At 43.3% G+C, this 72,089-nt stretch overlaps 2 protein-coding genes across 5 annotated transcripts in view; both read right to left on the reverse strand.

The window, feature by feature from the left end:
- Positions 1-18,440: 18,440 nt before the first annotated feature.
- FBXO38 (F-box protein 38) lies at positions 18,441-52,556 on the reverse strand. Of its 4 annotated transcripts, XM_024216570.3 has the most exons (23): positions 52,513-52,554; positions 51,928-51,952; positions 47,893-48,081; positions 46,450-46,583; positions 44,959-45,122; positions 44,307-44,472; positions 42,379-42,516; positions 41,728-41,865; positions 40,598-40,691; positions 39,936-40,066; positions 39,424-39,594; positions 38,346-38,488; positions 37,013-37,235; positions 36,150-36,269; positions 34,727-34,906; positions 32,051-32,776; positions 26,967-27,067; positions 24,767-24,869; positions 23,325-23,491; positions 21,816-21,961; positions 20,911-21,014; positions 20,347-20,460; positions 18,441-19,099 (listed from the first exon to the last, which is right to left on the reverse strand). In XM_024216570.3, exons 3-23 carry the CDS (start codon positions 48,018-48,020, stop codon positions 18,921-18,923), a joined length of 3,570 nt encoding a protein of 1,189 aa, XP_024072338.1. In that variant the 5' UTR covers positions 48,021-48,081; positions 51,928-51,952; positions 52,513-52,554; the 3' UTR covers positions 18,441-18,920. The 4 variants fall into 4 exon arrangements, with proteins under 4 accessions (XP_024072338.1, XP_024072339.1, XP_024072337.1 ...); XM_024216571.3 differs by lacking the exon at positions 51,928-51,952 and having other exon boundaries at positions 32,051-32,773; positions 52,513-52,556; XM_024216569.3 differs by lacking the exon at positions 51,928-51,952 and having other exon boundaries at positions 52,513-52,556.
- Positions 52,557-65,754: 13,198 nt separating this feature from the next.
- Positions 65,755-72,089, reverse strand: part of LOC112118312 (ovomucoid-like) — a 10,004-nt gene continuing 3,669 nt past the window's right edge. The window contains exons 5-9 of the mRNA XM_024216574.2: positions 69,624-69,751; positions 68,002-68,050; positions 66,885-67,012; positions 66,420-66,471; positions 65,755-65,900 (exon numbers count right to left, since the gene is read on the reverse strand). Coding sequence (XP_024072342.2) covers positions 65,892-65,900; positions 66,420-66,471; positions 66,885-67,012; positions 68,002-68,050; positions 69,624-69,751 — 366 coding nt within the window. The 3' untranslated portion in view covers positions 65,755-65,891. The remainder of the gene's footprint in view (positions 65,901-66,419; positions 66,472-66,884; positions 67,013-68,001; positions 68,051-69,623; positions 69,752-72,089) is intronic.

A 72,089-nucleotide genomic window follows, 5' to 3' on the forward strand; every position in this document is an offset into this window, starting at 1 on the left:
GTAATTGAAATATGATATAAATAACTGATATCAAGTTGTGTGTGTGGGGTGTATATATGTGTATATCTATATAAACATATACACCTCTACCCCGATATAACGTGACCCGATATAACACAAATTCGGATATAATGCGGTAAAGCAGTGCTCCGGGGGGGTGGGGCTGCGCGCTCCGGCGGATCAAAGCAAGTTCGATATAACGCGGTTTCACCTATAATGCGGTAAGATTTTTTGGCTCCCGAGGACAGCGTTATATCGGGGTAGAGGTGTATCTCCAATGGGATTATGTATTATTCCCTATGGTTTTGCTTTTGAAAGCCTAAAATTACACCCACCCACTAATAAATACATAAGCTACTTCTCAGTGCATCAAATAGAAAGATGAGAACAGCTAGTGCACATGGCAGACTCCTTTCTCTGTGCCCTAATCTCCTCACCAGGTTGCCTTCATCTAAGTGTGGACTCTGACCCTTAGCCATCTTTCTACTTTGCCAGCTATGTGAGGATGGCAGGGGGTGTAGAATATCCACTGGCCACCAGAGCTACCACGCTGTTAGTAAACTTGTATTTTTATTGTTGTTTGTGTAGTTATTTATTGGTATTACTATAGCCCCCTAGGAGCCCTAGTCATAGACCATGCCCCTATAGTGCTAGGTGCAGTACAATCTTGTGTGTCAGTGGGTTATAATTTCGGACTCATTCTGTCGATGTGTTGCAGTATTGTATGCTATATCTTCCTAACAGAGGACGCATGTGAGCTACTAAAGCCATTATCAGAGTCAACTTGATTCTGTGTGATATGAAATCTTGGCTTCCAAGAGTCAATTATCCTGTCTATAAACTTTGGCTGTACAGGAGTGGCTGCCTCAATGAAGGACACTTACCAGGTAGAACGTATACTTGAAATGCTTAGGATCAGCTAGGCAACTAATTAAACACGTGAATGAGAGAGAGCTGATGATCATATATGCTGCCCTTGACTTACGGCACTTATTTTGCTCTGGCTGCTCCTGCAGTCCACTACATGGAAATTAGAGGTGAGCAAATAAGCAATGAACTACTAGATAAATTCCACTTCATTGTTCAGCTTGCAGTTTTTCTGAGCACCATCTTAAAATGACTGAATTTGTTTGTTATTCAGAATTACTTGCAATGATCTGAAAATCATTTGACTTAAAGATTGTGACTATTACAATCGAATAGACATCCAGAGCGGCCTGAAAAAAACGTCTCAGAGCAACGAGTGGAAGAAAGAAACCAAAGGGGCAGTAAGTGTTACCTTGACTCCTGCCTCACTTAATCCTGCACAAGGGAACCAGCCAATCCGGTCCAAATCCAATCGAATTTTATCCCTCATGTAGATGGAAAATTCATGACAGTTGGTTGTTTCTTAGAGGAAGCAGCCCGGATTTATCAGGTTACTGGCCACCCAGAAGAGCCCCACTAGTTGAGGCTTCACCCATACTACCGCAGAGGTGGAGAACATTTTCTTAGGTCCTAAACCTGTGCCTGTTAAAGCCAATGGCAAAACTCTCATTGAGTTCAGTGATTAGCAGGATCAAGCCTTTGCCACAGCATTGGAGTGACAAAGCTCTCTGTTTATTATCATGTCACTCATCCCTAATTCTGTGGCTTTTTCTACTGGATAATCCAATCAATTAAAAAAACAGTTCTGATTTAGCTCATTGATATTTTTTTTATCTTAAATCTCTCTGAACTGAAAAGTATTATCTTTGTATTCATTTAGCATTTTATTAATGATTCAATTTTAATCTTAAAGGGATTTTGTATTGAATAACCATGTCTAGTTTAACTCAAATTTACCTGATTAAAAATTCCATTTGAGTTTAGTTCTATATTATAAGCCTCATATGCTGAAAGGAAATCCTCTAGTACTGTTAGCCTTTCTAATATATTTTTGTTACTCAATGCGTTTTCAGGATTTTTCAGTGAGGTATTTATTTTAATGTACATTATTTGCCTTGACAGTTTACAGAATTTGCTTTGTCATTTGTTTTTCAATGATTCTCATCTAAAGCCATTGGAATTAATTTAAAAACCAACATCCCCCGTGCTATACTTACTCAGACTGGGAATGGGCTGACTGCCAAAGTCACTTCCCCTGTCCCAGTATACAGGAGCGCCGCCAGCTTTTCTGCCGCCCTAGGTGGCAGAAGGTCCCGCCCTGAAATGCCGCCCCCCACAGAGGTGGTGGAAGGTCCCGCTGCCAAAATACCGCCGCGGTCGCTGCCCCCCAAATTGTAGTGCCCTAGGCGACCGCCTAGGTCGCCTAATGGGTTGCGCCAGCCCTGCCAGTATATTGTGGGTGACAGAATAAGAGAACCTTTAGGAGATACCATATTGATAGTCAAGGACAAAAGATGACCTTAGAGTCATCAAAAGGTATATTGTTATCTCTTAGAGATCCCAAGAAGTGCACGCACAAGTCTTCTTTGGTTTACAATAAATAGCTTCATCACCCTTCTGGGTGCTGTGGCATACGCCGCATTCCCCTTCCATGACTGCTTGTTCCAGGACAGGACTTAGGGAAACCCTGGCTGGTTACATTAAGCAGCATGGGTTGTGAGCAGTTAGTCAGCAAGTTAGTGAAGCAAGGAGAATGACAGGCTCCTGTCTGTGTCCAGTAGTCTCAGTAACAAATCCCTTTTCAGATTCATCCCAACTGAATCCTGTCTCCCATCTGCCACAAAAGGCACTAGAGACATACAGGGGATGTCACTGAAAGAGCTGTGGGTCACAGATCACATCAACAGGGTGATCCTCACACCCCTAATGTCCCAACTCAATCCCCAAATAAGATCCAGGATTTGTCCACCTATATGTATTAAGCCAGAGACCAGCTGGGATGGTCTCAAAGATATCACAGGTCACACAGAGCTGGCAATAACTGAGCAAGCGTCATCAGCTCAGGAGTGATATACATTCCACCTAGTGGATTAACACTAGCAGCCTGTGACATCTAATAAACAGATGTGTTTAATCCATATTGATTCCCACAGCTAGGTTCTACTGTCACCCTCTGAAAATGTTGTTTTCTTTGAAAGAGCTGATTCACCTGTTACCTCCATCCCTGCTGCCAGCTAGTGGTCTGAGGGCATGTAACAGAATCATCTGTACACAGGTGTTCAAGCTGTGGCCATCTGGGCACATCTTGCAGAAGCCACAACAAACAAAGAACACAGGGAGTTTTCTGTTTCATTACCCCTTTGGCATACAGAATTGAGCACATTCTACATCAGTCACACTGACTGACCCAATGTGCTGTGAAAGGCAGTGGAGCGGGTGTTGGTCTCTCAGCCTCTTGGACAGAGATGTTGCACTCCTTTGTTTTAAAATTAATTTAGGGGCAGTGAGAGAGGCCAGAAAACGGTCCAGGCACCTGAAGTCTTTTTTTGGCGTACAAGTACAGCACAGGCAAAAGTGATGCAAGCTTCTCCCATGCAAACCCCAGCCAACACACCTGTCTGACCACTGCTGACCATGAAAGCCCTCATCAAAAGCCAGTTGTGGTGGAAATTTTGGGACATGGGCACCAAACCTCCACGAATTGTTCTGTCTGAAACCACTAGCTCATGTCAAGCTGTCAGACTCTTGGCCATCAGTGGAACAGGCAGAATTTTGACTAACAATCTCATTATCTGATTACCAACCCTCCTGATCTACATGGCCCACAAGGCTCTTTATTTCTGAGATGGCAAGTGGAATCTAGGTCCTCATTTAACACTGAATCTGCAGTTTTGGTCACTTTTCATCACTGTTGCTGTGTTTCTCAGTTTCACTTCCACAGCACTGGGGAAGCAGAGCTGCAGAGGCTGGTTTAGAAGTCAAGAGAAGGTAGCTTAGAACCTAAAGCAGGTGAAAGGCAAGTGTGGCCTACAGAGATTAAAGTCACGCATGCATAGTGGTACAGTCTAGTGTGGGATATTAGTTGTATCATCATTTCCACCAGTGCCATAGTCACACAGTGCAATGACAGATCTCCAGGAAATAAGTCTCAAACCAATACTTGCTTTAGTGCCCCAACTGGGAAGATTTAGACCACCCCCTGGAGGGGGGGTAGGAGAGGAGAGGGATCTTTCGCTTATGGGAATCAGGGAGAATTTTGCTAGGGGTTTTTATAATCCGCTGGCCTGTTTCCCTGGCTCAGGAAGGAGTCACTGCCATGCTCAAAGACTCTCAGGGCACAATTTAAGCCTTCAATATAAAACTTAGGCAAAAATATCAAACAAAACACCTTTTCTGCCTACCCAAGACTACAGCTCCTAGAGCCTTTTCCCCTTGCCTCTCTCCATGCTAAAAGGACATCCCTGCCCTTCAAGCCCTCTACTTCAGGGTGTACTACAGAAGCCCCTCTCCCACTTGCAACACCTTTCAACTGTATTTTCCCAGCCCTATATAAGGATCATCTGACCCCTTCCCAGCTGAGTCTGATAACTGAACAGGGCTGGCTGGCCCTTAGAGTCAAGCTACCTTGTTACAATGTTAATGGCAGCAGGATCACACTATCGATGTGAATGTAAGTCCCTCCCCTTTTTTTTTTATTCTCAGCCATTCATAAATCCTTCAGCTGCTCAGCATGGATTCAAGTACCTTCAGATAGGTTCAGAGTAAGGGCATTCCAAATCCCTTACTCAGCCATTCAACTGGTACCCCCCTTACATTGTGTAAAGTGCCCCATAGATTGCATAGTGTAACTGCAATACCTGCCAAGGTAGGTAGAGCCATGGGGGGATCTGTAGAACCTCAACATTCTTCTCTGATGCCTTGTCTGCACATGTCTAACCCAGCCAGGGACCTGTTGTGGTCACAGGTTTGACAGCTTGTCTACTGAGCACAGGTAAAAATAATTGTTTGTTTGCAGTAAAGACTTTCCTTCTTACTCTCCCCTTTTAAAGCCCTGATATTCAGTGCTTGCTTTGTCCTTGTAGCTAATATTTTTAAAAGATTGGATCTGAACTTTGGATATGAGGTATTTATTGAGGGTAAAGGAAGAAACTGACCGCTCCGCCATGTCTTAGTTCTGTGTGTGTATGCTGTGGTAGCAGAGCCGTGCTCTCGTCTGCAGCTACTGATAGTATGTGTGCTGCAAACATGCTCCTTACTGGAAAGCATTTCATTCGGCATTAGGGGAAAGGTTTATTTCCAAACACATTGATTCCTCAGCAGCTGTTCCTCCTGGTGGCCATTTTCCCAAGGGCTGGGAATTGCTGTTTGTTTGTTTGTTTGTTTTTTAAATGAAGGGCTATAGCACAATGAAGCATATGTTGAGAGTCCAGTATCAGATTAATCAAGGCTTTCGAGACAGTGCCTTCTAAATTGTTAAGTACCTCAAGCCTTTCTGCTAAAGGACAGCAGATTTCAGCATTGGCTACAGGCTTCTCTGGAAGGGTGACTACATCTGAAAACACCCACTCTGAATGAACAGCCCCTAGGAAGAGAAATGAATAAGGATTAAATAGTCCCTCAAAGATGAAGAAAACCTCCCATTTCCAGACAAGGTGGCTGGGTTTGGGCATGTGCTAACATGCTGCTCATCTCTGCTCTGCCCAATGAATTGTTTCCAGCTTGGAGGAGGTTCTGCAGACAACAGCAAATATAATTTCCTCCCTGCACACATGGGTGTGGTGACTTAGTTCTTTTAGTTCTGAGAGAGACATTCACCTCAGCTGTCTGGCTCATCAGGACCCTGTGGAGCTGGAAGTGCAGCTCTCTGTGGCCCCTGGTTTGAGTTTGAACACGCTCTCAGGCATACCCACACATGCAATGTGTTGGACCAGGACTAAGCTGAAGTCTGCTAATGATTGTGGCTCCTGCATGGCAGACGCAGCAGATAGTGTAGAGATTGTGGACAAGGAGGTGAGACCATGGCAATTTCTGGCACCAATAAGAGTCTTCCTTTGAAGCTAGGGCTAAGCAAGACCCAGATGCCCCCACCCTTACAAACACTTCATGGTCTCTCTGGGATGGAATCACCCTCCAAGTTCCCCTGCTCCCCATGCCCCAAATGCATTTGTTTTGCTTGTTAGTCCATCTTCCTCCCATGTGAAGCTGATGATGCCACCCCGATGAGGCAGCAATCAGATATACGCTCTCTTGCTGCCTCTTCCTGTGGCTCAGTGCTCTATCTATGCTCCTCTATCCCTATGGCCTACTTGCCAAGTACGCATCCAGCTCTAACTTGGGTACTCATATGGCCCCCGTTACTGTCTGAGGGCCTCACAGTCTTTACTGTATCAGGGGTAGCTGTGTTAGTCTGTATCCACAAAAACAACAAGGAGTACGGTGGCACCTTAAAGACTAACAGATTTATTTGGGCATAAGCTTTTGTGGATAAAAAACCATGCCTCTGAAGAAGTGAGGTTTTTTACCCACAAAAGCTTATGCCCAAATAAATCTGTTAGTCTTTAAGGTGCCACCGTACTCCTTGTAGTCTTTACTGTATTGATCCTCACAACACCCCTGTGAAGTAGGGCAGTGCTACTGACCCCATTTTTACAGATGGGAAACTGAGGCACGGAGAGGGTAAGGCCCAGATCCACCAAGATATTTAGGATCCTGAAGTCCTCTGAAATCAGTGGAAGTTAGGAGCCTAAATAACTTTGTGAATCTGGGCCTAAGAGACTTGCCCAAGATCATACAGGAAGTCTGTGGCAGAGCAAAGACTTGAAGCTGACGCTCTCAAATCCTAGGCTGGTGTCCTGCCCTATGGACCTTCTTTCCTCTGTTTAATATCCCTGACCCCTCGCAAATATGTAGCAAGTCAGGGATAATGGGACCATGCAGTGGAATCACTTTTACTTTACCTATGAGGTTTAATATTTGCCAAGCTGCCTTCAAACTCCAGCAAGCGGCTTGGTTTGTTTTTATGCACACCAGGGTAATCACAGTTTGTGAAGTGGGCTGTAAATGAATTTCAAAGCTCATTCCAGAGCTGCAGCATGCAAACAAGTTAAATGGGAAGCCCCAGCAGGAGATTGCTCTGTCTCCAGGAAAGATGAACAGGGCAGGGTCATTAGGCACTGTTATCTGCATCAACTGCAGGCAGCTTCTTGTGCCAAGGACTCTGAGGGCGGAGGACTCCTACTGGAATCCAGGGTGGGAAGGGAAGGGTCTTTTACTTACTGAGAAAAATATCATTTGGGCTTGATTGTTTGCTGAAGGACTTGAAGAACTGAGGGGTAAGACATATCTCACCCCCCCCCCCCCCCCCCCCACAACACATCTGTAGCCCTTATTTTTGGTCTGACAAGGCAAACAGAGTACAGATGCCTAGAGGCCCAGGAGGAGCAAATGTATCATAGAACTCTCTCCAAGAGAAGGGAAAATGCCAGTCAGAAGAGACTGTCATAATTGACAACTGAAAAGAAACTTGTAACCCAAGGGGAAGTGCAAATAAAGTTAGGAATCAGACCGGAACTCCCCATCCCCGGTGAAGTCAGTGGGAGCTGCAGGTGCTCAGCTTCTCTAAAAAAAAATTGGGCTGTTTATTTAGATACCTAACTTTAGGCACCCATGTTTTAAAATGTGAAGTGCCAGAGCAAAGAGCCCGATCATCCCCGTTTAAGGCCAGACCCTCAACTGGTGTAAATCAGCACAGTGCCATCAACTTCAGTGGAGAGCTGTCAATATACACTATCGGAGGCTCTGGCCCATAGATCTCAAAATGGCTCACCTGGCCCAGCCCTAGTGCAAATCGTTTTGAAACACATGACAAGTATTAACATTAAAAAACAAACAAACATAACTATCTACAGCAAAGCCTAAAAAGTGTTTAGATACCACTTTAATCTCTGTCTTAAAATTAGTACTGTTTACCTAGTCTTTGGCATGGTGGAAATCTGAGCCATAACACGTTACAAGCTCAGATGTGTAAACACACAACCTGGTCTGCTGTAGCTCTGTTGACCTCTCAGAACCAAATTGTTTAAACATCAATACAGGGATGTGATCGATTTCCATGTCAGTTAACACAGGAGCTGTAGGGTGTGTTTATCCTGGGAGGGTATTTTTTTTTTTAATTTAAGTATGTATTTGTAATAGGTTGTTCTTTGCTGATCGTCAGAGATCAGAAAGGGGCTAGGAACCCATCTGCACAAATGGAGTGTGTTCCTGCTACTCCTTTCCACTTCCTTGAAAGGGCTTCTGCATGGAGAAAAAGCAACTGTTCTTTTTAGCATGACACTCAGGCCTTGTCTACACGGGCAAGTTTCTGTGCAGTAAAGCAGCTTTCTGTGGTATAAATCCCCAGGTGTACACACTGCCAAGCCACTTAGTGAACAGAAACTGTGCAGTTGCAGCGCTGTAAAAAAACCACCCCGACGAGAGGGGTACAGCTTTCTGCGACAGTGCCGCAGTGCCAGTGTAGACACCCTGGTCGATTACAGCACTGCAATTGGCCTCCAAGAGGTGTCCCACAATGCTTGTTTTCGCCTCTCTGGTCATTGGTTTGAACTCTATTGCCCTGCCCTCAGGTGACCAACCGTGAGCCCCACCCCATAAATTCCTTTGGAATTTTGGAAGTCCCCTTCCTGTTTGCTCGGTGGCACATGCAGTGGTCTCAGCACATCTTTCCAGGTGACTATGCCTGCTCCACGCACCAGGCGATCCCCTGCTTGGAGCAGTGCCGAGCTGCTGGACCTCATCAGCATTTGGGGAGAGGAGGCTGTCCAGTCCCAGCAGTGCTCCAGCCGTAGGAATTATGATACCTACAGACAGATTTCACAATGCATGACAGAAAGGGGCCATGACTGGGACACACTGCAGTGCAGGATCAAACTGAAGGAGCTGCAGAACGCCTACCACAAGGCGCGGTAGGCAAACCGCCACTCCCGTGCTGCGCCCATGAGCTGCTGGTTCTACAAAGAGCTGGACGCGATACTCGGTGGCAACCCCACCTCCACTGCGAAGGCCACTGTGGATACTTCGGTGGCTCGCGTGCCAGTCAAGAGTGGACCAAGCCAGGAGGAGGAAATCTTGGACGGGGATGTGGAAGGGGAGGGGGACTCAGAGGCAGAGGATGACTCGGAGGTCAGAGATGCATGCAGCCAGGAGCTCTTCTCTACCCCGGAGGAGGCTAGCCAGTCACAGCTGTTGGAGTTTGGCAAAGCGCAAATAGGAGAGGAGGCCCCTGGTAAGTGGCTTTGATTTTTGGGAATTGCTGAAACAAGCTGTTGGGGGCAGGAAGGTCGTAGAAAGCAGGCTTGTCTGTATGATGTGTGTACCACCACATGCCTAGTCTGAGCAGTGAAACAGGCTGTTGATTGACTCCCTCACTTCATGGGAATCTGCCTCAGATCTCCAGGAAACTCTCATGGAGATACTGGGCAATCCGCTGCCGCAGGTTCTTTGGCAAAGCTGCTTTGTTTCTTGCCCCACTAAGGGTAACTTTCCTGCGCCACTCTGCCATCACTGGGGCGTGGGGCGGGGGGGAACCATTGCTGCACACAGGTGAGCCAGGGTGGAAACTGCAGGCTTGGAGAAGACCCTCTCTTGATTCGCTGCTCACCCTCAGCAGTGAGATATCTTCCTTAATGAACACAGCCTGTGGAAAATGTGGGGACAGGAATGATTATCAGGCCCCCCCTACAGTGCTGGCTCTCCCCAAGAGCCACATGCCCAGTGTACAGTACATCCTGGAACACTGATTTCCCCTGCCCCTGCGGTTACTCACCATTTTGGGGGTCTTGTGGATCATGTGTGCTTGCCTGGGGTCAGCCAGTTACTGACAGGTATGTGAATAATGGCTGTGTTTTAAATCACTGAATCAGTGGTCTCTGTGTTGCAAACAATACTGCGTCTGTAAAATGTTGCATTTTGGTTTCACAGAGATGACCTTGGGAGCCCAGCCTCCCTCTTTGTTATCGCTGGCTAAACGGCTGCGCAGAATTAGAAAGTGGCCACGAAGAACTAAAGAGGACTTTCTGCATGATGTCACAATGCACTCTGCAGCTGAAAAACAAGAATTGAAGGAGTGGCAGGACAGCGAGAAGAGGGGCCGAAAGGAGAACGCGGGTTAGCAGAACGAAACCACGGGGTGGCTCTTAAAGGTTATGGAGCGCCAAGCAGACATGCTCCGGGCGCTACTAGCACTGCAAACCGAGCAGCTCCACGCCCGCCCTCCCCTGCAGCCACTGTCGCAAAACTCTTTCCCATGCACCCCCCAGACACCACCAACACACTCTTGTCAACCTCCTGGCTCCAGTCTGTACCTGCGGCATTCCACTCCTCCCCTTTCACAGTCCAGCACTGCGGACTCCCAGTACCCACTGCACTCAACACCCGTCCCTCTGCAGTTTAACCCTGCTGTAGTACAGTACCCACTGCACTGTACTCCAAAGGACAAGGTTGCATATGATACCTGGACATACACAAATCTTTAACCGTCCCGGGACCCCACCTCCTCCTGGGACCCTCCCATCCCCCACAGTGCTGATGTGTTTTTTTGTTTCTTTCCTCCAGTTGTTTTTTAATAAAGGAATAGTTTTGGTTTGAAAGCAATCTTTATTCCATTAATTGAAAGCAAACAGAGCTCTGCAAAGCAACAGGCAATTTTCTTAAACCTTCACAGTGCATCATCTGCACCAATCACAGTCACCTCCTAGCATTACAAGCACTTCACTCCCAAGTATAGCAACAAATATTAGTGTATTGCCGCTTCAAATTGCTGCCTCAAGGCATCCCTGATCCTTATGGCCCCATGCTGTGCCCCTCTATTAGCCCTGGTCACTGGTTGTTCAAATTCAGCCTCCAGGCGCTGAGCCTCAGCGGTCCAGCCCTCAGTGAAGCTTTCACCCTTCCCTTCACAAATATTATGGAGCATACAGCACACGGCTATAAGCATAGGAATATTGTCATCGGCCAGGTCCAACCTCCCATATAGGCAGCGCCAGCAGGCCTTGAAATGGCCAAAAGCACACTCAACTGTCATTCTGCACTTGGTCAGCCTGTTATTGAAACACTCCTTGCTGCTGTCAAGGTGCCCTGTGTATGGCTTCATAGGCCATGACATTAAGGGGTAGGCTGGGTCTCCCAGGATCACAATGGGCATTTGGTGATCTTCTGGTCCAGGAAGAAAATCCCTGCTTGTAGCTTCCTGAACAGGCCAGTTGTTTGAAAGATGCGTGCATCATGCACCTTTCTGGACCAGCCTGCATTAATGTCTGTGGAACGCCCATGGTGATCTACAAGCACCTCGAGAACCATTGAGAAATTCCCCTTCCAATTAATGTACTCAGTGACTAGGTGGCCTGGTGCCAGAATTGGAATATGCATGCCTTTTATCGCCCCTCTGCAGTTAGGGAAGCCCATTTGTGCAAAGCCATCCACAATGTCACACACATTGCCCAGGATGCGATTAATGGCCCTGCACGCTTCTGTCAACACGTGTCCAATGGTCGACTTTCCCACTCTGAACTGGTTAGCGACTGATTGGTAGCAGTCTGGAGTAGCCAGCTTCCACAGTACAATCACCATGCGCTTCTCCAGTGACCGGGCACCTCTCATTTTTGGGTCCTTGCACCACAGGGCTGGGGCGAGCTCATCACACAGTCCCGTTAATGTGGCTTTCATCATCCAAAAGTTCTGCAGCCACTGCTCACCATCCTAGACGTGCATGACGATGTGATCCCACCACTCAGTGCTTGTTTCCCAACCCCAAAAGCGGCATTCCACCGTGGTCAGCACCTCCGTGAATGCCACAAGCAATCTCGTGTCGTAGCTACTGCACATGGCGAGAGCAATGTCGAACTCCTCTTGCCTTTGTAGTTTAAGGAATCACTCCATTGCCACTCGTGATGTGTTAGTGAGAGTAAGCAGCATATTGGTCAACAGTGCGGGATCCATTCCTGCAGACCGAAGAGGCAGGGCGCACAGTACACAAACTTTTGAAAGACGGCGCCAAATGTGGGCAGAACAGGGGCGGGCAAACTTTTTGGCCCGAGAGCCACATCGGGTTTCGTAAACTGTATGGGGGGCAGGTTAGGGGAGGGGGTTGTGGCCTGGCCCCCACCTCCTATCTGCCCCCCCCGGGACTCCTGCCCTATCCAACCCACCCTGTCCCCTGACCACCCCTGGACTCCTGCTGCCCCATCCAACCCCTCCTCTCATTCCTGCTGCCGCCCCCCTCCAAGGACCCCTGCCCCATCCAACCACCCCTTCTCTCTGTCCCCTGACTGCCCCTGGAGCCCCTCCCCCCGGCTGCCCCATCCCACCCCCCCCCCCTCCCCCCCCCCCCCCCCCCCCGGGACTCCTGTCCCCATTCAATCCCCCTGTTCCCTGCCCTCTGACCGCCCTGACCCCTATCCACACCCCGCCCCCTGACCACCACCCCAAACTCCCCTGCCCTCTATCCACCCCCCACCCCCACTCCCTGCCCCCTTACCGCGCTGCCTGGAGCACCGGTGGCTGGTGGTGCTACAGCCATGCCGCCTGGCTGGAGCCAGGCCATGCCGCCGTCGCCACAGAGACCGGGTCAGGCCGGGCTCTGCAGCTGCGCTGCCCCAGGAGCTCAATGCCCCGCCATCCAGAGCATTGCGCCGGCGGCGCGGTGAGTTGAGGCTGTGGGAGAGGGGGAACAGCAGGGGAGGGGCAAGGGATAGCCTCCAGGGCCAGGAACTCAGGGGCCGGGCAGGACAGTCCTGCGGGCCGGATGTGGCCCGCGGGCTGTAGTTTGCCCATGTCTGGGACAGAAGCACAGGGATTGCTGGGATGCGAAACAATGCATCACAGGGCACTAGGACAGGACCCAGGATGCCCGCAACCCCCTCCACCTTCCCACAACTCTTAGCGGCAGAAGAGGAAGAGATGCTCTGTGGGATAGCTGCCCAGAATGCACCGCTCTGAATACCGCTGCAAGCGTGAACATGCTATTGCGCAGGCAACTGACAGCATGAACACACAACAGCAGTTTCCCTTCAGCGCTCTCCGAGCAGTGCTGTAACTGCCGGTGCTGTAACTCTTCCAGTGTAGACATACCCTAATTTTCACTGTGAATAGGCACCTTATGACAAGCCTTAGCTTGTCCGAGGGTATGTCTTCACTACCGGCTGGATCGGTGGGCAGCGATCGATCCAGCGGGGATTGATTTATCGCCTCTAGTCTAGACGCGATAAATCGATCCCCGAGCGCTCTCCCGTCGACTCCTGTACTCCAGCGCCGCGAGAGGTGCAGGCGGAGTCGACGGGGAGCGGCAGCAGTCGACTCACCGCAGTGAAGACACCACGCTAAGTCGATCTAAGTACGTCGACTTCAGCTACGTTATTCCCGTAGCTGAAGTTGCGTAACTTAGATCAATCTCCCCCCCTAGTGTAGACCAGGCCCATGGCTGCCAACAAATTTGCCTCTGAATTCCAGGAAACCAAAGCATCTGAAATTCTGCAAGAAGTTTTGCTTTCTATAACAGGTGCTCCTGAAACAGCCTTTAGGAGGCTGAGTGAACCAGTATTCCAAACCAATTGGTTGGAAGCTGGGGAAAGGTTGTGGGGTTTGGGTGGGAAGATAAAGAAATTAAGATGAGCCAAATTCTGTCCTTCGTTAGACCCAGATGATTCCACTAAAGTCAACACTAGGTTTACACAACATTCAGATTTGGCCCAATTTAGTCATTTCACAGAAGCAGACGGTACAAGTTGCACTAGCAGTAACACTGCGCAATGGCCCAGCTAGGGCAGCTCTATCCTGAGCAATCAGGAATATGTGTAATGAACAGGAAGGAGAGGAGATGGTGGGATAAAGGAAAAGCAGCTTCTGCAGGAACTGCACCTCTTTTATAGGAAGTCATTGGGGTGATTTTAACAAAAGTATGTAAAAGATTAAAGAGCTTAACAGGCAGGTTGGAATGTCTATGCAGAAGAGTGTTTTAAAGTTGTCTATAGATCACTAAGCTTTATAGAGTAGCTACATCTAGTGTCTGAATTGGACATTGCACTAACCAGAGAGAGATGGTGGGTGAGGTCATAGAGGAGCTCTTCTTCAGCTGTGTGTGGCTCAAAAGCTTGTGTCTCTCACCAACAGAAGTTGGTCCAATAAAAGATATTACCTCATCCACCTTGTCTCTCTAATATCCTGGGACTGACATGGCTACAACTGCACTGCGTTACACTAACCATTCAGTCGCTGATAAGTCAAGGTGATAAGGTAGCTTGCAAGTGGTACATTTGGTGGTTGTGTTTTGACATCTAACACCTGAAGGTGGGGTCCATTTTGCAACACAAGATCATAGATTTTTATATTTGTGGTTAACAATCAGCCAGAGGTAGCTGAGACATAAGAGGCTGAACAAGGAGAGGCTTTGTGATGTGAAATTTCAGGCACCTCCTGGAAGTTTCATGTGCAATGCTTCTGTATCTGGAATGTAGAAGCACCCTTTCCTGATACAATTATGACAGGTTTTAATATAACTATCAGATTATTTTTTTAAAGCTGACTAAGCAGTGATGAGTTACAGACCACTTGCCCAGCCCATGGGAGAGTGAACGTGTTTAACCATTTGAGATGGAGCAGATATACAGTCAGTCTCCAGAAATGGTCAAGGTGAGAGCACTGGAGTGCTGAAATATGAATGGCAAGACAAGTTTTGCTGAAATCTTGAGGTGGGGAAAAAGCACCTGGTAGACTAAAAATTTAGGCAAATTCAGCTTTAAAGCCCTAAAAATGAAGGGTTAAATACCACATTTATAAAGGAAATGGTTCAACTTCCATCTTAACACGAGGCTTCGCTTCTCTTAGGGCTTGTCTACACTACCCACCAGATCGGTGGGCAGCAATCGATCCAGCGGGGATCGATTTATTGCGTCTAGTATAGACACGATAAATCGACTGCTGAGCACTCTCCTGTTGACTCCGGTACTCCACCAGAACAAGAAGCGCAAGCGGAGTTGACGGGAGAGCGTCAGCTGTGAACTTACCGCAGTGAAGACACCCCGGTAAGTAGATCTAAGTACGTCGACTTCAGCTACGCTATTCATGTAGCTGAAGTTGCATATCTTAGATCGACCCCGCGAGGTGGTGTAGACAAGCCCTTAGGTTTTGCAGGCTGGCTTACTATACGATCAGCTGAGCACTGTGACTGAGTCCGTTCCCCAATAATACTATCCGTCCCTTCTCAATGTACTTGATCTGGTGTCAGAGAAACCTTTACAAATGCAAATCTTACCCCTGACTCTCCAGGGCTCCATGTAAGCAGCAAATCCCCTGAACAACATTCCATCTCTTTTCATTAGAAAAAAGTTTGTAGCCATTTCAATTAACAAGAAAACTTCCTGATGGTGAATGGGTTAATTCACCATAGGTGTAATCCACTGAAGTCAAGGAGCGATGGACAGGACTCAATTTCACACAGGAGATTTGAGAGAGGTAAATTGCTCCCATTCAGCTAGTTGCAGGGTTGATTCTGAAACCTAATGGTGAATTAACTATTTCATTGCTGGGCATTTTTAGCAGAAACTGCTGGCAAATGTTTGTGTAGTGTGGTTTGCTCTCCTAAAATGTAGAGATGGGAAAAAACCCTCACTAATCATTTTATATTCATGTATTTTACAGGGACACTGTTCAGTTGCTTCCTACTCTATATTCTCTAGCAGTCTTAAATGATAAAAGCAATGAGGCTCCTGTGTCAAGTAGGAAAATATCCTCAGTCTAAATATCCTTTGCCTCAATTTCAGATGATGAAATTCAGAATTATCAATTGTTATAGTCCAGCGTTTCTCAAACTGGGGTCCTTGGACACTCCGGGGGTCTGTGGGCCCCACTGATCAACTCCTCCCCCTCCCTTCCAGTGCCTCCTGCACACTGGAGATTATCTGTTTAGCGGCATAAAGGAGGTGCTGGGAGGGAGGGGGAGGAGCAGGGATGGGGCATGCTCGGGGGAGGGAGTGGAAAGAGGTGGGGAAGAGGAGGGGTGGGGGTGGAGTGGGGGCAGGGCCTGGGGTTGAGCAGGTGGCTTGGGGATTCATGAAAATTTTTAAATCAAAATGGGGGTCCACAGGTTGCTAAAGTTTGAGAACTGCTGTTATAGTCCATAGCTGAACACAATTTTATACTCTGGCATTGAGTTACTGAGAGTTTGAGCAAGCCCTTTAAACACCCCAGTACCTCAACTGATCCATGTGTAAAACGGGTATAACCTACCTATTGCAGTATTGTAAAGCTTCATTAATAGTTTGCCAGGAGGAAAAGTTGACTAAATAAGGGCAAAGTAGTATATGCATCTGTACACAATTCCTCTGGTGGCCAAGATTTAACTGACAGAAAATAATAGATGGTGTCTGGCTGTCTAGAATGAGTCTCCAGAAATATATTGCCGTATTGCAGTAGAAATGATTCTATTAAACATTGGCTCTGCCCCTCACCAAATTTGAACTGTGCGCGCCAATGACCCAGACTGCTGGTAACCCAGCCAGTAAGGGTTATACTGAATCATTTTGCCAGATCCTAGCCTCAACCTCCCTGGAGTATGTTTGGTTAAACATGCTTAACAGAATACAGAAACCAAGTTTGTGATATAGCAAGAACTTATCGAGCTCAGACTAGAGATACAGATAATGTGTAAAATATACTTACTGTTCACTGTTCATTGTTGGAAGAGCACAGGAATGCAATCCTTACACCCATTGTGGAGAACATTAATTGATCAAAATCTTTTGCTGCTTCCACTTGTTGAACTGGAGACCTGTGGATATCCAATGACCATATATATTCACTTCAAGTGGTAGCGGGGATCCCTCAAATATTTTTGCAAACATAGTAACACAGGTGTGAGTAGTGTCTCTACAATGGAAAGTTTTACTACTTCAACCCTGCCAGCACAGTTAAAATAGCAAAATGTCCCTAGCATAGGCACAGTTGTATGGGTATAAAAATGCTTAATTTAGTTTGGTGAAGCAAAATCTTCTATACCAATATAAAGCATCTCACAGTAGTATAACCACATCTACACTCAAGCTTTTACTGGCATGACTGTATCAGAAAATCTCACCCTGTACTGACAGTCATTCCAATAAAACTTTAAATGTAGATCAGGCCTTAATTGATCTCCATTAACTTCTTAGCCTGCTATTGCTGTAGAGCAGGGGTCGGCAACCTTTCAGAAGTGGTGTGCCGAGTCTTCATTTAGTCACTCTAATTTAAGGTTTCCGGTGCCAGTAATACGTTAACATTTTTAAATGGTCTCTTTCAATAAGTCTGTAATATATAACTAAACTATTGTTGTATGTAAAGTAAATAAGGTTTTCAAAATGTTTAAGAAGCTTCATTTAAAATTAAATTAAAATGCAGAGCCCCCCGGACTGGTGGCCAGGACCTGGGCAGTGTGAGTGCCACTGAAAATTAGCTCGCGTACCCCCTTTGGCACATGTGCCATAGGTTGCCTACCCCTGCAGTAGAGGCTAGCTTATGTTATGTACCAACAAATGACAAGATGGGTGAGGTAATATCTGGACAAAATTCTGTTGGAGAGAGAGACAAGCTTCCCTGCTTACCGAGCTCTTCTTCAGGTCTGGGAAATTTGCTTCTGGTGAGGAGTTTGGAGATATTCGGGGGGGTGGAGGGGAAAAGGTGTTGAGGGTTGTTTGAATGCCAGAAGAGATGTTCAGAATAATTCCTGTTTGGAAGAGGAGGTATATTTTTGCTGCATTGCAAAATAAGTATATGGGGCAGTTTCTGCTGAGGAAATGTTCAGATACCTTCTCTATTTAGTTCTATCTGCTATGACTGACAAACGTCTAATGCAGTTCAAGCCCTACCCTGCCCTACTTCAATAAGTGCATGTACTGTGTACAACAGAATCAAAATTCTGGCTCTTATTGCTGGAACCATAGAGGGAATGTGTAGGTGCAGTGGAAACTGACAGCATTCTGTTTGTACAGTAAAAACCAGGACAGTGTCCATGGTTGTTCAGGGGAGCACACAACAGTATAACTTACTGCATCTGTAAAAAGGTGCAGCTGAAGGACAAGCATGAAGCAGCCAGAGGGCTGATTAGTTCAAAGTGATTCAAAAGGGGCTTCTGATTCCATAATTCAAGCCAGTTGAACCGTGTGCTTTCAGCCATTTGCCAGTAATTACATGGCCCTTTTCCTTCTGGAATTACAGGAACGTTATAGATTTCAGTTAGATATCTCATATGCAGTTTTATATTTAAAGCAAGTGGACCCAATGTTTAATAAAGGTTTATTTTCCTATTCCAAGAGGCACCACATACATTATTGAATGAGGAAATAAATAATGCTAGAAAATGTTTTGGAATTTATCAATCAAACATGAAATTTGGTTCACAGCTTTTTTTTTTTTTTTAAGGAAATGAATAATTACAACTTCCTATGGATCAGTGACATGGCTTCTCCCTTTCAGCTTTTGCCCTTCTTTGCAGCCCCTTTGAGTTAGTTCCTCCCCAAGCTCCCAAAAATGCACACAAGACACACAGACTGTGTTCAACAGATTTACTTGGACTGGACTCTTAGATGCTCAAGAAGAAAAAGGCACAGATTAAGAGAGACTCCAATGACTCTTTTGAACACAGCAAATGGGGTTATGTTTGTAACAAACAAAAAAAATTTACTGCTATGAATTGTATGGGCTAAGAAATTCAAACTTTTTCACCTTGTCCCAATTGTTCGCCTTCATTAAAATGGAATTTAAATTAAATTGTATAAACATATGAAATAAAGTCTCAGCTTTAGGAATATTTTTGTTTCCTCTATGTACAAACCTTAGTATACAATTTTTATATTTCATTATACATTTACTACATATTCTATACCAAACTGAGTCAGGCCAACTGCGAAGTACACAATTTCCAAGACACCTTAGTGTACTAAGGCAGTAGGAATGCATCCATCTGCTTTCTTTGCTGGCAGTGCCAACTGGAAGTTAGGAAGAGGCCAGGGATTCGCTGGGGGATCCAATCAAATGTAATCATCCTCTACCGGTTCGCCATTGACATCACAGTAATGAATGAAGATCGCCACCACCCGCTGAAAAACACCTTTTTTCATCTGGCGCAGTTCTGAGATCTCCTCGCCTATTGTTTCCATGCAGATGTCTGCAGATAGCTGTCCTTTCCTCCGGGGAGCATAGATCGTTGCTATGAAAGATATAGCAAGAATGAAATAAAAATGAAATGCTTTTCGATGAAGAAAATCACAAATTGAGCGATCTCTGTATTAGAACTAATAGTCAGAATGTAAAGAACCTTTTCCTGGAAAGTAAAACATGTACAGAGAAAATGTCCCTTTGGGCATGAAAGTCTAAGAACCATTAGTCAGGCATAAGAAGAAGAAATTGTGTCTGAGGTTTTTCTTTTTGACTGAAAACCCCCAATGTCTCAATTGTTTTAGGATTGAACTTTTGTACAGGAACTCCTGTTTAGTAGAAAAACAATCACAAATGCTACTGCAGTTAAACTCTGGCCTAGCCTAGTGACTAGAGCACTGGACTGGGACCTAGGAGACTGGGTTCAATATCCAAGTCTACCACTGGCCTACTTGGGCAAGTCACTTTCCCTTTCTGTGCCTCAGTTTCTCTGAGGGGTTGGAGAAGTAAAATGGAAATAATACTGACCACCTTTGTAAAGCACTTTCAGATCTACTGATGAAAAGCGCTATCCAAGCTAGGTTTTGTTAACAACTTACCCTAATGTGCCTAGATGTTGTAGATCATGGTGTAAAATCATGTATTTTGAAATGTCTAGACAACAGGGGCAAATTAAGGATGAAGTTACAGCCTCAATTTTGAATTTTTTGTAGATGTACAACCAGACGTTAAAAGGTGTCTTCTCATTGTTCAGTTAAAAACAATACAGATCTACTTTGATTCAGACTATTAAGATTTATCAGGTGAATCAGTTTTGCCAATGATATGGCACCAGAGAACGCAGGAACTTGCTGAAGACAGACCACAGATTATCTGGCTGTCAAAAAATGCCAAGTCATTTAACTATACATATTTTATAGATGCCTTAAAAGGCATTCCGTACAACTAAAACAGGGTGATCTTTTCCCATGTGTCCATGTTATAAAGTAAAGTCCTGCATCTATGAGTCACTGTATTTTGTTAAATGGTCTTCATTATGGTTGGATTAACCTTCTTTTCCATAACTGATGATAAACTAATTTCCAGACCGAGGGCCAGACTTTGTCCCCTTAACACCTAGTGGGGGTATAGAAGGGGCAGAACCAGCTGTCTGGAAATACCCCTGGTGCAAGGGGTTCCCCATATCTCTGAGGTGCAGAAACAGCTCTATGCCCAATACCTCTTGCAAAGTTTAGAAAATTATTTTTTAAAAAGACACGGCCTGAATCCAAGCCGCATGTTAAGGCAGCAATTACTCACTTCTCTCATCATCCTCAAAATCGTATCTGGCATAGCTGTTTGGCTCTGCTGTTCGGAGCGACCTCAGCCAGGGGAAATCTGTAATCATAGAGTAAGGGGCTCCATCCACAATGCCTAAAAGAAACAAAGACAGGGAAATAGAGAGATCTGTTGGGGGAAATACCGTTGTCCTTTTAATGCCAGTGCTTCTCGCTAGGAAGAATCCAGTTTTATTAGGTAGGCATACCATGCTGGTACAGGCAAAGAACTTCCTCAGCCCGGGAATGCTCCATTCAACACCTGTCCAAGCCAGGACTCTGTCATCTCCTGAGATAGTTATTATCCATTTCCACACCATCATCTCAAACACTTCCCAACTAAGTTTTTACTTCCACATCAACTGCTGCAGTGCTTGAGGGCAGCAAGACAAGGGCCGGTCTCAATTCATGGTGTGCAGGTGACCTCCAGTATTCAGTCAGAAGGCATATTTACCCCAGCTATTTTTCCTCTCCCCAGCAACTTCTTGAGGAAACAAAATAATTTGCTTTTGCAACAGATTAGCCTCCAATCCTCCGTAATACTCACCTTCTAGAGTATAAATATCCCGCCCCCAAGGGTACTTGGTGTATTTCTTCAAGTCTTCGTCAGTTCGTGTGGCTTCAGGGAAGAACTCATATTTAATAAGCTCTCTGGAGACAGGAAGGAAGAAAATACAGGTGGCAGTAATGGGAAATGTTACAAAAAGGGACAGGAATCACACTGGAAACCCTGAAACAACATGACCTCTGATTTAACAGGGCTGAACCTATAGAAACACACTGGTAAGATACACATTTGGGTGCAGTATGCAATCCTGAGTGCAACTATATGTGACACGGGGTTAGATAAAAGATCACGTCCATGTCTACTGCATGTAAAACAACTGTTTGTGATGCCTCATGTTTGTAGGGGACTGTCCTTCAGAACTAGAACTAAATAAATTCTCTCTCTTTAATCTTGCCAAGGAAATGTAAGAAGAAAGGAAACCTGGTCTGAAATGGTGGACACGTGCTGCTACATATAATTTCCTATTGCTGGAAACCTTGCACATTATTTCTATTTTCTCCCCAAAACTAAAGTTCTATCTACTAGAATCAGTCTGCGTGCGTCTGTCTGTCTCTCTTTTTAAAAAAAATGAACTTAACAATGAGAGAGACAAGTTTAGAAGAAATTCCCCTGGCCTCCCTTAAAGAGAATGCTACAGCATTCTAAAGCAAAGATGCAAAACAGTACAGTTTATAGTTGTGTTAGTGTACCATTAGAGATGGAGACAGAATATTGTACTATTTTACATATGGAAAACAACCCAGTGCAGGAACTATTAAATATTATTTGAATTCTCCTCATCCCATCATTTACACATTAGCGATCCCACATGTTAGGGTACCCCTTTATCTGGCCAATATAATATACTGAGTCTATAGGCTCAGCACTGAGAGATGGATACTCACTGGTTAATGTTTGCTATTGTGTCCATCCAGCTGCGAATGCGTACCTTGTTGCGGACGTTAGGAGGATTGCTGAACTCATGAATTATGCAAATGTGGTATGGGTAAGGACCGCTAAATATCTTTTGCTCTAGAGTCAATGTGTCGACCTGTGGAAAAAGTCAGACAGGGACTTACAACCAAGAGAAAGGAGAAGAGGTGATTTTAGAGACAGCAGCATATATCTGACCAATACTCCCCACTTTAGGGGGAAGCAAAGTATAAGGAGAAAAAATATGAATGTTAGCAAAGAGTTAAAATATAGTGGGAAGACCCATTATACAACTTTCATAGCACAGCTTTGCCAATGCACCTTATGCCGCACTGCAGGATTTGTAGGGAATAAATCAGTAAAACTGTCTGATTTAGTAATTGCATGTTACTAGTTTAATTAACACAGTGGCCAAAGATGCCTTCATTCCTACAGAAAGTGGCCCTGGTGTACGTTCTTTTTGTTTTTTTATACATCGTGTTATCATGCACCGCACTGCGACCAAGAACTGGATTGCAAACAGTGATCTAGTTTTTCAGAATATAGTCTTCTGTACCAACCAATGTTCCACTATTCCGACACCACGGAGAAGAGGGAACATTACTTGACATTCAGAGTGCTCCTGCTAAGCAAGCAGCGTGGTCACATCAACTAATCAAAGACCTAGTTCTGAGTTCTAGTCTTAGCTTTACTATTTATTCACTTTCTGACCTTGGGCAAGACACTTAACTTCTCTGGGTCTGGTTCCCCCACATGTAAACACAGGTTATACTACTATTTTAACTACCTTGCAATATTGGCAGATTGATTAGTTCAAGTCTGCTTTGATGATGTAAAACAGTATATAAATGCTAAGTAGAGGTGTTGAACTTGAGAGGGCAGAGTAGTCACCAAACTATTCCAGACACACACGGCCTATGGCATACTTCCAGTCATAAAGGAAAATGACTATGCAACTACACCTGTACCCCGATATAACGCTGTCCTCGGGAGCCAAAACATCTTACTGTGTTATAGGTGAAACCGCGTTATATCGAACTTGCTTTGATCTGCCGGAGTGCGCAACCCCGCTCCCCGGAGCACTGCTTTACCGCGTTATATCCGAATTCATGTTATATTGGGGTAGAGGTGTATATAAAGAGTAGTTGTTTTTGCAGTATATTATGTAACCTCTAGTTACTAATACAGCATTAATTCGGCACCTTACTTAGTTGATGTATAGTCTTCTAATGCAATGAACTTAGCGTTGGAGACAGTACTTGACAGTAACAAATTCACTAGTTAATGTTAGCAGTGACGTTCAAATCCTGCAATGAAAGCATTAAAAAGGAAAGCAGCTGCTGGTGGTATGGTCTTAGGAGAATGAGTTTCCTGTAATGCTCACACTTATTTATCTTGCAGTAAGTAGAAATAATAAAGCAAGCATAGATGAAAGAATAAGAACACAGCTTCAAAGTTTGTCTTGGTTAAATGAAAACTACCTGCTGCATTGGACGAAGGTAAATGATCCGGTTTCTCTCTGGTGGCATCCTCAGTATCTGATCTAGTACCTGATCCATGTTTAATTTCTTGCACTGGGCATAGTCAAATCGATTGACAATCGGTGCATTCTCTACTTTTAAATGCTTTAGTACACGGCATCTCGTAGCTACAAATTACAAATGAATAAAACTATAAAAGCAGCAGCAAACAAGATACTACATAAAAGGCCTTTGAATTTTCCTAAGGGGATCTCCAAAAGCAGACTGTTTGGTACATAAGGCAAATGAGTCATATATATGTAAAGGGCAGTTACTGAAGGGTGTGTGCACAGCTAATAGACTTAATAAAAAATCTGATTTTAGAGCAATCTACCTCTAATCATGGCATCACATCACCACCTGTAATATGGAGGAAGGCAAAGCACTATAGACTGGGATAATATAGTTCTCCTCCTTGCTGTCATGTCCGGATCATCGGTACTTAGCTGATTAGTTAAAATAAAATGTGCGCTTTGATTAGCCTTGTGAGATAAACCTAATCTCTGCAATTAAACACGTTCTTGTTTTATTTGACTTCATGGAGACTGGTGAAAGAGCCACCAATTCAGACAAGACAACACTATTACTGATTGTAGATGTTGAAGGAAACAGAACAACTGACCTGATGATTTAGGGAGAACTAATCAGAGACGACTGGAATGCGGCACATAATATACTCAAAGTGCCATTAGTCAATACAGATTTTTCTCATTCATCAGCACTTCAAGAAGGAAACACTATTGTGTAAGATAAATAACTGCAGGGAGAGCTATATGGAACTAGGAAGAAGTGACAGGGAAAACAAAACACTCTAAATTCATTTAGTCAACTTTCAGTTATCTGATTAACTCCAAGTTTGTCTACTGGACAGGTCTCTCCTTATGATTGTTATTTAATACTGTTTGTTTTATGTGTTAACCTTTATTAAATCTATTACAGCTAGAGAAATAAGGAACTCCGAAACTGAGAAGCCATAGAATCATAGAATCATAGACTATTAGGGTTGGAAGGGACCTCAGGAGGTCATCTAGTCCAACCCCCTGCTCAAAGCAGGACCAAGCCCCAGACAGATTTTTGCCCCAGATCCCTAAATGGCCCCCTCAAGGATTGAACTCACAACCCTGGGTTTAGCAGGCCAATGCTCAAACCACTGAGCTATCCCTCCCCCCATGACATGTTTCATTATGCTTCCTACAGCTATTCATTGTTCTGAGTAAAACTGACATGTAGCTTAGCTGCTGATGAATACAGAGTAAGCAAAAGGCTGGTGGATAGTTCCTAAGAGAATATTTTAAAATGTCTCTAGTATTTTCAGCGTGGATGGAAAAGGTGGCAAGCTCTTGGGGAAAAACAGAATGGAAGACTTGGCTTGGCTATGAGTCCCAATGACATTAATAACATACCATGGATGAACATCATTTTGGGGCAATCTTTCAGGATCAGGTCTGTTATTCCACAATTGGTCAATGTGATTCCAACAAGGTTTTTGGATTTCAAAGTCAGCACCTGGTGAACATTTAAAAAATAATCCACAGGATAGGATTAATACAAAATTAATTTAAAGGATTAAGTCTGAATAGAAATAAAAAATCGTGCCAAAAATGGGAAAAGCAGCTCTGTTGTAAATATGCTAGGAGAAATTTTATTCTGGGACACTGTCCAATGTGGTAATGGCCTCTGCCCAGAACAGATTGGCAAGGGAAAAGCAGGACTTGTGTTGCTGATCAGCACTGTTACAAAATGAGTTAAAAATAAGTGATTTTTCAGACCCATAAAGTGTCAATACACAATTCCTATAAGCAGCATTGACTTGACAGAAAATACCTCAAGTTCCCTACTACTCAAAATCTCAGTGTATTATCTCTCACAAACAATCTAAAAACTTATTTATGCTTTAGAGCCAAATTCTAAACACTGGGCTGACTTGGGACTGACAGTTAAGGAGCCTTATTCTTCTGTTTAAATACAGAAAGGTATGGTACAGAGAATCACAGTGTGACATTCCCATATACACTACCTTTCATCAAGGTGCCTCTAAGAGGAAAACTTCAGATGGTGAGAAGAAAATTTAGTCTCTGAAGCTCATGCAGTCCGGTACATCTGACATTAGTATTAGGGAACTAAAGAAAAAGCAAATGTAAACTCTGATATCTCAAGGGACACGAGCAGAGTCACTTTTAACACTGCAGGGACTGGGAGAAGGGCACTAACAATATACAATTAAGGGAAGACAACTTGAATTTAAAAAAGAAATCCAGCAAATTTTGTAATGACCTTTATAGCCAGGAAGAATCTGTTTGGCAGACAGATGACATACAAAGTGCTGTCAAATGCACAAAGTAAGCATACTGCAAAAATAGAGAAAGTAGGTTTTTGGTAACTTTTCAGTTGTAGTGATCTAATGTATTAATTTTAACTGCAGAATGAACAAAAAATGACTTTCAATGTAACAGTGTTGTTTTAAAACAGAGCCTATTTTGAAAGGAACAACTCTCATACTCAGAAGTAACTTCTATGCCCTTTACAGAACCTCTAGTTATAAAATAGAGGAAATAAGAAAGCACATTGAGGCTATGTCTACACGACACACCAGAGTCAGAGGAGTGTAGTGTACATGTCTGCGTCCATACTGCGACGTGTAACTATACGTGTCGGTGAGATTCGGGCAACAGGGAAAACCTTCAGCAGCTCCCTACTGCTGGAACCTTTCCCTGCTAAGGGGATAGGATCCAGCAGCGGGGAGCTGCCCGAGGTTTTCCCCATTGCTGCTGTCTTTTTCTGCAGCAGGGAAAGACTCCAGCTGAGGGGAGGCAGTGGGACACTACACTGCTAAAAATAGAGTATAGATGGGGAGGTGTGGCTTGAGCGAGTAGAGAGCCGTGTAGGGTATGTACTTGGATACATACCTGCACCCTTCAGGCATGCCTTTACTTGCCTAAGTTGTGCCTCACCGGCTACCCTGCTATTTATGCCCCTGCTAAGGGGGCTGAGTGTGTACACTACATGCTGCTGAAAGAAGCATGTAGTATAGATGTATCCTTAAGCTACATCTTCGTGGCAGAGTTATTAACAAGTTTATCTACACTCAATTTATTCTTCAGGTTAGTCTAGGTTGAGTAAGAGCAGTCACATTACAAAATAACACTTGAGCTACTGTGTCCACCCTGGCACTGTACCCACTCATGGGCAGCACTATCCCATGGTTCTTAGCGCTACAGTAAGCTGAACTGCTCTATGAATGCTTTCCCAGTGAATTGTGGGAGAGCTTGTCTGTCCTTTCTGGGCATATGGGAGGAACTGTGGGAAGACACTGGAGGGATAGAAGCACTCTATCCTGAGTCCACACTACAAAGCAGTTGTGTGGGCAGCTGATGAGTTGTGTTAACTTGAGATTTAGCATATACTCCATCTCAGGCCAGCCAACTTGAGTTACAAGCACCACTGCACTTGCGTTAAGGATATGTGTGTGTTGATGGGACTTGAGATAGGGACCAAACTCAATTTATAATCTGAGCCCTACAGTGAAAACAAGCCTGTAGTGAGTCATATGTTCATAAAGCCTCTTGGTTGGGAACCTGTGGCAGATGGCGAAAGAGGCCTCACCTGAACATGGTCATCCTCAATAACAGGATCACTAGTGCTTGTTGACTTGTCAGCGGTCCTTTTCCGCTTCATTGTTTGTCGAGGCTTCGGCTTGGCCACTTCTGGAAAAAAACAAAAAGGGAAAATTAAAGTAAAGTCTTTCCTCTGTACTAAGCTACAGCCAGGAGAAAAGCAGAAGCATTTCCTAATTGGACCTCCAATAGCCTCATATGCTCTAGCCCCACTAGTGTAGTCACTGGACCACTCTAGTTTAGCAACTGGGGTCATAACCCATCAACTGCAACACCACCACTTTAGGATGTAATGTCCAAGTCTGTTCAAATGAAAAAAGTAAATATAATTCCCCATTTCACAGGCAAGGATGCGGAAATCACTTGTCCAATGTCTTACAGGGAAATAGCAGCAGAGCCAGGTTTAAAACCCTACATCCCAGTCTTCTGCTGTAACAACTAGACCATGTGCCACTCCCCACAGAGAACTGGAAAATTTTGGAAAATAAAAAGAACCTTAATAGGCTTTTCAATAATAACTGTACAAATCAACAAACTATTTGAAAGCTTGCTCCCACCTCATTTTCCTGGCCACATCTCTGATGCTGCAGATGACACTAACACAACGCAGAGTCTGGAGCCCAGCAGCTTCCTACGCTGTTTTAGTAGTGACAACTATTTCAGAGGAAACACTGACCTCACACTTTGGCAGGTTTCTCTTTGCAATTTAAAATTCAAGGTTTTGCAGGGACACAGTAATAACAAATGACCCTACCATCACTTGGCACTTCTATAGCACCTTCCATCCCAGGATTAAATACCTTCTAAAGAATTAATTCTGTTTTTCAACATCCCTGTGAGATAGTTAAGTAAAACAGATTAATATTTCACTGAGGATGAAATACCCTTTGATATTTTGAAATGGATGGGAAGTTTAAAAGGGATGCTGTCAAGCCAAAGAGGCCAAATATTTGAGTTTTTGTTCCCAGATACTCTCAAGTTTAATGTTTTCCCAGGCCTGCACATCTCCAGGAAAGTGACATTTACAAGAGTCCTCTCAAAAAGGGATATTGCAGAATTAGAAGGGCTTGGAGAAAGATGACTAGACAAGCAGAATTGTTTACTTGAAAAAGGAGACCAAGACGACGGAACATGATAAAAGTATATAACTTAATGAACAGTCTAGAGAAGGAAGATCAGGAGCTTCTGTCTCAAAACACAAGAACGGGACACTGCATGAAATTAATGGGTAGCAAATTCAAAACTGATAAAAGCATTTTTCACAAAACACATAATTAAACTGTGGTATTTGTTGCAGCCAAGAACTTGGCAAGATTCGAAAAAGGATTGCACATTTATATGGATGACAAGAATGTTATAAGGGTTATAAATTACTAAAGCTAACAAATTTCAAAATGGAGCTTATACCTTATGCTTCAGGGTTTAAATCAATACCTAACTCACTATTAGATCAGGATGAGAACTAATATGGGGAGGAGGAAGGGCAGATTATCCCACATCTGCCTATTCCATGGTTCTTGTACCTTTCTCTGCAGTGTCTGTGCTGGACACTGTTGGAGACAGGACACTGGACTAAATGGACCCCAGGTCTGATCCATTCTGGCAATTCGTATGTTTCTACGTTTCAGGAGAATGGGACATGTGTAAATTTTACTTCACTGCCGGCCTACAAGAGTACAGCCAATAAGAACTGAAGGTGGCAGAATGTGGACAAATAGTTAATATGACTCCTGAAATCATTTAGAAAAAACAATGAAGCTACTTTCAGGATACTATTAAGAGATGAATTTAACATTTACAGAGGCACAGATTTTTAACTGACTAATCTTGAGAGTGTCCCCTAAAGTTGGATAACCTGCTAATGAGGATGGCCTGTAAGTTACCCTTTTGTGACAATGCTCTCTCTATATTCACTGTGGGGGGAAAATTAGGCTAACCCTAATGGTCTAGGCCTTTGCTTGCTTGGCCTGGGCCCGCCTGGTGGCTAGCAGGCCCAAAGCCTGAACCAAACTAAGAGTTGTGTTCCATAACCGCTGTGATAAAGGGAGAAGTTGGGACAGGGGGGCCGGGGGGAGGCGATGGAAAGCACCAGAAGCAAAAACTATTTGCAATATGTGCCTACTGCTTTTGAAATATAATAACCGCTCGTGTGAAGCAATTATAAATGTAACTCATGCCCCCCCCATACTTATTGTGTAACTACCCCATTGTGTTACTGTACCCCATGAGGGGCATTTTGTAACAGCACCCCATAAAAGGCAAAATTGCAGCAAGATGTTGGAAAGTACCAAGGAGACCTTAATTCAATTATATCCATACAAGGCAAGGTTGCAAAAGGGTGCTGGAAAGTACCGAAAAGACCCTAACCCTTAACCTGTATTAATTCCAAATAAGGACATTATTACTCAAGTGTGTGTAATTGGTTTGTGGTTTTAAGCTTTAAAAGCTCCTGTATGCTTTGCTTCGGGGGAGCAGTTCCGATAACTGCTGCCCCCAACGTGTTGGTGTGTAATCAATAAACGGGCCTCAGGCTGAGTCTCTGATCAAAAATGATGCGTGGGTGACTTTTTCCACAACACCACCTTGGCACTGTTACAAAGTTCTCATGGTGATACCAATGCAAGTCTGTGGACATGATGTTATGACACTGAGCCAATGTCAAGGAAAGTTTTACTGACGTTAAAAAACAAAAAAGGAAATTGAACACAAAAGACTGTTTGATAATGTTACAGCTGAGACAAACTCAAAGGCTAGGAGTTTGAGTTACAATTGCCACTCAGACTTTAACTGAGCCTGCAGCATTCAGGATCCTCTTCTAGAGGATCCATAGTTGTGGGAGATGAAATATAACAATGAAAAAATGTATTCTACAATTGGAATAAGCAATTCATTGTACATATGTACCATCAACCAGTGTGATTTCATGACAGTACATATAGCGTATGTGACCAGGGATATATTCACTTATTGTAATACAAGAAAAACATCCCAAATGTATGTTGAATTGTGCACAGTACAGCTCCAGGCAAAGATCTCTTCTTCAAAGGGCTCACCATGGATGTAATTCCAAAATGCTGCCTTTAGCTATAAATTAAACCTAAGACAAGCTTCAAATAAAATGCTTATTAAATGACAAAACCAGTTTTGCTTGATGCTTTTTACTGTAATTAGAGTATCATACACGTCAATAGGTTTTTCCCCTTTTGCCAACTTATCTGCGGTATTAGTAATTATTTTTATGATTATTTCACTCTTTACCATATTAAGCAATAGAAAAAGTTAAAACTTGAATGTCTGAGATAATGTTAAACAATTACTCAAGACAAACAATTATAGAAGATTCACTATCATAAATAAAAGTTTGTTACAAAGGCCAAAAACCACAGTCACTTTGTTCTGGAACTCACAGGCAAAACAATAAAGAGCCATGAATCTCAATGCATTTATTCAAACCAATTACAGGAAAATCTCTTTAGTTTTGTAACAAACCATTTTCAAGTTTTGCATTGAGTGTAAATGAATATTACATTCCAGCATGGGGGAAGAGGAGGGAAGTAGACTATAATGGCTAGAGAGATGGAGCCTCTCTGTTGTATATATCCAGGCATACACAGCATGAATCTGGGACTGGGCCACACCAGATTAGACTGGTACATCAAGACAGAGTCTGCCTCCAGCATTAGCCAACACCTAATGCTTCAGAGCGGGCAAACGCTGCACAAGGGCATAGATGTGCAAACACTTGTGTGGCTGGATTTTTTTGGGAGTGGGGGATGGAGAATAATTCCTGACTTCTACAGGCAATCAGCTTATGCCATGTAATACAAAATGTGAAGACACTTAATATGCAGAAGAAACAGACCCTTTCCTTAATTGAGACAGGACAGCAGCACTATTTTCAGGAAGACCTGTCTGGCATGTACACAATGCACTGTATTCTTTAATGACTTCATTCTATTACTATTAATAATGGAGCAAGTTAGGAAATAGAAAATTCAAGATGAGTATCAGGATAATGTTTTGAATCTGAGATATATTAGGCTATGGAGTAGTCTCCTAAGGGAAGTGATTTAAGCTTCATCAGCACTTGGGACATTGAACTTGACTGGACAAACACTCAAAAACGTATTGTAGAAATCAATTCTGCATTGGCAGAGAGATGGATTTGATGACTGAATAAATCTTTTCCATCTCCACTGTCTATGATTCTATAATTAACACCTTTATTTTCTGTCCCATTTTACTGGTTAGATGCTCCCAGACAGGGATTCTGGGTATGTGGAAAATATTTTTGAAAAGTGCCAGCCCAGACTGACAAGTGGAATCAATAGCAGCTTGGACAGGGAAACCTTACCTAACGTACAGTGAAGAAATAGAAGATGCCAGCAAGTTCCCTCCCTCCATCCCAAATTTTAGTCTTTGTTCCATCTCTTTAGATGGGTTCTTTTAGCATTCTGGATATTGTGCATGTTTCATGAGAAATGCATTTTTCAAGTCTTATTCATGCCTCAGCAATTGGAAGTGGGATCCATTATGCAGTTGTATACTACTAAGGTTGGGTAATAATTACATTTTTTTTGCCTTACTGGCTGATAAATTATCACAATTATTTCATCAACTTTTTTCCTCTGGCAAAGAATTGAGCACCCCTGCTTCCTCTTTCACAGAAGAAATTCTTGAATGGGAGAGCAATTCTTATGTTTCAGTGAATAATAGCTTATAAAGACAGAAACACCAAGATGAGTTGTCAAAAATTTTCTAAGTGTTTTTCAAAATTGTAAATCAATCATTGTTCCAACCTTACCATATATGAATGACACACATGAAAACATATGAGAGAATATGGAGATCATGGTCACGCTTACAGAAAGATGTGTGTGACCATAAGCAGCTATGAAACTGATAAATCAGTAATTTCAACTCTCTGGCTCTTCTGTCAATCAATAAAACTTTTTATTTACAAGCATGCAGAATTATTGAGTTATTAAAATATGGATGCTTCTTTTATTTGATAGTTGCTGCTTTAGTATGAAATAGTAACTCTGAAGTAAAATATACAAGTGTAGGCCATACCTGATTCAGACAACAGAGGTACATGGGACAGTTTGCTTCTGGCTCTTGTTAGAGGCCGGCGGGGATAATCTTCATTATACTCCATTTCATAGTTCCCTGGCTGTGAGCCAGCGCCCTCCTCCTCACCAGCAATCCCACAGACACTCCCATTAGTCCTTTCGGTGTTTGCCTCTCCTGGAGACCCACAGTTTGGCAGCGTCCTAAGTGAAAAATCTGACCCAGTGCTATTTGGTCCATTCCTAGTGCAGGCACCACTAGTGGATGGGCACTCCCCATCAGAGTACCCACTAATCCTCCTTTGTGGCTCCTGCTGCCTATAGCAGGAGCACCTGGAGCAAATGGCACCCTCCTCACTGTCTCTCTCATTGGAGCCTTCGCTCTTACAAGGGGAGCAGACACACTGCCTGGATTCATCTGTAATTGTTGGACTGGTGCCAGCAGAGTGGCTATTAGCTGTCCTTGCACAATCAGGGCTTGAAGAAGCAGCACTGCAAGAGTTGGAGGTCCCTGTCGATCCAGCAGCATTAGCACAACCTGGGTAAGAATCTTTGATTTTATTCCTTTCAGGCATGTCGCTGGCTGCTTTCATATCTGCTTTAATCTGCTCACTGGTCACTTGACAGCCTTTCTCACAGCTGCTCTCCTCAGCATGGAATTGCTTCACCTGGCCCACTTGGTTGGCATTGCACCTCTTCCGCAATGGAGTCTTGCCTTTACCGCTCACTGCTGATACAGTAACATTAAGCATGAAAGAACAATAAAGCAAGCGAATGCAAGGTTTCAATAAACGCATATGGACAACATGCAGAATAGTACGCTGTAGGACAGCCAGGAGCTCAGCCGCAAAGGCAGTGGGGAGGTCAGTGAGGAACCAATATTTTGAATTAGGACTTATTCTGAAGTTGTGGGAAGTTAACACTTATCCCATCGGCAGCTGAATCTCTCTACTGTCCTGGAGCTGCTCATCTCAACTGATGTATCAGGCACATCAGGAGATACACATTTGCTGGATGGGTCTAGGGCTTTCTGGAAGCAGCTCACCGGTTAAAAAGCCCAACATGCAAGAACATGATATGGGAATGTATTTTTAGCAATTCTTAGTTCTCTTGAAAATAAGGGAATAAATGACAACTTAGAACGGATAGTGCTTCAGACTTTCAAAGCACTGTGCAATCATTAATTTACAGAGTCAATGTTAAAACCAGCATTAAAGCTCAGAAATATTTAGCTCCCAGCCCCTTGCTCAGTGTACTAGACTAGATAGCTCCCAACGGCACTGGTATCACTGGGAAAGCTTCTGCAAACAGCTCTCCAAACGTATCTTAATTCTGACTTGTAGCTATCCACTGCTATTTCAACTCTGGGTCCCTGACCTCATTGCTACACTGTAGCTTGCCTGGGACTTCCTTTGAGTTGAAACTACTAGTCCTGTGAAAAAGTACTAAATCACTAACAATTTTGAGATGCAGATACACACCAACTACTAGTGTGAAGCCACCAAATTCAATCTCACTTCTGAACTAAGGCTGATGTGCGCTCAGATCTGCAGAAATGAAAGGCTAGTAGAGTACATTAAGCCAACACACCACTCAGCTCTATCCAATATAGGATTATTATTATACTGTTCAGTTAGCTAAACCCTTTCTAGGCTACAAGCCCCAGAAGACCAGGCCATATGTATTTCATGTCAATTATCTGGCTTCCTGTATATAGAGTGTAATTCAACGTTTACTTCCTCCTCTTGCGTACACACGTGGACCAATGTCCTACTCAGAGTGAGCAGATGAAGACTTCAGAAATGTTATTAAAGTCATCTGTTTTTCTGGAGAGGTACCACAGACCCAGGACAAAGCACCTGGGTTTTAGTCCCATCTCTGCCACGGAGCCACCTTGTGACTTTTGTCAAATTACTTTACCTCTCTGTGCCTTAGATTCCCTTTCTATCCATTGTCTGTCTTGCCTATTTAGACTATAAGCTCTTCAGGGAAGGGACAGTCTCTTGCTGTGTTTTTCCACATTGTACAACTGGGCCTCAGCCTTTATTGGAGCCTGTGGGTGTTACTGTAATACAAACAATGACAGTAACAATAATGAGCCTTGTTCCAAAGCAGAGGATCCTGAGAGATGAAAAAAGGGAGGAGTCACTTCATTCCTAAGCTATAACATTCTCTTTAAAGAGAAGACTGGATCTGGACTACTTTCTCTGGGACATTCCCAGGAAGCCTACATTATCCATTAGATGGCAGTAGCATTTCCTACTCCTCCCCTAAGCATTGGCTTGATAGCTTTTCAACCTGTGACTGTAGGCACTTTGAAAGAGAGTTCATATTAGCAACACAGTTGCAAATCTGGACGTACAGATGTCTACTGTAAGCCACTGATGCAATGAATGTACCTGCAAATATGTATGAGCACTCCTGTGCCTGCAAAAATCTGCAGCTATGCTTCTGGCATTTATGCTGTATGTCCCCATTTTACACATGTGAATGCAGCATTATGGGGATGTATCCTACTTCTCCATTCTAGGTTGTAATGGATCTGTATGACTAGTCGTTTCCTGAGGCATGGAAAAGAAGCAACATGGGCTCTTTTAAGCTTTAGTCTCCAAATTAGGAGACTTTGCCTAGTGTAATCCAACCCTTACTAATAAGCCAACCTATACAAAATCTTTCAGACCTGACGGCTCTCTGGTCTCCACTGGATCTCTGACTTTCTCTTCTCCATCAGAGTAACTCTGTGCAATGCTGTTAGTAATGCAGGCTCTTGAGGACCCCATGTTCTCTTCTTCATCCTCACTGTCCGAGTCATGGACAGTAATAGGTGCAGCTTTTACGATAGGCTGAAGGCCGCTGGGTCCTAAAACAGGAGAAGAATGCTGACAGTTCATTTACGCAAGGCAAGCACTGACTGTAGAGTGTTATAATGCAATAGTTCCTGTCTGGTGAAGTTCTCCAACAGTTTGGGAATACCATAGAAAGACCAACTCTACACTCTTTAATGTGGATCCTGCATAAAAACTCAAATGCTGCAAAAGTGATTTAAAGATGCACCATTAAAACACATTTAAAACAATCAAAGATGTTCTAATCTATCAGAAAAAGGGCTGACACAATAGGCCAGAATATTGGTTTTCTATGACACGCCTCACACTCAAAGTATCCCAGAAGCATCTTCCACAACAGTGAGAAACTGACAATGCAGTAACTGAGGTGCTAATTTGAAAGGCATTTTGCGCTCATCCCTTAGAATTTGTGTTACTGGGAGTGCAGGACATTGGGATTATCCTCAAATCCTTTTGAAAGAGCATCCAGGGATGTCAAACTTCCACCCAGGCAACCCTCAAAGATGGGCAGAAAAGACCCCTAGTGGTGCAGCAGTCTTCCTATCAGTAACATCCCAGAGTGTCCGCACTGAGTGAAAACCCATGTTCTCTGAGGGGCTCAACTCTCATGCTTCTGGCTGTTGGGACAGAGTGCTGCTAGAGTACCAAACTGGCACAGTATATGGTACCGGTGAATAATTCAAGAAATGAACATCAGCATGAAATTTCCAGGGGCTTTTTGGAAAAACACTCCAGTGAACAGACACCCTGGTTTTGTTTTAAGCTGTTGACATATCTACAGTGCAACATGCTGTAAAGCAAATGGCTGGCATCAATAATTGAGACTGCCTGATGCGACTCATTAATGCAACTTAAATTAGTGCTTATACAAGATGCTCTGGCTACAACACAACCAAAGGGGAGGAGCCCATAAACTGCAGTGGGAGGAGGCAGACCATAAATGCAAGGGCTGGAACAAGGCAAAGCAAGTAAGAATATTCGTGCCTTCTGACCCTCTCATTACACTGCAGTATGAAAATTAGGCCTTAAAAGCATATTTCCTCACCAAATGAACTGCAGAAAAGTGGGGACTGTAGAGCAGACTATAAATCACAACAAGTTTCTTTGCAGCATCCCACCATACCAGAGCTATTAATTCAAATGTCTCACATATCCTAGCTGAAGAAAAGTCAAGTCAGAATAGAGTCAAACTGAACTAATGAATCTTGCAACTTGAAGAATCTTGAAGTAATGATTACTTTCCAGGATCAGAATTACCTGCTTGCTCCTCGTCAACATCCATAGGAATAACTGCTGGATTATGAGCAGAGGCCTCATTCTGACCATCCCCTGCAGCCACTCCATCATCCTGTGCCACTTCCTCCATATCATTCAGTGCTGAAAAGATCGAGACAATAAAAATCAACCGTCAAGAAAAAGAAGCCAAAGCACATAGCTCAATATATGTAGAAGGATTTCAAGTGATAATCACACTGAAGTCACAGAGAGGCACTGTAGTGCTGTGATATCACTAACAGTAGCTGCCTTATGTCCTCACTGAGTCATGCTGAAGCCTCTCAGAGATTATTGGTTCTGTAACTTCTAGGGGATTCGGGCCCAATTCTATACTCTTGGTTTTGCTGAAGGAAGTGGCTCCTTCAGGATTCTCCATTCTTTGTCCTGAAAAGGTTCCTTGCATTACCATGACAAGTTCATCTGGTTGAGGTCTTTATGCTGCTTTCCCCAGAACATTTGTATCATTTCTGGGTAAACTGGATGGTATGCTACAAAGTAACGTGATGCAATCCCAACCCTGACCAAGGGAGCTCAAATCATAAATTAATATTTCTCTGTGGAGCAGTATAGTATGCAATCTTTAAACTGCTGGGCTAGTATCTATATTATTGTTTATCTTTAAATGACTTCTTGTTATGATAGCATAGATCAACCATTAGATTTAATACGCAGATCAAGTTTGGTCTTATGGATAGATACTAAATAGAGGAGATAAACAGGGTAGCCTTCAAACTATGGAGTTAAAGAGTGTCTTTCAATACACATTCACTTTTTGCCTACAGTCCTGTGCAAATGGCAATGCAAAATACGACCATTTCTTTCAGAGGCTCACAAAAGATGGTTACCCTCAGCTGCAATCTGCTGCTCTTCCACCTGCCCATCTTGCCGCAGCTCGTTCTCCTCGTTCTGGTCATTTGGGTGTTGATGGTTGTTGTGATGGATGTTGGGGTTGTTGTTGTTCTGGTGGTTGTTGTTGTTGTCGTTATCATTGTTGGAATTCTGATTACTGACTAGGGCAGATGAAACACCAATCCCTGTGCCAGCACTCAGGCCCACACGAGCACAGCCCTGAAACAAACAAAAACACAAAAAGATTCTAAATTACTGATGTCAAATCTCCACAACCTATCATAACATTGATACAAAACCATTGTATCAATACTGTCATATTTGTGGTTGGGCAGTATGTGTGTACATATGGAGAAGAATCTGCTCACAAAACTTTCTGTACTTACATCGCACAGATTGCATATTTGGTTGCCAAATTTACACCTTTCCCTTTCCTCTTTTAAACTGGCACTAAAAATGTAAAGTTCAATAGCACACTCTTATGGTAAGAAGTTGTAATGCATAGGTCATAGGATCAGAGAAGCTAGAAATGAAAGAAAATCTAGTAGAAGAGTTTGTATTTCCTTTCCAGAGCAGGATGGGCCCTAGACAGAGGACAGATATTAAGATGATGCTACTGTTGATTTTCTAGTAAAAAACAAAAACATATAAAGGTTTCTGGAATAATCTTATCATTAAGAAGTATTTAGTACGTTGCCACAGTTGTGAAAATTATTAGAAGATATTTAACAGTTTGGGGGGGGGGGGGGGGGAAGGGGGGGGAGGGAAGGAGGGGGGGGGGGAGACAAAAATCAGAGAATCTATATATGAAAGTATTCACATACATGAAGGAATAGTACCACAAATTTACCATGCTACAAAATCATAATACTTAGTACAATGTGCAATTCTCTCAATACAAAAATAAGTCTCATGCAAAAAAATAAAAAATAAAAAATATCCAAAATAGCAATGAAAATCCTAATAAAAATTCGGACAGTACATCTAAACCTTCTTTTCTGAGGACAACAAAATATTCAATCATTAGTACCACATTCCACCACTACTGCTATCTGCAAATGGATACAACTGTTCTTCATTGAATTTCAGATTCATAGATCATAAGGCCAGCAGGGAAAACTGTGATACTCTAGTTTGACCTGCATAATATAAGCCATAGAACTTCAGAGAATATCTTTTAGAGACATATCTTTCATGGCAATCGTATTCCTAAGTCACTCACTGAACTATTTAATTAATTATAACTATAAAAAACATGTACCTTAACAGAACTCTGGTATATTTCAGATGCCCTAGCAACAATTTAAAAAACCAAACCTCAAAATTTACCTTAGGAGGTTCCCGGAACATCTGGTCTAGAGAGATAAACTCCAAGCTTGGCAGTAATTCAATGAACTGACTAAAAGAATCTAGCTTTATTGCATGGCATCGCACCAGGGTGAGGTCAACTAGCCGGGTCCATCTTGAATGATCTGTGGAAGGAGAGAGATATATGCTCCTTGAAAGATTTCAAGCCTCTTATCTCCCATTAGAACTTTTGCAGATTTGAGACTGTTAGCCTTCCATTACCACCGCTCTGACAGTTGAAGTTTATCAGCATCATTGGGGTTCCAAATTTCTGCATCTCCATATTTGGTTTATCATGGGACAATAGTTAGCAGAATTATGGAAAACCTTCCATCATTATTAGGGCTCTCTCTCTGTTTGGGATTTTCTTTGCCCTACCAGTGTTTTAAAATGACGCCGACTGGGGAAAGGGATAATTCTGGTGTCCGCTAACTGTGTTACTTTCATCATTCTGTAACCAGTCTGAATACAGCCAACATCTATAATGACTGTTCACGACCTATATGAAAAGCATTTGTAGTCTCAGTCTAGCTCATAATAGACAAGGATCCGCAATCACAGGAATCACTATAGTAATTAGCACTAATTTACACTCTCGTCAACTCTCAGGAAAGGGGACCAGAGTAGAATCAGTGATAGACACGAAAATACACTCTCATCACCAGATGTGGTCCTGAAAAGTCGGAGTTCAAGCACAATGAAGCATCGTGAACACTTTTGAATTGGACTATCCGTATTAAATGGGTATGTTATTTTATATGATGCACTATTCCACTATATTTCTCACTTACTAATTTGCAAACATCAATAATTCCTAACTACTATACCAATCTACAGTGCAAATTAACAATATTCTGCTTGTGTGTATACATTATATACACACACAGAAGGCATGACATTCAACTACCAAATCTTTAAAAAAAAAATCTGACCACTTCTTGGTCTCAAATGTTTCCTTAAAATGCAGGATTATGATGTTCATTTACTGAAAGGAGTTTAACTACAAATCTTCATCCTGATGTGAGGCGTTCACACTGTATCTTCCAAAAGCATTCAATACCTGTGATCCAATTGTTTGGGTTGTGCAGATGTGGGCAGTTGTACACGACCAGATACTTGATGCAGGAGAATACTTCATTTACAGCCTTCATTCCAATGTCTGTGATGATTCCTGGATTTTCAACCACATCAGCCAAGCCATACTTTACCAAGTCCCCATTAGTCATTTTGCCTATAGATAGACAATAGAAGATTTCAGCAATCTGCCGCTTCAGAAGTTGCAGCCTTTTAGATAAGCCTTTTCTGAATTCCATTCTGTAATCCCATTTGACACAAAGACCAGAATATTACTTTCATTAGACAAAGCAAAGTCTCTGTCCCAGTTACAATGGAAGTTTCAGAGGGTACAGAAAAAACATATCTGACTATACGACACAAGATTCAAGAGCAATAATTATTTATATTCTTTTAAAAGCAAGTCTTAGAAAAATACACCAAAACTATCAATTTGCACTATCCTGACCCTAACCCTCACCAGGTAATTTAAGAATTAAAAAAAAAAAAAGTTCATACATTGTAGCAAAAACTCATCAACATATCCCAGATGAAGGGTTTCAAACTGTGGGAACTCCAGTTCTGCCATCTTCAGTGCAGAAAAGACACCATCTTTGGTCAGGGAAGGTTGAATTCGCACTTCATGCAACCTAAAAGCAATCAAGTACAGTTCACATTCAAGGTGAGATGCAACAAAGCACTGTTTAGTACAGAAAACATCTGAGTGAATGCCTCTGTTCCACTCTAGGGAGTAAAATGAAAACATTTATTTGACAATAGTGAAATCCAGTAGATACCTGTATCCTTCAGTGACAGTATTTTGCAGTTATACAGCGAGGAACTTCAAGCAATTTATAAACACTAATTAAGCCTCATACACACCTGTGAGGAAAATACTATTATACTCATTTTACAGATGACAAAGTGCAGTGACTTGGCTCAGGCCACAGAACAAGTCAGTGACAGACCTAATAACAGAACCCAGGCATGGTAACTCCCAGTCTTTCCTCTAGCCATTTGGTATTCTTATTATACATGGTAAAAGTTCACATGGGTTTTCTCTTAAACATTTAAAACTTCTTGTTCTTCAAACACTGGGAATTTATTAAGTTACCTAAACAACTGTGATTTGAAGAAAGAGAAACCAGAAAGGAAAGACAACGGCTGGGGAAGGCAAGTACCTTCGTGCAGCAGTTATGATGAGGTAGCCAAGATCCACTTCAAGAGCATTCTTGCAAGCTCCCAAAACTATAGTGTGCAAATTCCTAAAACCACCTGATAAGGGGAAAGAAAAGCAAAATTTCACTTTAGTCAATGGGTTGTGGCATTAAAACATTACTCACTTTCCTGGTGTTATTTTACCAATGCACTATTGCAATTAACAACAAGAATACATGCCATTTTTAAGCAAATTAATATAAGCTTCCTTATGTTGACACCTACTGGTAGGAGGTAGCCCTGACTACCACAACAGAAGTTTCTCAAGAAGCTATTTTTTAAAAAATTAAAAGTAACCTTCTTCCAAATTATTTCTGCCACTTCTACCCTCTAGAATGAGGGTGGCCAACCTGAGCCTAAGAAGGAGCCAGAATTTATCAATATACATTGCCAAAGGGCCACAGTAATACGTCAGCAGCCTCCCATCAGCTTCCCCCTCCCCCTGCTGCCAGCTCCCAGCGCCTCCGGCAGCTCCGCCGATCAGCGCCTCCCCCTCCCGATCAGCTGTTTAGTAGCGTGCAGGAGGCTCTGGGGGTGAGGGGGAGGAGCGAGGGCACGGCAGGCTCAGGGGAGGGGGCAGGAGTGGGGGCAGGGCCTGTGGCAGAGCCAGGGGTTGAGCAGTGAGCACCCCCTGGCACATTGGAAATTTGGCGCCTGTAGCTCCAGCCCCGGAGTCGGTGCCTATACAAGGAGCCGCATATTAACTTCTGAAGAGCCACATGTGGCTCCGGAGCCACAGGTTGCCCACCCCTGCTCTAGAAAGTGAAATGACAGTAAAGATTGACATTTGGTTGGAATGTCAAAAGGTAGCAATTCTTTAATAGTTTCCATTGTTATAGAAATATATAATTTCAATTTAACTTAGCTTTTATTTGTTTTCAGTATTAGTATACAAAAATGTGTCACTAAAGCATATAGTTATACATATAAGATTAAAACAATACCCAAAATAAAATAGAAGTCCATTATTAACACCCTTTGAACACAGCTAAAAGCATACTAGTGAAAGAACAAACTGTAGAATAAGAGCGTTACCCATCAGGTGCCCTAGGTAATTTTGTTCTATTCTTCCAGGCAGTAGGAAGTTCTATACCTGATCTCCAGCTATCTTCTACAACATGTTGGATAAGTCCTCCAAGAAAAGGAACTCGAACCAGTTCTAAATGCTCCAGGTTTCGGGCAGAAGCCAAACCCGTCACTAAAGGGACATATTTCAAAGAATTTGTGGGTCCTGCAGAGAAAAAAAATCTTCTGATAGAGAACATATACACAGAAAGTTGCTTATTTAATTGTATTGAACATATCGTCCAAATAATGCAGCCATCAGATACACCAACCTGCATGTGCTCAGTTCAGCAAGTCATCAGAACTAAGAACTAGAGGTGTTCTCCTATTAATGTAACAACTCAATACAGCATAGGATATTTTTTTCTCAATATGGAACATGAAATAAAGCCTTTGATTGCTTCTGGAGTACTGCATGATGGGCAATCCCAAGGCCTTATCTGCATTAGAAAACGTAGTAAACTTACTACAGCAACTGCCAGCAATGGTGCAGCTGTACAAGTGTAAGTGCTATGGTAGACAGGGCTAAGGCATTTTTACCATCATGTTATGAAAACTGTTCTGAGCTAGTGTCCTTTGGTAGTCTAGCACTAATGCAGTTGCAATATCATTAGTACAGGTACTAGTTTTTTCCTATATAGACGCATCCCTTCCCCAGAAGGATTCTCTTTTCTCTTACCTGCACAGTTCCTCATGACAAAAGTGCGTAAGCTGATACAAAGAAAATCTTTAAAGGGCTGTGGTTTGGTGAGCCTCACCCACTTCAAATAAAGATGCCTCAGCATTGGGATACAAGGAATTTCAGGGACATTTACCCCTAAAATACAGAACAACAACAACAAAATCAAATCAGGTCCCACATTAAACAAACTTTCAGATGTCAACTGTAGAATGAATCTCTCAGGGCACGTCTACACTACAAAATTAAGTCAACCTAAGTTAGGTCGGCATACAGCTGCCACAGAAAATACATCGTTTGTGCGTGTCTACAGTTTGCTCCTTGTGTTGGCTGTGCACGTCCTCACCAGGAGCATTTGTACTGTTTGAACTGTCAATGTGGGACAGCTTCTGAAAGCCAGCAACAGTCAATGTAAGCAATGCAGTGTCTATACTGACACTGTGTCAACCTAATTACATCAATACTGATTCTACGCCTCTCATGGAGGTGGAGTTATTAAGTTGGTGTAGTGGGCGAGTTACGTCAGCGGGAGCGGAATTTTAGTATAAACACTTACAGAGTTAGGTCAACACAAGGCAGCTTATATTGACCTAACTCTGTAGAGTAGACCAGGGCTCAGGGTAATTAGAGAAACCAGATGGGTGAGGTGATATCTTTTATTGGACCAACTTCTGTTGCTGAGAGACAAGCTTTCGAGCTTACACAGAGCTCTTCTTCAGGTCTGGGAAACTCCCTCAGGCTGTGTCTACACAAGCAACTTATGTCGGTATAACTACGTCACTCAGCGGTGCAGAATATATACCTCCGAAGCGACACAGTTATACCGACCTAACTCCTGGTGTAGGCAGCACTATGTTGACAGGAGGGCTTCACTGGTCGACATAACTACTGCCTCTTGGGGAAGTGAATTACCTACACTAACAGGAGAAACCCTAGCGTCGGCATAAGTAGAAACTTCACTGAAGTGTTACAGTGGCACTGCTACAGCCTTTTAAGTGTAGACAAACCCTCAGAGTGGTCACAGCTAAATTCAAGATGGAACATAAGTAGTTTCGCATAAGTAGTTAACACATATTTCAAGGGACCATACAAGTGAAGTGGCCTGTTAACACCCTTCCAGTCATTAAGGGTGGGGGAGAAGCAGGAGGGTAGGGATTGTAAAGTGGGTTATAGATTGTTGTAATAAACCATTAATCCAGTGTCTCTAATCAGTCTACGATTTTTAGTGTCTAACAACACATCTCTCAGGGTAAATGATTTTGACTTTGATGGGGGGCACTTACACCCATCTCTACAGATTGCGCCCCAAGAGTAAATGGAACACTTCAAAAACTATGGGCCCTTGAACTGGGAATTCACCACCATAGGCACCAACTTTCTCCGGTGCCAGTGGGTGCCCGCGCCCCCAGCCCCTTTCCCCACCCCTGGCCCCACCCCCATTCCAACCCCATTCCCAAAGTCCCCGTCCTAACTCTGCCCCCTCCCTGCCCCTATTGGATCCCTTCCCCAAATCCCTGCCCTGGCCCTGCCTCTTCCCCCAGTGCGCTGCATTCCCCTCCCTCCCCCCTCCCTCCCTGCCCCGCGAATCAGCTGTTTCGCGGCGCAAGCGCTGGGAGGGAGGGGGGAGAAGCAGGACGCGGCGGCGGCGCGTTCGCAGAGGAGGTGGAGATAAGCTGGAGCAGGAGGGGGTGGGGAGCTGCCGGTGGGTGCTGAGCACCCACCAATTTTTTTCCGTGGATGCTCCAGTCCTGGAGCACCCACGGAGTCGGCGCCTACGTTCACCATCATCTGTCAACACAGTCACACTGGAGTTTGCGCTCTGGACCTCTGCTGGCCTAGAGTCAAACATAGGTTCCAGATTATGCAGCATTTCAAATCTTTTAAGTTCATTTGTATCTAAGGCAACTACTTCACCAATAAACTCTTACCTACTAAGTGTAATGTCTGAATTTTAGCTCCTATAGGAATTTTCAGTTTGTTTTCAGGCGGGATTGGAAAAGCACCATTACGATTACGAAACTTCCCTAAAATATGAACTTGTGGCATGTATGTCCAAATGGCTTCCACCAGCTCCAAATGAGATGTCTCAACACCCTGGATAAAAGTACAACAGTAAGCAAAGGTAAGGCTCCAATTACCATATTAAGCAACAATAATATTTCTCTTAACCAAGTAAACTTCTCGGTAATGCTCAGAGCTTGATGCAATGCATTAATTTACTTGAAATTTGCAGAGCCATTTGCCCTAAAAGCAGAAGTGGTCATAGGAAACTACTTAATTAGCTGCAATGCTGCTGTAATTCATGGCCTGATCTTGAGAGATGCTGAGTACCTGTAACTCCCATTGAAGTGACTACAAAAAAACCAGCACCCATTTGTAAACTAGCAGCACATTTTGTAAACGTTTACTTCAGCTGCCATCAATGCAAGACAAGGATTCAATGCACACTACTGCATCCTAGCAAGAAGATACAACATTAATTGAGTTTTTTATCCCAACCATCTATTTCCTCTGCAGCCTTATCAAGGATCATAATATCAACTGATGAAAGGCATTTATCTTTTCAACCTGCACACTTACCAGCAGATTTGGGCAGGCCTGCAAGGCCTCTAGCACTCCAGGAATGCTGAAAGCTTCATGGCCACGGACTCTGCGCCTTTCAAGGTACCTGGGGTGAAGACCATAGAGTTGTTCAATGTCTGGCATCTTCCTCAGCAATGTTAGGAAACTGGAATCAGTGAAACCTATGAGGAGGACACAAGTTTTGAATTTCTTGTGACAGTAAACATCTAGCTGTACGGACAGAACTTATGCTGCAATTCTTTGCGTATAGTAAAAAAAAATTCCTCAGCCCTCCAATGCCAGAAGAGGTAGTAGATGATATAACAGATGGTTTCCATCCCCAGCTTCTATGAACTAATATTCTATATGTTCTGTTGCCTTTATATCCTTTAGGGCAGCTGTCAAAACTACAGGGCTAGCTGCATTTCTGTCCTCTCTCAGTTCACCTCCATGAGTGTCAGGCCTCATCCATTTATCTTCCCCTGGGGGGAATCTCATTATTCTCCCACTCTTAGATGAGGCCCTGATCTACAAGACCCCATGTATCAACGGTGCTAACCCAGCAGGTCTGAGGGTTTTGGTACCTGTAGTTTTTCCCTTTGAGAATCTGTGACCAGCGGTGAATACAGTAATCAGACAGCCTTCTTAAACCAAAGTACTGATTAGTCATAACAGTAGGAACAAAATACAAGAGAAAAAGGATTTAAAAACAATAAACAGTCTGTATACATGTATATCTCATCTCGACATCCTCCTGACAGGAACCCCTGTAAGTCTAACTTCCCAGACACTGCAACCTCTGGAGTGTCACTCACCATAGCTCTCCTCTCCCCACTCCCCAGTGTATCTTTAAATCCAGTGCAGGTCTTACTGTTCAGAAGCTTGCTCCTCCCACCCCTGACAAATTCAATGGGTGAGCTCAGCAAGGGATTGGAGGTAGAACCTCCAAGTGAATGGCTCTTGCATTGACCTTGAAGTGTTGGCAGATGATGTCGTACTCTTTCTTACCTGCGTGCAAACAGCTTCTTCTTGAATTACCCCATGTATTCATACAGTAAACCCCCTTACAACAAACATACATTATTTATAAGTTGTTACAGAGCAGCCCCATTTTCATCACCGTAGTATTCAACATACATACAGGCAGGGTTTTCAAAAGTACCGAAGGGAGGAAGGCACCATCTACACCTCTACCCTGATATAACGCAACCAGATATAACGCGGTAAAGCAGTACTCCGGGGGGGGGGGGGGGGGGGCGAGGCTGCACACTCCAGCGGATCAAAGCAAGTTCGATATAACGTGGTTTCACCTATAACGCAATAAGATTTTTTGGCTCCCGAGGACAGCGTTATATCAAGGTCGAGGTGTACCACTGAGTGGTAAGCACTTACCTTTCTTGGCTGCTTTCGAAAAGCCCATCCCTTATGTCTGTGTATAAATGATATCAGCTCAGCTAGGTCTCATCAATACCTCATTAACATAATACCCACATGAAGTGTATTACTTACCAGTGGGCATGTATTCCCACCAGCGGCCTGCACAGAGGTCCACGACCTTCACCACTCTCAGGTACAGAGTCACCGCTTCCTTCAGCTTCCGGGAGAGGCATTCCATGCACATGATATCCTGCAGGGGAAGGTACCTTTGGGATGGAAAGAAACTCTGTTCATCAAAGACTTTAGTTCATTTTCTCTCATACCAAATAACATCCAGAGAATTACTCTACAAACCCAGACGTTCCTAACATCTAGAAAAGTATGGATTCAAATGAGATTTTTCAGATAGTACTGTAGCAACCTATGTAATGTGGCTAGGCAGAAGGGGTAGCATTTTGTTCATGCAGCCAATGCACTTAAGGTAAAAAACAGAACAGTAGCCTTGTCATGTCGATAAGGGTCTGAGGTAGAGACGGGAGACTCTGTGATGCTTTAGAACATGTAGGACCTATTTCATTTCTTGCAAAGTTGCCATTCACAGAGATCTGGAAACTTTATAGCTTTAAAGTGTGCATTTTAATTCTCTAGTTCATTGTAAATTGGAATCCGTTTAGTAGCAGCTGCCACTGCATTAGCCCCACAAACATACTTGCAATCTGTGTGACATTTTAAACTTGTCAGCAAGATATTGACATGCCAGTCACAGATACTCTTAGACTTTGAATAATGTAAAATTGTAGTTAGAGTATTCCATTTATTTTTAAAATGGAATGAAGCATTTGACTAAAATGCTCAGTGGCAGGGTCAATGCTGCTCCAATATACCCAGACATGCATCACTGCATCTCTTGTAATGTATGCACAGTAACTGAATTTATTAGAGACATTGTAGTGCATGGCTGCACACCTTGGAGCACGATCATGCCTAAAACCTGTAGGAAAGATTGAACAGCAAGATTGCAGTGCTAATAGTACAGGAATCTGTATGAGTGAAACAAAGTTATGCAACAAATTTTAGACATTCATCTACAGGGTATAAAAAGATACAATATTCATTCTAAGGCAAATTGTTATCTGTCATCAGTGTACACTTGCAGACTTTTTTTAGTCAAGCTTAACTTAAAAAATAAAAAATAAAAGATATAATGTTTCTCTGCTCTTTTGCTTGCTTCTACATGATACTAATAGCAATTTTCACATAAGTTAGTTTTCAGGGTACATGACTATATCAAGGAATATGAAGCATGTTTCTCTGGAGAGGTAACTTATTTATATAGTGCCACCTACGTGCTTAGTTTTAACAAAACAAATAAAGGTAGAGTTCCACAAGAAAGAAATTCCATACATTTCCTTTGTATTGTCCAGCAAAACCTCATCCGCAAATACTGAGGTCTAAATTTAATTCCCATCTAACTACTGGTGGTACAGCTAGTATTTTCTGAATGCCGGTCATTTGATTTTTATTCACAGATACCAAAGTGGAAGGGATGGGGTGACAAAAAATACAGCATCTTACCTAAAGATATGGCAAAGTACTTCATGTGAGAGCTGGTTCATATAATCTTTTGGCTCATCTAGTTTGGTAGTTTCAGAGACTTCCCTACTCATGCAGCACGGTTTCACATTTTTCCGTCGAGGCCCCATATTTGCAATGATTTCTGATTAAAAGGATCAATTTTTACAATGTTATACAAATTCAGTGCAACTGAAAGACAAAAGGTGGGAGAAAGGGTACAGAGTAATGAACATTAGTTTACAGAAGGACTCAACAAATTCTGCCACTAAAAATTAACTCTAGAATGCCATTATCCAAATGAATCAACTAAAAAGTGGAAGGATTGTTCTGGCAAGATATAAATCAATCTGCCTTGTGTCTGAAACTGGAAAAAAATTCCAGACAAATGAATGAAGACTAACTAGAAAGTCTCTTTGAACTGAGTAAAATTAGTAAACAGAATACCACCTGGATCTCTTATGTAAATATCCCAGTAATTTAATTATAAGTCGCTTCTGTAGTAGCCTTTTGCTAATTTAGAAAACAATAAAATGTCTCTGGAATTGCCACCCACATATCAATGAGCAAAGACATCTCATGGAAAAATAGATACAGACAATTACTAACCAAAGTGGACACATTTCAGTGTACTAGGTCCAATCCAAAAGGAAATTATTCTGTCCTAAAAAGGAAAGGCTCTTACAATCTTGCTTAAAGTTCTTAACTCAGCAATGCTGCATACATTTAATCTCTATTTTTACTGTTAAATTTGTAGCTTACTATATTTCTGTAAATGTTGTTTCACCATAATTTTATATCTAATGTGCAATTTTCTGCTACTGAAATAATCCAAACCAAATGTTAGCAGTTTTTGCATCCATTTGTTTAGTTTTAAAGAAAAAGTGCCATGTTTAATAACTCTAATTAAGTTGACACCTCACAGAGATGAATGGCATGAGGTAGGAAGAGTTCACATCCTTGCTACTGCTGCTGTTTAGTTCAATACTGTTTTCTGGACGGTTACGATGACAGAGCATTGTTAAACCAGTTAACTCTGTCATGGATTTAACTTTCAACAGAAAGAGATGAAAACATTTTAGTAATGAAAGTTCAGAATTTCCAGACGGCAACAAAAATTGTGTAAAGACTCCAAAACTGTGATATACACAAGTTTTGGATAGCCTAGATTTTCTCCTGATCATGATGGTAAATTATTATTTTTATGAAAGATTATTTTGTTCAATTTAATTCAATTAATACAAAACTATTTGTGGGGGTCTTTCCCACAACAAGAAAATGATTGTACAACAACCAATAACTGGCAGGAAGACTCAAGGCAGGTGGACATGAAAATACTTTGAGTTAACTTTTTTAAGCTGACTAGATTTTAAGTGGACTGTGTCCTCTAACATGTCAAGTGTCAACTTTCATCATTTCTCTGTGATAAGTGTTTTGTAGGAAATGTGTTTCCTAGCTTCACAATATGCAACAACAGATTTTTCTTCAGTTTTCCACAAACTAAAATCCATCTTCTGGTTGAGACTAAACATGGAAAATTGCAACCGAGTGTGTAAAAATACGAAATTATCAAAATCATCTGTTGCAAACATTGTGGTTAAAACACTATATGTTGATGTTAAATGTTATCATTTAACTACATATTGTATTTCTACTGTGATTCTAGCAATAGCCACAATACAAATAGTACATTCCATGATTTCCCCTCATTCTTTATATTCCCAATACCCGGGGTCTTTAGCTGCTCACAACCAGTTCATTTAACTGATCTTGGCTCTCTTCCTTCTTTGGTCAAGTAGTAGATGAAGGAGAATAGATTAAAAAAGGACTGAAGGGTAAAGCACTGATAAATTGTCCTAACCTGAAGTAAGTATATTTCAAAGGCAGGCTGATGGGCATATAAAGAGCATCTTATAACAGATTAGAGAAAAACTGTTCACCAAATGCAAGTTTTGCATCAGATCGAAAACCTCAAAACATTATGACCATCACTGAGATCGAATGATGGAAAAAGGTTTTAATTAATAGCTAATTTGTCAGCATTCTAAATTTTGAAATCATACAACACACACCAAGGTAATACCACCCTCCTTCCCCTCAAGAGATATTGTTAAGGGATATTTGGCCCTACATATACTGTAGGTTTTACAAAACTTAGCTTTTACAAATCCCAATATCAACAGAAATGTTTGTTTATATATCCATCGATTATAATATTTTCAATTGAAATATTGCAGCATTGTTCAAGTGTACAAGAGAATGAAATTGATTAGAAATTACCCATAAACAAATGTGAGATTATTCTATTTATTTTGCCCAACCTGGTAGATTACTGCATGTAGTAAATACATAACAAAACCAAGGAAGATTAGGTTTATAAAACTGTCAGATTAATATTAAGGTTGTTTGTAACAAATCTACTTTAATTGTATGATTTTTAATGTGACAGGATCCTTTTTTAAAGCCTTCTAAATATAAGCATCTCTGTAACTATAAGATCATAGTACTGTTCTCACATGGGCCCACGAAATCACACACTCTTTACCCCTCCATAAAAAGAGGAACGCAAAGGCCAACTAAATATTTTATCACCAACCAACAGGCAAGGATCAGGATCCCAACTGAGCCACCCAGCACATCTTTAAGACAAGATTTCCCAAATAGGATCCAGAGACACTGGGGGACTTTGGTATCGATTTTTATAAATGGGTATCCAAGTTTTGCTATGTTATATGGATTCCAAGTGAATTTCACCATATTCCTACCGTTGGAGGACAGACAGACAGCAGCAAAGAATGGAAAACATTTTAGTTTTATACAGAGTTTAAGATATTTCAAGGTAAAAAGAGTGTCTGATATAAGATAACGCATGAAAAGGAAGATTTAAGTCAAGTAGCAGGTAAGTCAGTGGTTTGAAGTGGAGGAGGAAAACAGGGAAGAGCTCCACAGAGAAGTAAAAGAGCCACCTCCACCTGTGGGAGTCCAGTGCAGAACATCTAAAGGTATGAGTTAGTCTACATGAGCAGCTCCAGACTTTTCTCTGGTGATGACTGTGCTTTGAATTAGATCTCATCACTGAGACACAAAATACCTGGTCACCCAGAACTATGTAATCTTCATAGAGCAGTGTGTGGGGCATCTGGCAATGATGGTAGGGAATAAGTTTCTACATACAAGTTTTTAAAACTAACATTCTCACTATTTTAGTTCTGCTGTTTTAGAACAAATGACTCTTCTAAACAATCCATACATATTCCTTCGATATTTAAACAAAGCAGGCAGAAAATGTAGAGAATTTTATTCTTCTCAATTTAATATAATTAAGGTAAAAAAATTGATCCTACATGAACAATGGTTTGATGTGTTATATTCTCATGACTTTTGTGTTCAACTTGAGAAGTTTAGAAAACTCCTGTTTTGATTTGTAACAACCAGAACTGTCAGCTTAGCCTCCTTTTGGAAATCAAACTGAGCCATTTCAAAAACAGCAGCAATTGTGGAATCAGTGAGCTGTCAATTCTGTTGACAGTTTGCAAAGCAGAATACAACCCAGATCAAACTGCTGGTCTGAGTATTGTAAAACTTGGTTTCATCAGTAGACATAGTAGCACTGACCTGGAAGACAGGGGGAGCAAATATATGCTGACACCAGGGACTACTTAATAAGTACCACTTGAGACAATAAGCACATGCTATCTACTATGACACTCCTGTATCTGGATTCCATAAGCTGATCCTAAAGAATGTCTGTAAATTTTTGTTTAGTGCAGTAGGCGAAAGGCAATGCAGGATAATTACCAATCCCCATCTCCTAGTGTATCTTTGCTATTCACATTAAATATGTCTGCTGCTTGGGGATATTTTGGGGGGGGAGGGGCAGGGGGAACATCCTCCTAGAAGTTATTTTGTGTGAGCTTAGTTTTCTATTGCACCCTGTCTCTGAGATAAGTGGATTTTTCAACCTTTTCCAGGTGGTACTTTAGAAGAGACATCACTATTTTTCAGGCCTGTTTGATGTTGTGATGATACATTACTCACATTTAATTCCCTTTCTTTGAAGTAACTAGGAAGAAAAACAAGAAAGAGGGGGGAGTAACTAGAAAGTACCTCCACCTGCCCCAGGTTTGGAACGATGAGGCAGAGCACGGCATCAAGAGGGATGAAACAGGGTCTCCCAGGGCAGCCTCATGCCGGTGGGGAGACAGGGCAGCAAATCCCAAAGGAATGGGGAGAGCGAGAGAAAGACACTCCCTCTACGTGGCAGAGGGGAGCCACCCCAGCAGGGAAAAGGTCACCCGGACCGCGGGTCTCCCCCAGGCCACTGCCGAGGGAAAGGGCCCCTCCCCCCATTCCCAGCGACAGGCCCTGGCGAGAGGTCAGTCAACCAACCCCCGCAGCAACGGCCGCCCGCCCCAGCGCCCGCAACGGTCATCGCTGCCAGCGATCCCAGGCCCAGGTCACCTCCCGCGGCGCCCACCAGGAAAGGGGGCACGCGCCTCTCCCCCTTCCCTGCCACAGGGCCAGGCCCGGCGCCTCCCTCCTGCCCCCGGGGGCGCGTGTGCGGGGAGCCAGAGCAGCCGCACGTAACCCTAAACCTCCCCTCCCAGCCCCACCGCCCCTTACCTGGCCGCCAGTGCCGCCTGTTATTGTGACTGCGGGGGGGAGGGATAATCCCGACAGACACTTCCGGCCACCCAGCGCTTCCGCTTCCGCCAGCGTCCGCTGCGCTTCCGGTCCCTGAACCCAGAACTGGGGAAATCAACCCTCTCTGCGGCCCTCCCGCGCCACCATCTTGGATGTGGCACCTGAAGCATATTTTCATTGCAGCCCTATCGCCGCCATCTTGGTTGTGGCCTCTCTGCCCTCGGGCGAATGGCGTCTCTGTGTGGGCGATGGGAGGGAGTAGGAGGAATCCCAGCACCGCCCCAGTCTGTTACTCCCAGTATAGGCCAGGTTTACTGCCATGCAAGAGCAGGCTCAGCCACCAGCAAACCTGTCCGTTCCCTGTACCATCCCAGCCAGGCTCAGCCACCAGCCCCGACTCGGTACAGGGCAGTGCAGTTTAGGGTGACCAAATAGAAAGTGTGAAAAATCGGGATGGGGGTGGGGGGTAATGGGTGCTAATATAAGAAAAAGCCCTGAATATCAGGACTGTCCCTATAAAATTGGGACATCTGGTCACCCCAAGGCCAGCAAGGAGCGGGCAGACCAGGTTGGAGCATGGCACAGATCTGATGTCTCACAGTTGTGTTATACATCTGTACCCCAGTGTCCGGGCCCAGGCTGGCTGGGGAGGAGGGAAAGGGGGAGAAGAGAGGAAGGCCCAGAGCCTCAAAAGCATCTAGGAGCTTACATACCTTTGAGGATTTGGGTCTAAGCCTGCTTGTGCATGATTTTCACCTGTGCATTGTGAGAGTCCAGTGGATGTAGAGACGCTACCACTAGGGGACAAAAAATGGAATATCCATTTTTTTGCATTGAATATCCACTCAGCCCATAAAACTGGACAGCTGGCAGCATGTGCACAGTACCCTTACAGATTTCAATCCACCCATGCACAAGCCCTTTTCTGTTCATTTGCCACAAGCATCTGAGCAAGGTCTTATGCATATGACTATTTACAGAAAAGGAATTTTATTTGGGGCTTGTAGAGAGTCTTTTAATCAAGAAACAAAGTTCAGTTTGTGACACGATACATTTGTTTGGAGGAGAAGCAGAAGTAGTTCCAAAGTGTTTAACTAGTATGGGAACAGAAACAATAACATGTGACTTACGTGACCATTCTTACAAGTTCAGCAGCAAATTTTGAATAATGAATAGCTAGAAGTATAACATTTCTTCATATAAGCTATGTGTGAAAAAATAATAAATAAGTTTGTAAAAATCATGATCAAGCACACAACTTTGACTTGAAAAATGGCCATACATTATCTTCAAAGATTGTAACACAGCCACAAAGTCAGTGATTGCAATCCTGATAGTTGTCTGTGCCAAAATGTATTGGTGGAATTTGTGTTTCTTCATTCAGGATATCTATTTTAATCAATCCATTTGGACTGATCCTAGTGGAAAATTGCTATTGACTCAAGATCTCCATTATGAGTGTTTCCTACAGATCTAGATAAATCCAACCACAAAGCCTATTCATTACTGAAAATATTTTATTATCTGTGGTTTATTTATGTTATGAAGGCTGATATGTAAAATCAGTTGTTGATTTAATGATTTCCCCCCCTCCCAAAAGCATATACTGCTTTGTGTTGAAAAATAAAATAAGAAAAAATATTTTTAGTTTACTTTATTGAACAAACATAAGACACAAGGAAGTCAATAGGAACCCCTGGTGCACAGAATGATTTGAGACTGTCTTTGCTCAGAGGTCTTACAACACCTCCTATTTGTGCTTTACACCAATTCATCCATTATTCATCCTAGAGGGGGAGAAGAGACAGTTATAAAACAGACAAAATGAACTCAGTGCCTTAGTCCGGAGTAATGAAATGTTCCAAATAGTCCTCTATTCCACACATTAAACAAAGGAAACGGACACCGAATTAATCAATAATAGCCCTGGATTTACCATTGTGCTAACATTCTCCTTTGTGCTTTATGCCAATGGGGACTCCAGTTTCCCTGGAAAAGAGGAAGAAAGATTAGCCATTATGAGTAAGTACATGGTAGTCACCCCGAAGAGTAAAAACGATTATAAGGATGCTGTTAAATTAGTTAGATTAACATAAACTGTACAGTTTGAGATAATAGAGTGGGCCAGCCATGTTCATGTACATTTTTTATTCTCTGTTTTATCATTTGTTCCAATATGAACCTGTATCTTCCTTAGTCAGCCACATCCACAGCCCACTTGTGTCCTGGGATTTGTAGTCTGATTCTTCAGTAAGAAACCAAGTCAGAGACATCTATAAAAATGCATTCCACACCAACATTGTTGGGAGTTACACATTCATACTGACTGAAGAATATACTTTGCTCCCAAGAATGATAACTTGGGAGCAATGGAAGAGAGTCTTGAGAGGCTCATGTAACTGCCGGTGTTTAAGTGTATGGAATGGCACTCACAGGTTTCCTCCACTATTTCTCTTGCTCATCCCAGTTGTAAAGTCAGCTGGGCTGCAAGGAATGGGCAAGGTTTCTCCTCCTGGCTACTAGGTACTACTCTCAGGGCTGCTAAGAAGACAACTAAAGTTGCCCCATCCTCCAAGTCCCATTCTCAGTGCTCCTGCTGACTTCCTCAACCCTACTGTGCCTCTCAATGCAGCCCGACAGGACAGGCAACGAGGAGAAGACATCTAGTTCTGGCAGCTTTACACTTCCTTACCCACCTGTCTGCTGGCCCTGGGCAGCAGAAACAGCAACAGCAGCACATTCCATGCCCAGGAGGGAGATGTTCTGGGACAATGTGCATACATGGGCAGGAGAGACAGGACATGATGAGAGGAATGTATGTGGGAGAGACAGGATTTGGGTTGGAGAAATGATGCCATTACTGGACATGACAGTGAACTGTAAAAGCCCATACGGATCATGGGGAAAGGTCCTCAGCTGTTACAAATCATCATAGACATCAGTGGAGCAATGCCAGTTTCCCAATGGGAGGATTTGATCCACTAAGAAGTACACGTCTGAGCTTTGTCCCACAGGAATGACATTAGTTCCTTGGACGAGGGGCAGTGTAGAACGATAAATCTGATAGCAGGAAGTTAAGCCAGATACACTTAATCTGTTTGGAGAAAAGAAAATTCAGAGATGACAAAACAGAGGATTTTAAAAAAAGGAAGAGTAAAATCAGTAGAAATAAAGTCGGGCAGGAGTATTTTACTTAAGGGTGAATAAACAACAAAATATATTACTGGGTAAGCAGTTTGAAGCAGAGTATTAAAAACGAGTACAGGAACACATGTGCTGCTTTTCTGGCAAAGGCCCAATCATTATTCATTTTAATTTTCTATCATGTAGGTTATCAAGCATGCAGTGCTCATTGGCCAGGTTTAAATTAGCCAGGTGGTCCCTTTTCTTACTCTGACTCCTGCCACATTCAGGGATTTGTAATCTGGGGAATTTATGAACATCTTAACTAGAGCCTAAAGCAGATCAAGACGACACTGGGGCCCAGATCCACAAAGGTACTTAGGTGCTTAAACGCCAGACTTAGGCACTGAACTATGGGATTTAGGTGCTTAAGTCCCAGTTTTAGGATCCACTGCGATCCACAAAATTCCTACCAAACCTTGCAGGCACCTAAACTCACTGGGTTCCTAAATTTTGAGGGAGAAATATCCCTAGGTGCTTACGTTTCTGTCTCTCAGCATACATGCTGCTTCCTAAACCCACCTAACCCCCAGAGTGATTGACGAACCGGGGAAGACAGCCTTTCGCCTGCCTATCTCATGTATGGGGCCCAATCCAATAAGCATGTTCAGAGGCTGCCTTCAGGATTGGGTCCCATTCAAAATCTGGAGGAGTGGTAGTGGTCCCCAATTTATAACTTTTAGCCCTTTGTTTAGAGCACTCACCTGGGATGTGGGAGACCCATGTTCAAATCCCTCCTCTGCCTGAGGGGGGAGAAGGGATTTCAACTAGGGTCTCCCACGCTTCTCAAGAGGTGCTCTAACTACAGAGGTGTGGGATATTCTGATGAGGGCTCCCTCAGTCTCCCCTGATGAAGCTGTTCCACTGTGGATAAAAAATGAAAGAGTCATTGGAGCAGGGGGACTGAACCCTCGGTCTCCCAGCTACGTGCCCTACCAGGCTATAGGTTCATTCTCTTATTCACTCCATCCCAATGACTCTGACTCTTTAAGTATCCATAAAAGTCCCTTTGGGGATCTGGGCTGGGCAATATTGGAAGGTAAGTGGAAGAGGACAGACGGGTATTAAACACAATCAAAACAAAGGGCTGTCCATCCTAATCTGTGCATTACAAAAATATCAATATTAAATAATAATCAAGAGATAAGAGACCTGGGGAAATTGATGTTTCCCTCTATGAAGAAAATACATAAATAGAAAAGCTGCTATTAGTAGCTCCCACCAGTGGTTTCACTTCATCAAAGAAACAATAAAAGTACTTACCAGATTTTTTCACACAGCAAACATTCATTGCTGTGAGTGATGCCGTCTGTTCCACAGACTGGTGCATAGTTCCTTGGACAGCCTCCTATCCAGGTTCCATCTGGATTTTTGTATTTACTGCAGTCAGGCTGCAAAATTAATAAGGTGACATTTGAGTGGACATTTTTCACTCTTCACTTGTTCTTTTGAGAAGAGAAATCACACACAGGGGCAATGTTTTTCACCGTTTCCTAAATCTAGAATGGGGTGAGGAAAAAGTAGTTCATTTGTGCTGGAAGAAAAGGAAAATACTGCAGATATTTCGCAGGAGAAGGTCTATGTTGTTTTTTTCCCACAGTTGCAATTCAATGCCATAATGAGACTAATAACGATAAACCAGAAGACAAAGACCCAGAGCTAAAATCTAAGAAGAACCTCAATATGCGACAGTTTCAAGTCAGTTAAGTAAATAATTTTAATTAATATATTATATAGAAAGAAATCTCTCTCACTGTTGCAACAGACAAATTTTAAAATGTCATATTTTAAAATATTTCCCCAATTTTTCTCTGTATCACAATCTCTGGTTAGAATGTGTGAGTCATTTAAAATAGTGTATGAAAGTAATCAGTCTGACTGTGTGGAGACCATCTATCTGAATTGCAGGTATATCCTCTAATTTTAACAGCAATGGGATAGTTTTAGTTTTTGATGCAACCAGCTTTTCCCATAGTTTTAGGGGAGAAGAGTTTCCCCAACCCAGAGAATTTGGCCGCAATATTGTTTGTAGACAGAGATCCCAGGAAATTTACTATTAATAAACACAAAGAACTGTACTGACCTGACTCCCACCTTGAGTGGTGACTCCTGAAAAAACAACAGACAAATATGAATACTGCCAATGATCTGAGATGGTCTGTAGATGTCTGATTGTATTAAATATGGACTTTACAAGAGAAAATATTTAAAATGGACCCTTGAAAGTTAGCAGAATGTGTCCTAGAAGTTATTATAAAAAATTTAAATGATCCCAAAAGAGCAGGTGTGTAAATTTTAAAAAATAATTTCCATCATTTAAGTGTCTAACAGAGGTATTTTATTCCTGCTTTAGTTGCAAATTTCAATGCACCCTTAACTATGGAGCTGTAAGGATGCTTATAGGATAGGAAAGAAAGAACAAGACAAAATCTTTGAAGGAGATTAAATGCAATTGTCTGTGTGTAGAAAAATAGAATGCACTTTCTAATTTAGCAAACATCATCTAATATTACTGGCATTTATGGGTTGTGTATTAATTTTATTAATTTATAAGCAGTTTTTATTATTTCACATCACTGATTGTTTTAGGAATTATGCTCTGCTAAGGAGAAGCACAGTGAAACTAAAACATCTAACAGAATGAAACTAAAAGACCGTTAAGACATGGCAAAAACTAGTTTAGCCATAGCTGAATTCAAATTGTTGATTTCTGTTATGTCTAAATTATTTAAATCTATGTAAATTCCTGTCATTACATTTTCATCCCATACAATCCCCAGAAGCATTACAAGCAATACCTAGTGCTGAAGTGCAGCAACCTGTAGGGTGGAGAGCAATAGTCAACTGGTGCCCATCACACTGCACAATGAAAGGAGGTAAAATTTTGGCCAAGACCACTGGCACAAACTCCGAATGTTAGGAAAAGTGCCACACCCCACATAGACAACAGGGCTGTAGGCCAAACGTTTCCAACTTACTGGCCTAATTTTCAGAGGTGCTGACCATCTGTAATTCCCACTGACTTCAATAAGATCTGGTCAGCACCTCTGAAAATCAGACCACTTATTTAGGGTCTATGGGCCTGATCTTCAAAAATGCTCAGTAGCTGCAGCTCCCATTGACTTAAATAGGAGTTTAGGCTGCACAGCACTTCTGAAAATCAAGCCCGAAGGGCCATATTTTTAAAAGGTATTTAGACACCTAAAGATGCAGATATATCTAGTGAGATTTTCAAAAGCACCTATCTGAATCTTTAGGGACCTAAAAACCTTTATAAATCTGGCACTGAGTGCCTAACTTTAGACACCCAATTTTCAAAATCTTTACCTGCATTTTCTCTTTAAGAAAATAAGGGAAAGCAACATTATCATTTAATAGTCACTATTTCTGATGCCAGAGGTGTCTGTCATAGGGTTTAATACATGATGCAGAGTAGGGAGAGTTACTTACCTAAAATTAAGCAGCAAAATGCCAGGGAAAGGAACACAAAGGCACCTTTTATCTTCATGGTGAAGACAGGTGTCTGGTCTGTGTTGATTCTGTTTGTACTTTGCTGAGTAGGTATCCTTGCAATTAACCCCCGACTGTGTTCACAGATATATATAGTTCTGTATATCTATAGAAGCAATCAGGTTCGTGACCTGGATTAGCAAATCACCTGCAAAGGATATTACTGACATAGGAATTTCTCTGCAGGCAGTTGCAGGCAGGGAGGAATGTTTATTTCAAAACATAATTTGCAGAAAATATGAGGAAAGTTTGTGTCACATGGTGACCCTGCCTCTGATCAACAGCAGAGATTTACACTCAATTATCTCCAGTTTACTGCCACAAAACTGGAACATTCTGCTACCGTTCACATTTTTATCAGTGATTCCTTGGCATGGGCTGGTGAAGTATAGTAGCCAGTCTATGTAGACTATGATTTGGTCCTACATCAAAATATGACACTCAGCAGGATGGGTTTATATTTAAGACCCCTGTTTCTAAAGGACATTTTCAAAATGAATCACATTATGAGTGTGTCATGGCTTGTGAAACATTGTTATTTGGTGTGACCAGTGTTTGGAAAGTCAGTGAAAATATGTTCAGTATTGACTGGCTGCCATGGGGATTTGTGGACTCAATGAATGTCACTTGTCCCATTGTCCTTTGTCCAGAACTCTAGAGTCCATGTGAGGCATTCACACTATATAGGGATAAGGGGGAAGCAAACAATCACTAATGGGGTAAGATCTCTCAGAAACCAATGGAAATGGATCAAGAGAATGAATTGAGAGAGCGAGCCTGGGTAGTGCTGATACCTCAGGCACTCCCTGGAGGGTCTAAGATTATACATGTGTCCCTAGTATAATCATTACGGTGCATCTTGTATAAAGTTAAGAAAAGGTGCTATAGAGCTCTAATCCTGCCAGATGCTGAATATCCTCAGCTCCAGTTGATGTCAGGATCTGGCCCTATGTATAATGGGGGAAAAACACATTGTGCAGGTAAAAAAAAAAAAAAAAAAAAGTCAGTTGTGAACATTTCCCCCTTATCAGAGTATAAACTAGATGAGTGCCCAGTGAGCTCCAGATAGAAACATACTCAGAGAATCAAAAAAATCACCCTCCTGAGGGCTGATTTATAAACAAAAGGGCAACTGCAAACTAATACCACAAGTACTTTCCCCACTCCAGCCTAAACCTGCTCCTCAGGTTTAGCAGCTTCTGGGAGTCTTTCTATCTCCTCTATATTTTGCCACCCTTGGAATCTCTGTTAGAAGCCTTCTCCCACCTCCTTTATATTAAAAGTGATGTCTAACAAGCCACACCTGAACCAATGAATCAGCAGTAATTAATCTGCAACTCCCCTCTGTACTTCAAAACCTTCTAAAAAAGTAGGGTAATGAGAGAGTTCTGCCATACAAGGTGTTCTCCAAAACTCACAGATAGTAGCCCCACTGGGTTTCAATTTTCTGTTCATATATTTCACTGCTCTGAAAGCCTCCTCTGTCTTTCAATAACGTCTAAAGCAAAACCAAAGTAAAATAATTAGTTGCATTTTTCAAAGGTTTGCAGCTCTCCCCCTTACACACTGGAAGATTTTAATGATTATTTTCTCCAAATTTTCCTAAAATCCTCAGGGCTAGCCTGCCACTGTGAGATTCTATAAATAGATATTTCTTATTCCTGTTTACAAACATCAGTTTTTTCTTCCCTACAAGAATTTCACAAACAACTTGAGTATTTATTTTACTTTAAATACCTGTTAAATTAGGTAGCGTGCAATACAAAATAATCCATTGGAAAGCTTAAAAATCTACAGCTATATTTTGAAAAGCAGTCACTGATTTTGGGTAGTGCCTCATGTTTTGGGTGTGCAATTTGAGTCACATTGGGCCTAGTCAATGGGAGCTGTGGGTGCTCCTCACCCCAGAAATGAGGGAGCGTAAATCACTGTCCACTTTTGAAAACTGTGGGTTGGGAGCTAGGTTGGGAGCTCTGCAAATGTTGCATGTATATGTGACGCTCCTGGGTGGGTTATCAGCAGAACTGGGATCAGGGCCGGCTCTAGGATTTTTGCCGCCCCAAGCAGAAACAATTTTGGCCGCCCCCCCGTTTTTTCCCTACCCCACCTCAGCTCTGCCCCTTCCCCAAATCCCCAGCCCTGCCTCCTCCCCCCAGGCTCTCAAGCCTAGGAGGGAGGGAGGGGGAGAAGCGGCACGCGTGCCACGGCCACTCGGAGTCTCCCCCTCCCAGGCTCTCAAACCTGGGAGGGAGGGGGAGCAGCGGCGCGCGAGCGGCAGCAGCGGAGGTGAGCTAGGGCGGCCGGGGCACATTTTTAGGGGTGGAATTCTGGCGCCGGCCATGCCGCCCCTAAAAATGTGCCGCCCCTAGCACCAGCTTGTTTTGCTGGTGCCTAGAGCCGGCCCTGACTGGGATTGCTGGATTTAAAAAGCATGGGCTGTTATTACTGGAACTAAAGAGCTCAGCACTCTTGGCAACAGCTGTAGCAGTTTCATCAACCTCTATGTGTGGACCAGCCACCACTAGAGAAGCAGTGCTTAATTTGTAATGAAAGAGGTGCCAGGGCTCAAGTAATTTTTTTACTTTCATAAGTGACGCGGCAAGCCCAGAGGTACCAGGACTATGAACTGCCAAGCCTAGAGGTGCCGGGGCTCAGCTCTGGCACAAATTAAGCACTGTAGAGAAGACCAAAACACCCAGACTTAATGGTGTGGAGTAGGAAAGCCTGTGGCTATGTCTTTACTCAGGCTAACCACAGGTTAAGCAATTGCAAGTTAGTCTATGCACAATAGCCTCACTCACTAGAGCGCAACTACATTGTCTGCCACTGAATGCTACTGTCATGCCCCACATTGGCACTAGAGCTCTGTCTAGTTGTGAGAGATAATACAGATACATAGGTGCATATCCAATATGTCACTGGGCCCTAATTCACTGTGTCACTCTATGCTTGCTTTCACAGGCTGTTGTGAGACAAATTAGCTGCCCACTCTGGGGATTGTGGGTGGAAATGATCTAGGCCTGGGAAATTCATTTCCTGGTGGGACCTGAGGTGGTGTGATAGTGCTGAAGGTATGAATTCTGCTTGGGAGCAATAGCTGCTGATTCTTATGAAGGCAGTTTTCTTCGGTGGGCCTCTGCAGAAGGTGCTGCCAGGAGATGGTAGTGAGCCTTTCAGAGGTGGCTGTTAGCCTGGAGAAGACACAGGCAGTGACTTGCAGTAACACATGGAAGTATAGCAACAGATTGGGACCATGTGGACATGGAGATTTGGACTGAACCAATACTGTATTTCAGGGTGGATTCTCCCCAGCCATGCAGACCACTGCTTCTGGACCAGGACTGCAAGTGCAGAGTGCTGGACTGCATTGTGCTAGAAACATGGGATGACCAGTAGGGGCCCAGGATTTTCCCACGAGGAACCCAAAAATATGAGGAGTTTGCCCTGGTCCTGGAGTGGCAGGACATCCAGATGAAAGAGTCAGTAATGGTCCAGAAGCGTGTTGTTATTGCCTTGTGGAAGCTGGCAACTCCAGGCTGTTAACAGAACTGTTGGCAATCAGTTTGGGCTTTGCAAATCCATGGCTGGTTCAGTAGTCTTGGAAGTTCATGAGGCAATTAACACTGTGCTGGAGGCCAGGTTTGTAAAATTTGGAAATATCCCTGAAATAATTGTGGTGTTTGCATGAATGGGTTCTTGAGCTGTGCAGGTGTGATTGGTGGCATGCCTATATACACATCCTCTGAATGCTATTTGAAGCAAGTGAGTATCTTAACAGGAAAGGGTATGACACCATCATTACCCAAGCTCTTGTGGACACTGTGGCACATTCATGGACACCTACACAGGATGCGCTGGCAAGGTGCTCTAGATGTCTTGCCTCTTTCCACCTGGGCGAGCTAGTTCATTGTTCTCCTTAAGGACAGATTGAGCAAGTGCAGGATGGTGGAATGTATCTTTGGCTGACTGAAAGCAAAATAGTGCAGCGTACAGACTCATTTAGACTGTAGTATGTTTAATTCCCTACATGTGATTACTGAGGGACAATCTCCACTGATTGATATATTTTGCTTTCCACAACCAAATCTTTGTACAACTTTTCATGAGTGATGTACCTGAGTATTCGGATTCTAATATCTAAAGTGTATTGTTAAATTTATTCACCTAAATTTGGGTTATTGCTGATTATGTACTCTATGTATCATATGACTTCTAAAAACAGACTTTGTATTTGTGGATAATCTAAGCACTATACCCAGACGTACAGACTCTCTTCTCTCAACCTATGTATTATATAATTTTTTTAACATTAGCTTTAATAAAATGTTTAATTCCCTACATGTGATTGGGGTATGTTGTGTGGTTCACCATGTATATGAGGATAAGGAGGAGGTGGTGGTGCCAGAATTAACTGATGACAATGATGCGTTGGGGTCTGCTTACTGAGTGGGTTAAGAGGAAAACTTGTGGTTGAACCTGCATTCAGTCTCCCATGAAGACAAACAATCTCACGCTACTCACAATGCTCCCATGAACCCAGAAGTAGCACTGATATGTAAGGTCTGAACTGGATGTATCTGCATCCAGCCATCCTTGGCAGGGCCTCTCCTTTGAACAGTGAAAACCAGCAGTGGGGAGCTGGTAGACTCTGCTGAAAAAAGAAATCTGTTCTTTGTTGCTGTTCTGTAGAAATTTAAAATCTAGAACCTGCTGACAGAACATTAGTTGCAGCACTAGATGGCACCAGCGTAGCATACATGCTTACTGTCTCCCAAGCACAGATACAGCTAGCGTCTGGATATTAGGATATTGAATATGTGGAAGGACATAGGACAAGAACCAAACTACTTGGCAAACAAAATTTGCATGCCTCGCTTCTTGGCAGAAATTCAGGGTGATTAATATGTGAGAGTGAGAGTCTACAGAGAAAACTCACCAGAAGCTCCCTTGCCTGTGAATGACATGTTCTGACTTCCTGTTTCTTGGAAGAATACATAGACCTAAAGAAGGGGAGAGCTCCTTAGCTAATGATAAATGGGACTGTCCCGTGAGGGGATTAGTATTAATTACTATGGAGGGATAGAAGTGTCAGAACTTTGCATGGGGTAAAACCTAGAATATTTTCTGCATATTTTGTAGAATCTTGATTCTCTGAACATCTGTTACCCAGAATTCCATATCTCCTAATAGCTATTTAATTGCTAATGCTGTAAATAATCCACAAACTTGGTTATCAAAACTTACTCCAGGCCTCCTATAAGATTTGGAGAATTGAGGTTGCATAGTATTGTATCTTCAACTAGTTCCACCTCTGTCTCCCATCACTGAAGTTGTTTGTATGCAGGAATCCCTCAGCTGTTATAAAGGCATAAGAGCATCATGGAATGAGGTGTCATTTCCAGGGGTGAAAGTGGGCGAGTATGGGCCGGTATGGGCCTGTACGCAGCGCTTTAACGTCATTGCCCCTTTTGCCCCCCTGGCTACTGGCGGGGGAGGGGGGGCAAAAGCGGCAGCTGCCACGAGGATTTAAAAGGGTCCAGGGCTCCTGGCTGCTGCTATCACAGCAGCAGCCAGAGCCCCGGGCCCTTTTAAATCACCGTTGGAGCGCCGGGCGGCAGGGGCCAGGCAGCATGGATGCGCTGGTTGGGGGAGGCTGACCCCCTAGCCCCGCCCCTTCCGCCCGAGGCCCCAACCCTTCCGGGGGCTGGAGCCGGCCCCCGTACCAGTAAGAATTTAATATTACTTTCATCCCTGGTCATTTCTTTTGATGTGTTCCTGACTGTCCATTTCAGAATCAAACAACTCAATTCCCAAACCACCTCCACAGCAATTTAATACAAGTACCATATAAAGTAGATTCAAAAGGTTAAAAAACTGAAATCTAAGACCATTATGTTGGAAACGAAAGATTTTTAATGAGTTCTATCGTGACAGAACAGAAAAGCATCTTGTTAAGATTTTAATCTTAGGTCTTCAGATGTTTGCTTAGGACATCAACAATTTAACAGATCTAATTTCTCTTGGATTATGAAAATATACCCCTTAGCATATGCGATGTACACTTCACCTTTAATGGTTGGCAAGTTAATTTGGATGACTAGTGTTGCATGTATTTTGGAGGCACAACTTTGCGTTACCAGAAATCCGTCCATACCTTCAAAGCATTTACCCAGCATGAAGGGAATGATGAAAATCCTGATAGCTGCCCATGTAGCTACCTAAGGGGATGGCGGGGAGGGAAAGGTGAATGTATGGGTGCAGCCTGGATTACTATTTGATCAGCAGCTCCCTGGATTGATTCCAGGGGAAGACTGATATTAACTCAGGTCCTCCACTGTGTGTGTTACCTGTGGACTCCCCCCTAGAATCCAATCCCAGAACCCATTTATTATTAAATTGATTCTTTTAATTTTGGATTATTCATTTTATAGAGAATGAAGAGAAAAGTTTGTTTATTCAATGATTCCGTCAAGCAATCCCATAATGTTTTTGCTGATAAAAGAACAAAGGCAAAAATTTCTGCTAAATTTGCTTTATTGAACCACCAATTCAAGATGGTAATGCCATCAGGAGTGCTGGATGGACAAGACAAATTACAACTCTATCAGAAGAATTTATCATTTATACTGAAGCAGAATATTTTCTATTTTATGCCAATTCTTCCGTTAGTTGATCTAGAGAAAGAGAGAAAGAGAGACAATATTTAGAGTTGTTAGGATGAGTGACGTAGAAAAGCTTAACTAGAACAGGGGGGAAATGGAGATAATGATCTCAATGCAACAGTCTTGTATGAGCAACTTCTCCAAAACACCTTCTAATCTAAACATTATCTATTTGATTCAGATTTCACAAGATAAAATTCCACAGAGTCCTTCATTCTTGCATGGTAGATAAATTCAGTTCCCCCTATCATTTACTGTGCGTAGGTCTCTCAGAATCAGCAGATGGTCCTGTTTCTTCTGCATGAACATTTAAGATTTTATGACAATTTTTGTCAGAGTAAGATTTTACGTATCTCCTCAGTCAATATTTTCCACCCCCACTACTTGGTTAGTTTGCTGTGCGCAAATTCATTGCCGCTCTCCACCCAAGTGATGACTACATAACTGGTGTTATGTGTACATACTGTAGTTTGTAAAGTCTTTGGGAGGAAAAGCACTATATTAGTGTAAATATAATATGTGTAGATTTACCTTGCGGTTACATCTTCCTTCATGCTTTATGCCAATGTTGACTCCAGTTTTCCTTGAGAAGAGAAAAATTAAGCATAATGTGTATTTCTTCAAAATAAAACATCTCATTGTCACATGTAAAAAAATAAAGGAAATGGACTGTATAGTACAAGACATTTGACCGAGACAGACATATTCATATTAATCCTTTCTAATATCTTGATCAGTTATCTGGCATGTTTTGCCAATTTTTCCAGTTTGAAACCATCATATTCTTACTCCTTGGCATCTGCAGGACAGGTTTGGCCTAGTCAGATCTTTCAATGAAAACCCTGCCCTGTGTTTATAGAAAAAGCATTAAACAGTGCTTTGTCCCACTAACACCTGGTCTCCTGATATCATCATAATTGGGAACTGCTTTCTCACATTATCTGCACCAAATGTGCAATGACTTTTACACAAGAAATTCTTTACAAGTTTACTCACCATCTTGCTGTACACAAGTTACATTTGTTGCTATATGTGATGCCATTTGTGCCACAGACAGGTCTGTAAATCGCTGCGCAGCCAACGTGTTTACCCTTTTGTGGTCTTTGATACTCACCACAGTCATCCTGCAAAAGTAGTTATATAACGTTCTAACCACATTTATTGTTGGGAGTAATAAGTCATCTGTTGTAAGACTCATCTATTGAGCTAACATAGCACCTTTCTTTAAGCAATGAGGCTTCTCTAGGAAGTAGTTCATTTGATTGCCATTTTACATATTGGGAAAGAAAGTCAGAGTGGGTCAGATTCTCCATTCCTACTTTTCTGCACCCACAGTTATTACTTTAGTACGATACTGTGCTGAGAAAACTTTGAGATGGGAGTAAAGAGGCTCTTTAAACCCCCTTATTCTGTCACTGTGGCATAAACGGACCATGTCATGAAGTATAATTAGGGCTACAGATATTATAAGACCTTCCGACATTGGAGAAGGGTGTGGAGAAAACGTTTAGACAGGAGTACTCTGTGGGGATCTTGAATCTCTATTATGGCATGAACTGACCACTTCATGAAGAAGGATCAGGGCCAGAGCGATTACAAGACCTTCCCAAGGTCATGCAGAAAGTCTGTGACATAAACAGGAATAGAACCCAGGTTTCATATCTCCCCAGCTTTCCTTTTACCACAAAGGCCATACTTCCAACCCATCTCTTCGATGTATAATAAATAATTAAAATGCCCCAATCATCATGGTTTCCAAGCACCACCATATTCACTGTCATAAGAAACACCATCTGCTTCACTGAAAAGACATAATCAGTTAGATCAGCCCTTCTTTCTTCCAAGGGTGATAAATCAGTTGCCTATAATTAATCTGTGTGCGGAGGAGTGGTGGGGGCAGGGAGGAAGGAGAGGAGGTGGGATTTGTATTGGGGGTCATGAGATCTGGAAAATCAAGGTCCTGTCTCCTCTAAGTGACAATTACAGATCCCAAACCCTTTTTTGTAAGAGTAGCATTTTTCCATCTATCAAGCGTTATCAACATTTTTGTGACCAGTATTTATACTGGGAGACATGTCAATTTTAATGATAATTAATAAAAATGTGCCATTACCTTCACCTTACATTGTCCTTGATGTGCCAGGCGTATGTTAGACCCCCTTCTACAGGATGAAAAGTTGAAAGAGAGAAGACAATTATTGTCAGTGAATAATAAAATTGTCTACCTGGTGAGTAAAACTCTCCAAAATTCACTATGAAATTACAGAAACAGTTAGGAACATATGGAATATTTGACAGAGATGATTTGTAATGATCAAATTCTCTCTTTGATATAATCTCAGAAGTTACTGGGAATGTGAGGCTCATCATCCTGATGGAAGTCAGCATGGATCTGATGTTAACCAACCATGGATTCCCATTGTGTTTTGGGATTTGTAGTTTGGTGCATACATAAAGATAAACCTATTAGCTAGAGTGGTGGTTATCAACCGGGGGTCTGGGGCCCCCTGGAGGGCCACAAGCAGGTTTCAGGGGGTCCGCCAAGCCTAACCGGCGTTAGACTCACTAGGACCCCGGGCAGAAAGCTAAATCCCCACCACACAGGACACCTGCCACGTGGGGCTGAAGCTGAACCCTGAGCAACTTAGCTTCACAGGGCCCCTATGGTGTGGGGCCCCGGGCAATTGCCCTGCTTGCTAGCCCCTAATGCCAGCCCTGGCTTTTGTATGCAGAAAACCAGTTGTGGCACAGCTGATCCATGGAGTTTTTATAGCATGTTGGGGGGGAAAGGGGGACTCAGAAAGTAAAAGGGTGTGAACCCTGAACTAGAGGATAGTGCAGGGGTGGGCAATCTACTGCCCTGGCCCTGCGCCACTCCCGGAAGCGGCCAGCACCACGTCCCTGCAGCCCCTGGGGCAGGAGGGGGCAGAGGGCTCTGCGCGCTGCCGTCGCCTGCAGGGACCGCCCTCCACAGCTCCCATTGGCCAGGAACGGGGAACCGTGGCCAATGGGAGCTGTGGGGGAGGTACCTGCAGGCAAGGGCAGCATGCGTAGCCCTCTGCTCCCCGCAACTCCCAGGGGCGGCAGGAACGTGATGCTGGCCGCTTCCAGGAACGGCGCAGGGCCAGGGTAGGCAGGGAGCCTGCCTTAGCCCCGCTGCATGCTGCTGCCACCCCGGAGCCACTCAAGGAAAGCGGCGCCGAGCCAGAGCCCGCACCCCAAACCCCTCCTGCACCCTGCACCCCAACCCCCTGCCCTGAGCCCCCTGCCACACCCCAACCCCCTGTCCTGAGCCCCCTGTCGCAGCCCACACCCCTCCTGCATCCCAACCCCCTGCCCTGAGCCTCCAACCCCCCTCCTGCACCTCAACCCCCTGCCCTGAGCCCCCAACCCCTTGCCCTGAGCCCCCTCCCACACCGCGCACTCCCTCCTGCACCCCAACCCTCTGCCCCAGCTCTACATTCATGGCCCTGCATGCAATTTCCCCACCCAGATGTGGCCCTCGGGCCAAAAAGTTTGCCCACCCCTGGGATAGTGGATTATATTAGCTATGGTGTCCTGGGGACACAGGGGTTAACCAGAAGAGGTCAAAAGAATATGGATGTGAGTCAGGGACTCAGCTACCTCAGGACATTGATATATCCCTGTATAAAGAACATGCTTAAACAAGAGAACTAGTCTTAGCATCTCTTACTATTGATTCAGTTATTCCAAAGGTAATATTCAAGGACTTACAAGATTTTTTCACACAGCAGACATTCATTGCTATAAGTGACACCATCAGTTCCACAGACTGGTTTATAGATCCGTGTGCAGACTATCTTGCGTTGGCCTTTTGTTTGTTGATATTTACTGCAATCAGTCTGCCAAATGAAGAAGTTGTTATTTGAGTGGAGATTTGGAAGCATTTCAGGGCAGAGACAGCATCTCCTTATGTGGTGCCATAAGACAGTGAAGCCCTGAACCTGGCTGGAGTTAGCGTCTATCAATGACTTCACAGTGTACTGATATTTCCAGCTGGGATTTAAGAATACTTATTCTGGCGGTGAATTAAAAAGTTCACTTACTGTTTACTTTATTCTCATTAGTACAAGAATAGGAAGAGAGACTACATGGATACTACTAATAGAGTTTTACAATTCCTTCTTATACATGTATTGGTTTACTCCTCTTTAATGTGTTGGCAGCCTTGGGGTTGGAATATATTTTGCTTTCAGGGGGAGGGGATGGCTTTGTCTTCTAAATTGAAACCCTGAAATACATCTTTTTGCCTGGAATCAGAGGCTGAAGTACTATCAGTTAGATCAGCCCTTCTTCCTTCAAAAGGTGATAAATCAGTTGCTTACAGTCAATGTGTGTTTGGAGGAGAGGTGGGGGCAGGGAGCAGGGCCGGCTCTAGGTTTTTTGCTGCCCCAAGCAAAAAAATGTTTGGCTGCCCCCCACCCCAGCCCTGAGCCCCCCCCCACCCGCACCTCCTGCTGCCCAGCCCTGAGCTCCACCCCACCCGTACCCCCCTGCTGCCCCAGCCCTGAGCTCCCCCCTTCCCCCCCCATCTGTGCCTCCCCCACCCACACACACCCTGCCACCCCAGCCCCGGGCTCTCCCCCGCCAACTGCACCCTCCTTCCACCCCAGCCCTGGGTGACTGGTAACTCACTCCCAGGGTGGGTCATTCAGCAGGAATTTTGGATGTGCACAGAACACAGACAGGTTTGGTTCCCATATGGTTACAGAACTCTAGTAAAGTGGAACAATTTTCAGGTTGTGTGACTGGAGGATATCTGGATGCATATTTTAAAACTGTCCTCCATAAATGAGGAAAAGTTGAGGTGCCTTTATTATTTTTTTGTTCCACTCTTTGTTTCTATGGGGAAATTTGCCAATGCAATATCACTGACTTCCTTTTAAGCAAATAAAACTAAAAAAAAATAAAAAAAAATGGCAATGGCTGTTGAAAATAGTAATTCTAGTCCTAATAACCACTGGGAAGCATTTCTTGCTCAATTTTATCCTACTTTTTCTACAGCAAGTTACAGTGGATCAGTATATTTGATTTGGGAGAAATGAAGTAACAGCTGCCCAAATTGAGCTTGAGCACCTCTGAATTTTGAGGGTGTTCAAATCTGGAAGGCAGGTGCTAGATTCCCTTTCTGAATATTAGCTAAATCTGGAAAGGAAAAGTCAATTTCTGCTTCCATGGCTCAGAAGTGGAAATCCTCCTAGGAGCCTGGTACTGTATCTAAAGCTGCCCAAGTCCTCTAGCAGAGCCTCCCCTCCCTTACTTTTCATTTTAAATTCTAGTGGGATCCACGTACCTCCCTTGCTAGGCTTCAGATAGAGAGGTGCCCTGTCCATTTAGTCCACCCAATTCTTTCGTTGGGGGGCTGCAAGGTGAGGTCACAGCAGTATCCCTAATCCAGGCTGGGGATGTCTTCTGAAGGGGATCTCTGGGGCAAAGCCTTCTACTCCTTGGGCACACTTGTTCCCCATTCACAGGACCACCACTTCTAGCAGTGAGCTCTCCATTCACAGCAAGCTGCAGCATGAGGTTTCAGCTACATACTTCCTCCCCCTCCCTTTCCTGTTGATAGCGGCCAAGGGAATGCTGGAAAATGTAGTTCTTTCCCTGCTCCAGGGCTGGCTCTATAGGCAGGGAGCTAACCAAGGAACTACAGCTCCCATGGCCCCCTGTTGGTTCTCAGCTCCCATGCTGGATCCCTGCCGGCTGCTGCCCCTGCAAATGGGCTGCCCCAAGCACCTGCTTGCTTTGCTGGTGCCTAGGGTTACCATATTTCAACACTGAAAAAAGAGGACACTCCACGGGGGCCCTGGCCCTGCCCCAACTCCGCCCCTTCCCCACCCCCACCCCCGCCCCAACTCCGCCCCAGCCCTGCCCCTTCCCCAAAGTCCCTGCCCCAACTCTGCCCCCTCCTCTGAGCACCCTGCATTCCCCCTCCTCCCTCCCACTCTGATCTTGTTTGGGGGTTGCTAAGTGCTTCCCTGCTCCCCACTCGCCCTGCAGCCCCCCCCGCCCCTGCAGCCTCTGAGACCCCTGCTCCCCACTCGCCCTGCAGCCCCTGCACCCCCCCGCCCCTGCAGCCTCTGTGACCCCTGATCCCCACTCGCCCTGCAGCCCCTGCACCCCCCATTGCCCTGCAGCCTCTGAGCCCCCCGGCTGCCCTCCCCCGGCTGCCCTGCCCCT

The sequence above is a fragment of the Terrapene carolina genome, unplaced genomic scaffold (assembly GCF_002925995.2).
Source record: "Terrapene carolina triunguis isolate 2854851 unplaced genomic scaffold, T_m_triunguis-2.0 Scaffold395, whole genome shotgun sequence".
Classification (NCBI taxonomy): Eukaryota; Metazoa; Chordata; order Testudines; family Emydidae; genus Terrapene; species Terrapene triunguis.

Coding starts and splice junctions, on each gene's coding strand:
- FBXO38 (XM_024216569.3), bottom strand. CDS start 48,020: ATGGGGCCTCGACGGAAAAATGTGAAACCGTGCTGCATGAGTAGGGAA. Junction 38,489..39,423: donor CCCAAACAATTGGATCACAG/GTATTGAATGCT, acceptor CTCCTTCCACAG/ATCATTCAAGATGGACCCGG. Junction 19,100..20,346: donor TTTTGAGGATGATGAGAGAA/GTGAGTAATTGC, acceptor TATCTTTCATAG/CAACGATCTATGCTCCCCGG.